Source organism: Bacillus rossius, chromosome 10 (assembly GCF_032445375.1).
Source record: "Bacillus rossius redtenbacheri isolate Brsri chromosome 10, Brsri_v3, whole genome shotgun sequence".
NCBI lineage: Eukaryota > Metazoa > Arthropoda > Insecta > Phasmatodea > Bacillidae > Bacillus > Bacillus rossius.
Window position 1 is genome coordinate 57,699,601 of NC_086337.1, and position 72,089 is coordinate 57,771,689.

The 72,089-nt window shown below is 42.3% G+C and overlaps 1 protein-coding gene across 1 annotated transcript; it reads right to left on the reverse strand.

Annotated features, from left to right (window-relative positions):
- Positions 1–617: 617 nt before the first annotated feature.
- Positions 618–41,328, reverse strand: LOC134536362 (keratin, type I cytoskeletal 9-like). Its single transcript, XM_063376115.1, has 12 exons — positions 41,254–41,328; positions 27,329–27,489; positions 21,719–21,964; positions 19,920–19,994; positions 18,966–19,037; positions 11,303–11,377; positions 6,684–6,767; positions 5,387–5,470; positions 4,751–4,839; positions 2,476–2,530; positions 1,387–1,467; positions 618–782 (listed from the first exon to the last, which is right to left on the reverse strand). The coding sequence occupies exons 2-12, from the start codon at positions 27,470–27,472 to the stop codon at positions 618–620; spliced, it is 1,170 nt and encodes a 389-aa protein (XP_063232185.1). The 5' UTR covers positions 27,473–27,489; positions 41,254–41,328.
- Positions 41,329–72,089: the final 30,761 nt, after the last annotated feature.

Here is a 72,089-nt window from a genome sequence, read left to right on the forward strand (position 1 = left end):
CGGTCAGATGGCAGCGCCTACGCTGTGGTTGCGCGCGCGGCCGTCAGATGGCAGCGCCTACGTGGTGGTTGAGCGCGCGGCGGTCAGATGGCAGCGCCTACGTGGTGGTTGCGCGCGCAGTGGTCAGATGGCAGCGCTTACGTGATGGTTTAGCGCGCGGCTGGCAGATGGCAGCGCCTACATGGTGGATGCGCGCGCAGCGGTCAGATGGCAGCGCCTACGCTGTGGTTGCGCGCGCGGCCGTCAGATGGCAGCGCCTACGTGGTGGTTGAGCGCGCGGCCGGCAGATGGCAGCGCCTACGTGGTGGTTGCACGCGCAGCGGTCAGATGGCAGCGCCTACGTGGTGGTTGAGCGCGCGGCCGGCAGATGGCAGCGCCTACATTGTGGTTGCACGCGCAGCGGTCAGATGGCAGCGCCTACGTGGTGGTTTAGCGCGCGATCGGCAGATGGCAGCGCCTACGTGGTGGTTGAGCGCGCGGCCGGCAGATGGCAGCGCCTACGTGGTGGTTGCGCGCGCAGCGGTCAGATGGCAGCGCCTACGTTATGGTTGCACGCGCAGCCGGCAGATGGCAGTGCCTACGTTATGGTTGCACGCGCAGCCGTCAGATGGCAGCGCCTACGCGGACGCGGGCGGCAGGTACTGCGCCGAGGCCCCCACCCCCACCCCCGCGCTGGCCCCGCCCTCCGCCGCCCCGCCCGAAGACCCGGAGGACGAGCCCGAAGAGGAGGTGATGAGGTTGCCGACGAGCGACAGCGCAGTCCTGAACACCGTGAACTTCACCTGCGACAAGGACAAAGCTTCTTTGTAAGTCGAGGCGATGAATCGTAACGGTGGTAACTAAAAGATCAACGCCTTGAAGGAGAAGTTGGGAAATGTGATGTGGAATAATGAATAACAAAGGGCACTCATCTTGAACTTACGTCATTTGTGATTTACTCTGGTTTCCACAATAAAAACCTCAGCAGTGGACACACAGATTTGAGCATAAACACACAGAGAATAAGCCAACATCAGAAACATTTAGCTAGAAAACAATATCACGGACGAACACAATATGCTCACAAAGATGAGACAGTCGTATCAAGAACAGTAAATAAAATTTAGCGTGTCAATGTTTTTCGGTGTTGATTATTTTTTGTATTGAGAGTTCATTTTTGTAAGTGTCTCATCGTCTGATTATTTTATTCGCCAGTCCTGTCATTTTGACACGATATTTAAGTGTTGTCTAAGCATGTAACATTTTACAGAATTTTATATTGGCTTCATCCTTGCGTGTTTAAGTATTCAACTTTGTTTTCAATTCCTGAGGATTTTTTTACGACAACCATCGCACACCAATGTCGGTGTGCACCCAAGTCATTATGTTAAATTAGCAAGTACCGACCTGAAGAGCCTGTGATATGGAGTTGGTGATGGCGGTGATCGGGTTGAACTGCGACCTGCTCTTGGCGAGGAGGTCGTCGTACTGCAACAACAAGCATGCGTGTGAACAATCGTGTGAACATGCGTGTGAACAGTCGTGTGAACATGCGTGTGAACAGTCGTGTGAACATGTGTGTGAACAGTCGTGTGAATATATGTGTGAACAGTTGTGTGAACATGCATGTGAAAAGTCGTGTGAACATGTGTGTGAACAGTCGTGTGAACATGCGTGTGAACAGTCGTGGACATGCGTTCGTGAGTGGCATCATTAAAAATCTCAATAGAAATTTAACACTAAGATGGAACGAAAGCAGTACCAAACAAGTATTAAAATATTGCTTTACTTTATAAACTTAAAAAATTGCTTGGTAAAAATTTTATATTCCTGGAATTCTAAGATTTGAATAAATGTTTACGTGACGGAATGATTATTTAAAAAATTCTGCTTGATTTATGATCATTTAAAAATAATATTTATGTTACAACAACAGCTTCTCTGTACAGCAATAGTATATACATCATATTTTTGTGCAAAAATAATAATTAATTTTAAGCGTGCATCAAGCTTTTTTTAAAACATAAAGTGTTGTCATGAATCAATTGAATACATGTGTAAGAAATCTTTAAGCTATTTAATATGCACAGTTGTGTGTAAATTATTAGACTCAAGAAGTTAATTTTTTTTTCGTAAAGCTAAACCTTTAACAGTGTAAATTTTTAGAATTTCACCATTAGTATTTTTTATGGATTGCATTGAGTTAATATGTAAATAATACAAGGTTGAGTGATTATGGCATCTATGTACAGTTTGTAAACCTGTACTATAATTAAATTTTATGTATTTCTCGTAGGCGTTGTTTATATTAATTCAAGTTTGTTTGAAATCGTCGTCAGTATTAAAATGATCCTGGCTAGATTCAGCAAGTTTTTGTAAACACACGATGAAAAAGCTGTTTCAAGCACGAAATATGATCGCCGTTACTGGCCATCGTCTCGCGAAGTGGCGAAGTGGCGTAGTGGCGAAGTGGCGAAGTGGCGTAGTGGTTCTCACCGTAGCGCCGGTGAAGTCTGCTGGACCCAGGTCCGCCGTAGCGCCGCCTCCCGCCTGCAACACAGCACACTCGTCACTGTCCACACCCGCACGCCTGCGAGTTCACCCGCCCTTTCGTCGACTTCTCTGTTTATGTATTTATAAGTACTATAAGCAGTTTGAGAAAATATTATTTATACAATACTGAATATTTTATTAGCAATTTCATTTGCTCTTGCTGAGTGGTATGTATTTTATTGTTAAGTGTTAAACTTTTAATAAACCCACTTTTTTACCATCGATTTATAGTAGGTAATCTTACTTGATACAGAAAATTCATTTATCGAGTCAATGACATTCAACAAAGGCGAAACTAAAAGAAGAACCCTTGAGCCGATAACCCTTAATATTGAGCAATGAGTTTTCAATAGTATCTCGTTAAAAATATCATAAAGTCGGGACACAAATTGATGTTATTTAAATCCAATATTTTAATTACGAAAGTGCTTAAATAGCACCAATTTGCACATTAAAATCAAATTTTTCCCGGGGGAGGGCCCCCGGACCCCCTCCCTAGTACGGGGGCAGGGTGTAAGTAAACACCCCCCGAAAAGGAATCATGGCTACGCCCCTGCCTCAAAGCGTGTTCACAAAACACGGGAAAAGACAAAAAAGAGCGTGGCAATCGCAAGGAAACTATGGTAGTTTAAAAAAATCGCAAACACACACGACCTTAACCCTTAAAATAGTAAAACTCTAGAAAAAAAATTTGTCGTCAGGCTACATACTATTTTTTTTAATGAAAACGTATCTTCACGCATGCGTTTATTAGATAAGTGAAAATGTGATGCGAATTATGAAAAGAAAAATCGTAGCGCTTCTGCACACGTTACGATTGCAAACTTTATAACTTTCGCTTAAAATATGAACGGCAGAAACGCAAGCTTAAACGGAAGGAATTGAAAGTTGGACAATGATAATTTTGCGATTTTTCACATCTCGCGTAATTTATGAAAAAGGATTTTTTTTAAACTTTGCCTTGCTGTTCTTCAGTAGTTTGTAGCCCCCGGACATAGAATCAATAACTGCGCTTTTAACGTATAGATATTCAAAGAATTAAAACCAAGAGAAATATTATGAACTAATTTAAGTGTAGCGGTTCCTCAGAGACCAGAAGATACAAACAGGTAAGGGTTAATCGTCCCGTGACATCGATCCAAAGAAATGCACCGATGGGAGAAACGGAAGGACCCTGATGAAATCCACCAACCCACCACCAAGTTCGCTGCTACTCCCATTTGCGAACAATTCGGGTTGTTTTTAATGGAATGCGAGAAATGAATCATTGGAAATTTAGTTGGCATATTATTGGTACCATGTGGTAAATGTTTTTACGAACTTTCGACTTATGCTTAGGACGTAGATCCAGTTCTTCTCGACCCACGCGGGTGTTGCACTGAGTTGACTTAGGGGATAGAAGCTACCAGAAGCACAAACAGGTGAGCGAGAGAGCGACTGTCACGACAGATTATTCCGACCTTACGGCCGGCGTTCTCGCGTTCCCCTCCCACATATGCGCCCTAATAGAGTAGGGTGGGAGTAACGTTCCAGTTCGCTTTTAATAACATTCCAGAGCTTTTGAAGTAAACAGAACTGTTAGGGATCGCTCCCTGATGTTGATCGGGAGGGTCATGACCAGCGGCTGGGGCCACCAACCCAGCATAGTCGCCGCCTCAGCCCCTTTACCTTTACTGTCATGACAGTGGCCGTGGAGAGAGAGAGAGAGAGAGAGAGAGCGACTGTCACGACAGTATTAGGTTCACACCTCATGAATACATCAAAACTCCCCCAGGCAACTGATCCCAAATGGGCGTAGTCCTGGTTAGAAGGAAAGATGGGTCTTTTACATGCCTGACACTGTTGCCAGTGCCCGACATGGGTTCCGAGAACCCGGGAAATAGACACGCCATTTCCAATCGCGGCATGTTTCTGGCGAGCGCACGGCTAGGTCGAGAGGTTGAGGAGACCCATCCCAACTTCAGGCCCCACCGACCAGCCCCCAGACCACCTGCAGAGCTGGCCCCCTCTGTAGAATCCTCACATCCCTGGGACCCCTCGGTCACCCAGTTACTCGTGATCCAGCCGAGGCCTATCCAACCTCCACTAGCTCAGCAGGCCAGTAGCTCAGCACTTCCACTCGTCAGCAGGACGGGGACCCCTCGGAGTGTTCTCCAAGCGAAGGAGGACGGAGGACTGTCACTACAGCGGCCCGAGAGACCCGGGTATACTCACCCCGCCGCCGCTGCTGCTGCCGAACAGCCCGCTGACGAGACTCAGCACGTCGGAGCCGCCGCCGCCCGCGCCGGAGTCGCTGTCTCCTCCTCCCTGTGGACAACCACCCAGGTCAGCTCTCTGCCCGCTGCCCTCGGCTCATCCCGAGAGCTGCCCTCGCACTTCTCATTCAGCACACCAGGTTATTTAGTAAACGTCACTATCAAACTATACATAGAAGGTCACGCGAGTACTCATCATTATTATGAACACTTGAAAAAAACCTTTCTCCAATTATATAGTATCTAGTTTACATCTCTTGAAAAAAAAATTATAAACGATATATTAAACGTAAGAGACCTATAAGTAAAATATTAACACCCGTGCTACCGGGCACACGTGCTACAGGGCATCAGCGCTACCAGGCTCCCGCGCTAACGGGCATCCATGCTACCAGGCACCCGCGCTAACGGGCACCCGTGCTACCGGGAACCCGTGATCCCGGGAACCCGTGCTACCGCGCATACGCGCTGCCGGGCATCCGCGCTACCAGGTCCCCGCGCTAACGGGCACCCATGCTACCAGGCACCTGTACTACCGGACACCCGCGCAAACAGGCCCCCGTGCTACCGGTGCTACCCGGCACAGCCCGAGCACTCACCCCGCCGCTGCTGCTACCCAGCACCCCGGACAGCAGGGACAGCACGTTGGAGCCGCCGCCACCCCCTTCGGCGTCGTCGCCTCCCTGCGGACACACGTCACTGGTGTCACTGGTGTCACTGATGTCCCTGACGTCACGGCGGCCCGGGCCGCGAGACCCCAGCGCCTGGGTCGTGTAGTCTCGACAAGAATCAACTCGCAATGGTAACACATCCAGTCGTGTAAGGTATTGTGCCATAGTCCATTCGTTCGTTCTCTGAATGATTATTGCAGTGCGGAAGATTTATTAAAAGGTTTTTTTTTGACATACGCCATTGCTGTTAAAACTGTATGTCATAGGTAAAACTCAAAACGTACAAGAAAAGATGAATACGCAAACACACATTTGTGTACAGGGTATATGTCACATCGCTGGGTTCGTCTGTTCCGCCACTGTAGATTTTGGTCATTATTTACTTTCCTTTTTGTGACTATCTAGTCGTTGTCAGTTAAATACGTTCGTCTGTGCTGTGACAATTTTTTTTTTTAAATTTTTATTTGCTAATGCCTACCATGGACTTCTTTGTACGGTCTATGCATTTAACTTTTGGCACCAGCTGATATTGGCTTATTGACTGTGTGTTTGCATTTTTATCTCTTTTATCCGTTATTGGGATATATCTTAAACCTACAGTGCAACCAGAATTAGCGTATTTCAAAAAAAAAAAATATTTTAAATCAGTTAACTCATGAAAACCTAAGTTCCCATTGCTATATTTTTCTTTGGTTTAAAATATGGCAGGTAGTAAAAATAATATATATATACACACATTAAGCAACTGCACTGAGAGAAAGGTTTGTTTGCCTCAACAAAATATTTGTTCATATATGGCGAAATAAATATATTTTGTTAATTCAAACAGATAATTTGTAGTAGGAAATATTATATTGACCCCAACAAAATGATTCTGACAACTCAAATGTATATTTGGTTGGGTGTAACAAATTAATTTTGTTACTTACCGAGTTTGGTTAAACTAACAGAATATTTAGTTCCACCAAGTAAATATTTGTTTCGCCATATAACAACAAATATTTTTTTTTGATTCAAACAAAACTTTTTTCTCTGTGATGTGATGACATTGTGATTCTAGTTTCAGACCCTCGGCACTTGCAAGCTAAAGTAAACGGGTTAATTAGGCTATTGAATGATGGGTGTCCTGTCGCAGCGCCTTCATGGGTGGTGCCACTGATGTGGACATCCGCGGCGCAGGATGCCAGCACAGACACACCACAGCCAGCGCAGACAGAGCACTCACCCCTCCGCTGCTGCTGCCCAGCACCCCGGAGAGCAGGGACAGCACGTCAGAGCCACCCCCTTCGCCTCCTCCTCCTCCGCCACCCTTAGAGCCAGAGCACAGCGCCGGTGAGATGCTGGTCAGCACCACACTCACTCACCCCTGACTGGGCACTTCCGGCTGACCGAGTGGTTCGGAACCCGCCATGGGCCTGGGGACCCCCGCTCCCGTTGTCTCCACCACGCGACGTCAAAAACTCTAGCGAATCAAATCCGACTGAAATTCCATCTACCGAAGCAGATCTTCTTAGCTTCTGGTCCCCAGATACGTTCAAGTATACTGCTCAAAAAAATAAGATGATCGGACAAAAATTGTTGTAGAGTAAGACACGCATGATTAGGGGAAGAAGACAAGAAGACAAATGAAGAAGTTCTGCTTGCTACTGGTTGCCACCTACATTTAAGAATACTGCTCAAAATGATAAGGTGATCGGACAAAAATTGTTGTAGAGTAAGACACGCATGATTAGGGGAAGAAGACAAGAAGACAAATGAAGAAGTTCTGCTTGCTACTGGTTGCCACCTACATTTAAGTATACTGCTCAAAATGATAAGGTTATCGGACAAAAATTGTTGTAGAGTAAGACACGCATGATTAGGGGAAGAAGACAAGAAGACAAATGAAGAAGTTCTGCTTGCTACTGGTTGCCACCTACATTTAAGAATACTGCTCAAAATGATAAGGTGATCGGACAAAAATTGTTGTAGAGTAAGACACGCATGATTAGGGGAAGAAGACAAGAAGACAAATGAAGAAGTTCTGCTTGCTACTGGTTGCCACCTACATTTAAGAATACTGCTCAAAATGATAAGGTGATCGGACAAAAATTGTTGTAGAGTAAGACACGCATGATTAGGGGAAGAAGACAAGAAGACGAATGAAGAAGTTCTGCTTGCTACTGGTTGCCACCTACGTTTAAGAATACTGTTCAGTATGCAAATTTTCATCAATGTTTTCTTATGATGTTATCACGTAAAATTATCGTCCGTAAACCGACTTTACAGACAAGCCCTCCTCCCCCCCCCCCCTCTCTTTTATTTTTTTACCAGTGTGCTACTGTTGGGTAGGAGTATTTTTTTGTGACTAGTCGGATAACTCCGCCTAAAAGACGGTTTTCTTTTGGAAAAATACTTCAAATTTTGGGTCGGGAGCTACTCCGCCCTCACTTTCACCCGTCTATGTTTAGTTACAGTCCCGCCGGGGATTGGCGTACACAGAGGCGGAAGTGCCCGGTCAAGCTACAACTGTGAGCGCTCTGCGTATGTACACTCTATGCATCGCTGGCTCCGTGCTGTCGTCTCGCTCGGAGGGCTCTTGAACACGCGCAGCAGGGGGTGGACATGAAGATGACAGGGTTACTTTACGACAGCGGGCTTCGTGAAACTGGGCGCTGTGAAGCGACACTCAGGTCACTGGGCTTGTAATGTCAGATCGTAGGTACGTTGAACCGATATAATAACGAAGACATTTAATTAAAAACGTATCTTAAACCGTTAAAACACGCATTTCTTTGTTATATTAAAAGTATATTTACATCATACACATTCACAAATATACTCAGTTATTGAAATGTCAACCATTGTAACGGCGGAAAATATTGAATTATTCTCCAAGTATACGTACTCTTCGCTTATTTGTGGCATACTGAATAAATTAAAAAAATAAACAATATTTAAAAATTTATTACTTGCGATTGAAAGTCTAAGTAGTATAACCGGGATTAGATATCGCTCTTTAAATGCTTGATTGGAGCGTAAATATGAGACTTTTCCGGTTGGCTTTTATTTTCGGGAGTGAGAGAGTAACGCCCAAACTCGTCAGTCTGGGTCCAGAGTCCGGGAAGAACCTGTGGAGACCAGACAGCTCGTGCATTCACGACGAGTTGAAGCGACTAGCGGTCGCCCGAGTGAAAGCCTGTGACCACCTGTGACCACCTGTGACCATCTTGGCCGAAGTCACATCACGAGCAGCGGCGAGTCTTAAACCTGAGAAAGTTCCTGCAGGACTCTTCACGGCATTTAGTTGAATCGTCCGCAACACCCACCACACAACTTTCTGCAGGCTGCACCAAGATACTGCAGTTACTCAGTGAACTGGTTGCTCGCGATATTTGTAAACTGATCTGTTACAAATTTTACCATTGGCGTCAAATTTCCCCGGGCAGATTAAACTTCCACATAATTAAACGACTGTAGTGATCAACGAATTATTATAATGATAAATTTATGCAGAAATTTTCTAAGTAGGAATGAGTCCCCTCTGGTAATTTAACTACGCACAGCAGAAGTTCTCGACTTGTCCGTAAAAGTCCACAATAAAGCTTTACAATAATTTTCTGTACCACACAACCAGATGCTAAAACACATCAGTTGCAGAATATTTTGAATTAATATACTCTTTCTATAAAATAAAATCTTAACATTATCATAGCCGACGTAAACCAATTCGAGATGCAGTCACCCTTGTGTTTTATTTTCTAATCGAATAAAAAGAAATTCAAGCTATGATCTCTAGCAAAATTCGCTGAAGGTTTCGAGAAACTATAAATAATTAGTTAAAATCTAATTGACGGGAGGTACGAATTTGGGAGGATATATTACAGGCCAGACACCTATGTAAATGTTATAATTAATGCTCTGCAGAAGACAGTCTCTGAGAGAAGCTCAGCTGTGAAGATCCAGGGAAAAGACACACGGATCAAGAGCCCAGAGTGAGACGTCAGCACAACCTGCGCTGTGTTCAGGGTCGCAAAACAACGTTTCCGCAAGAAATTATCTTTATTTGAAAATTAATTCACAGCATTCTGATTTTAATCGATCCTTCATTAGATTAAAGGATACAATATAAAATATATACTTCCTTTTAAAGTAAAATTCTCAAATAAATATAGCTATTGTTTTGGAAAAACTCCGACATAAACGACACATAATAGTTAGCGTGGAAACTTGTGACGAACCAGAACACAGTTTACCACGATTGCGAAAATTCTAAAGCATATTAACAGGTATTTCTTCACAACAAAGCTCTAAGAACTAAATTTTCTATGCTACTACTAGCTCAAAGACTACTTATTTTCCATTTCTAAAGTATATTCACATGGGTTAATTTCACAAAATACTCGAAATTCAATTCTACATATTCTATGTCTACTATAATAATTCTACTTATCCTAAATATATGATTGAAAATAAATACATTTTTAGTTCTATTTGTATTTGTGGGTGTAAAGAGTTTGAGGTGATGATGGCCATAGTTACACATAAAATATGTAAAAATGTTACGTTAATTATATACAACATAGTCTACTTGCAATTCACAAGCTTAAGTCTACATGTAGAACCTCAAAAAAGCTTTGCTGAGAACAATTTTAAGGGTTCCTTAAATTAAGTAATAAAATTATATTAAAATTAAACTAACATTGCAGCCTAAACAGTTGAGAGGATGAAATATTAAAAATACATTTAATAATCTAAAAATTTGTTGAGAATATTTAAAAACACTTAGCAAAGCTCTTTAGAGGTGAACAATATAAGGTTTCCAACTAATACAACGTCTACTAGCCACTACAAGTTATTGCAAAGCCATTATATTATTTATTTATGAATGAAATAAGCAATTGATATATAATACAATTGAAATATAATACAAGTTAAATTACAAAATTTCTACTGAACCTTTTAAAAATGATTGACTTTGGAACTGACACAATTATAAATAATTTCTTCAATAATTTTTACAGAAAGAATGACAATCAACAATTTTATTTAAAAACAGTTATACCAACTGAAAGATTGTTTCCAAATAATCTAACAAAGTAGTTAGTATACTTTTATGACAGTAAATATTATTGATATAAATACTTTTTATCACAGTTTTATAAAAAAATGCAACAGCCTTAAGATGTTTTATTCACTAATAGTAAAATAATTATGTTCTTACTTTGAGTATCTATAGTTTCGATAAAATTTAATATAGGCTCATTATGTTTTACATTTAGAGAATTTAAGAAAAAACTAATAACGTTTTCTCAATAGGTAACTATCTTGTGAGATTTGAGAATGAACTTTACAATGTTAATGAGTACATACTTAAAAGAAAAAAGAAAAGTTTTTCGCTGTAGAACACTTTGTTAAAACTCACTTAGCCCAGATTTTCGCTGATTCGATAATTTTTCCTGAAGCATGTACACAAAAAATAGTTCCTATTTTTACAAGGCTCAGTTTCATTTTTTTTTATGTCATTGAATATTATTTAAAGTAAAAAATATTAAATAGTTTTGAAGTGGCTAACATAACAGCTGATACAAATCAACATAAGACCGCCGAGCGCTATAATTAACAAATAAGTATATTGACTCAAAGACAAGATAAACCAGCTATATTTAGGTAGAAGTTCCTGATAAAAAAGTATTTTTTCTTATTTCAATATTAAAACAGAATAAATAATGAAATGTTATTTTGCTCTCACGTGAAAATATTACGTGGGATGAGTTAAAAAATATGAAATAAAATTTTTTGTCGGCGACAGAGCAAGTTCCTCCTCGGAGCTAGTGACCGGCCAGCTTCTACTCCTCTACTCACCCCGCTGCTGCTGCCCAGCAGACCGGAAACCAGGCTCAGCACGTCGGAGCCGCCTCCTTCCGCCGCAGCGCCGCCCTTCAAGGTCACACAAGGTCACCACCTGCCCTCCTCCTCCTCCTCCAGCAACAACCACCTTCCTCGCGGGCCCAGCCTCTCAGTTACCTCACTACAGCGGAGAAGCGGTTTTTTTTTACGTGATAACGTCTTACAAATCTATGAACGCCGGCTGCACGCACGAAAATTCATGACTCATTGTCACGTTCCGCCTGAGCCGAGCGTGCAATAACCTGCCAACCACCGTGCGAGAAAATCTTGTATAATATCAAACAGGTTAAGGCGGGCTTTTTAACTAATTGTTCGTGTTTATATTGAAACAAATTATTTAAATTTAATTTGCAAAAAAAAACTGTAAATAATATTTGAAAATTAAAAAGTATGCAATTATTCATCAATGTTTCCTTATGACGTCATCGCTTAAAATTATAGTCCGTAAACCGACTTTACAGACAAACAACCCCCCCCCCCCCCAGCTTTTCTTTCCTGCTCATATCTCCTTGATTATCCAAAAGAAACCAAACAAACCTAACAAACCGTTCGAAACAATTCCCCAATAATTTAAATGGAGCTTACCCAACCATCGGCCTGAATTATTCAACACCTTGCCTAACCAAAAGTTCATCATAGTCGCTGGTGGCAAAAAAAAGTACTTCGAACATCGCAATGTCATTGTTGGTAAATAATCACTGTTATAATAATAAGTGAAGCACAAAACATTATTTTTTTTTTTACAATTTGATTTTCCGCAAAAGTCACTACTCTAGACTATTACTGCAATTGGCTATATTTTAAGGCCAGTTATGAATCTCTTAGTGCCTAAGAATCCAGATCAATTTTTAAGCCTTCTCGTCCAGTACTGCACCTTCCTTACGGTTAACTGTTCTAAGTTTCTAAGACAGAGTGGTGAGTTTGTAGTGAAATTAAAAACACCTGGGGTAAGACGCGCAAATGAAAAATAAGACCAGCCTTGTTAAATAGTGCCTGGTTAGCCTCTCGCTAAATTGTGTGGATTCAAGTTGAAAATCATATTTTCAATGGTTGCGGCGAAGTTTCACCTTTGTACTCTGCCATGCGTGCGTAAGCTATGTTAATTGTTTGCGATTATTTCAGGACGTGTTGCATGACATTTGCGGAGATCATTAGCCTCAGCCAAATATGAAAATGGTTTCAAAATATTTTTCCTGGTACCAAAAAGGTCTAACAACGCAAAATGTTCAAGTATTAAGACTCATAGAGATAATAAACGATATTCGTATTTATAAACGCAAAGCCTATTTTACAAAAGTACTCAGTTAATCATGTTTGAATTATCACGTACAACTAGGCATACGTCATAGCATACCAAGGTAACATAGAGTTTATACAAAATTTTGGTTTAAATATATAAATAATTCTACATATTTACATTTTTACAATTTTTTCCTATAATAATGGATTGCGAAACTTATATACACACATATTATACAGTATAATGATAAAAGTACCAAAATTGGCAACACCGCCATGGCTTCAGGAAACATGTCTTAGTAAAATAAAACGTGGTCAATCCCAAGAAGTAGTAGGCCTAGTTCAAAAATTTTAACTACCACGAACATTTTTTAGTAATGAATTCCTAGTTGGATGTAGCTAAATCAAGCAATTCCAGACCAAGAGTTTTCAAATACCAAAACTTGAGTAAAAACGGTATTTCTTTTAACATTTAACTGACCAGTTATATATTTTAAAGCAAATTGTAAAAAAATATACGGTATGGAACACACCAACATATTATTTTGTTTAAAAAATTAAAATATCCGTCTTGTCTGGCATGGGATCTTAAAAACTGCATAACTTCACATATGTGTAAAGGAGTACTTCAATGTGATTCCATATGAACAGCAAAATATACCAAGAATAAATCATTTTTTTCTTAAACCGTTATAAAATTATTTAACATATAAACCAAGAAAACCACCCAGTACTCAGCAGGTAACTTTTCCGTGGGTAAGACATGGTGGTGTTGTCAATTTCCTTTCAGCTACCAGACCAAAAATATTCTAACAAACAATTCACGTGCATATTTACAATACATTTGTAGCCAAGGTTTCCTACAGCTTCATGCAGGCACAAAATTTAAAGAGGCTTGCATGCAAAACAATTGGCTATGCTAACGTGCATTCACCTTACAATTAGTAACAGATAAACAAGCATGCTTTCCTAACGGGATGTTTCAGCATGTAGTTTTCATTAGTAAAGTATATAAACTGGGTCACAGTACGTCAGACTCAATGACTTAATGCAATTAAATGTTTACTTTGGACGGTACTACTAAATTGCGTTCTCCGCAACTTACCTTCAGGTGATTCAAGGATTAGCTCCATCGGCCATGTAGCCAGAAAAGAAATTTTAACTGTAAGACGGTGTTTTTTTTTTTTTTTAGAATATTAGTTTTTGTGGTGCAACCTGCAGTTTCAGAGTCGGAGGAGTTCTTCGTGCGTCGAGATAAGTGAGGTTACAAGTGCGCTGGAGTACGCCCTGGGCGCTGCTAAGTGCAACAAATACTTAATAATTGGGTCTTCAGGCATCAGTGCTGTGCTGGCTGTGTCCAGCCAGGCTGCGGTCGGCAGGTCTGATGGACGTTGGTGTCACTTCGCCCGGAAGTTAGTGCGGTCTAAGTGTGGCTTAACTCCAAATGCGCGTTACTTAAGTTGTTGGCTTTACAATGTACCTCTCTGCCGTATTATAACACGTAGATTTCAAGCGGAAAACGATTTGGCCATTCTGTCATTATTTACCATAACAGGACTAAAATGGATCTCAACTTCAGAACAGAGATATGTATCATGATCCGGTAATTTCTTCGTGTAACTTAACTCCACGTGAACCCGAATCCGTCGTAGTTTTTACGCCGCAGATTGAAATGAGTTACGCCTTGGTGCAATAAATCGTCACCCAAGGACTGATGTCCGTGTATTTTTTGGAAATCAAGTGAATCCCGAACAGTTGAAAGAAACTTAGTCAGTAAAAAAAAAAAGGAAAACATTGCAAGCCCACATATCGGACTGAGGATGAAGCCTGCGTCTGAATATTTTGACAGAGAGTAGTGTCTACCAGCTACAGGTGATAGCCGAATGTTGCCAGTTAAGCTGATTATTAAGGAATGCAAGAACCCGCCTATGTACATCGCGACAAGCTAGCAATCGGACTCATTGTACCTTCCCGCTGCTATTGCCATTGGCCAATAAAAAGGGGCGGCGTAACTCTCAGCCTATAAGAGATCTTGAACAAAAGAAAGATCGAATTACGAACAACCCGATGACAACCTCTCTCTGAGTCAGCAGCATGTAAGCAGGGAGAATTAGCTCGACCATTAATTGGAATGTTAATTCCAACCCGGGAATTTCGAACTGTTGAAAATTGCAATAAATTTACGGAGTTTTCAACTGAGATTATGACTACAATAAAAAAATGGCCTTGGTTGTTCCAGATGGATCGATCCTTTTGACTTCCGAGTTAACTGTTACGTTGTCAACCGGGTGAAACAAAGCACGGTGAAGGTAGAAGTGATTGTTTTGCCGTGGAATTGACATTTCAATTCAATTCAATTGACAGTTCAAGGTCAAGACATTAAAGTGATGGTGTCTAATATCATCAAAAATACTTCAAATGAAGTTTCGTATAACCTTCTACGGATTAAAAAAAAAAGTTTCAAAAGTCCAATTGAGTAGCTTTTTTGGAAACAGCTCTCTGACCAGCTGCTGTCAAATAATTAATTTTAACTTTACTTTCGATTTTAAGATATATTCTATATTGTATACTACATTAATTATTTTTAATAAGTACAAATTGTTACAGTGTATGTCACTTTCCGTCATAGTTATGCGACCACGAGGCTCAGATTATGTAGTGCAAACATTTCTCGTGTTTTGAAGGGGTTAAATTCCAGTATGAGTTCTTTTTTTCACGATAAGATAACTTCACACCCGTATAAGTCCTGGATCCCCCCTCTCTCCAGGATTTAAGCAGCCCCTCGCTGAGGTGGCCTGCCAGCTAGTGATAATCGTAAACGTACAAACTATTTCTTTTTCTCTGTTTTCCGCGTGTTTGAGGTTTTCCTGCTTGTCGCGCGCGCGGGTGGGTGCGCGCGACACACGAGCACCGTGTGTCCAGGTGAGGGAGACCTGGGCAGTCCTGCTGAAGGACCTGCCGACCGCAGACCTGGGGGACCCGGTGGGACCTGGGGCCCTGGTGTTTACCCCGCTGCTGCCTCCGGACAGCCCTGCGACCAGCCCCAGCACGTCAGAGCCGCCGTCGCCGCTGCCCCCGTCGTCCGCCCCCTGCGCCGAGGGACTTGTGAGGCGCCGTGTCGGCCCCCAGTGGCGCGCGAGAGACTTGGCTCGAGGGAGGGGCCATGGCGCCGCGTGGCCGAGAGGGTCTCTAGTGCGACGCTATAACGGTTCCGCGATTAACCCTGATGCACCACCGATCAAAACTTCCTTTAGTCCGTTAACAAAGGTCTCAGGCTTTCGCGGCCGTCCTCCGGAGTTGCCCGGCTTCTGGGTTGCAGTCGCGTCGATGGCGACGATATCGGTCGACGTTTCGGTCGACGTTGCAGTCGGCATCATCAGGGAGACAGTTACATATTTCTCCCTTACGATGGCGACTGTAACGTCAACAGAAACGTCTGTGATACCTTCGCCTCTTCGACGCGGCTACAATCCAGAAGACAATAAAGAAAACTCCAGTTTATCGTTTCTTTCGGCGTTCAACGCAGGGTTTCCCCTGTTTTTTTTTCCATACCAGGTACCTAAACTTCAAATTTTCTGTTCCTGCTCTGTTCGCTAATCCGGAAGAAAAAAACTGTCGATCCGACACGGCCGGTTCCGAACGAGCCGTATCAAATATACCTTTCTCTAGTCAGTTCGGAATTTTATTTGCATACTGGCTGGAGTTATTGACATGTCCTGAAGGACAAGAAACCAATAGAAAAATGACCCAAATAATTTGACCCGGCCATTTTCAATCCGGACAGTAGTTTTCATGTTATAGTAGACAATGAAACTAAATTTACAATGGTTGGGTTGTAAACAAAATGTTTGCAGTTTCGCCTGGTACCAGAAAATAACGCAAATCCCACAAGTATTTCTTAATTGCTATATGCGTTTAAGGTCTGAAAAAGAAATTTGGTTTGAAGACACCCCAAAATATATTCTTGTCAATACAGACCACATAAAATAGATTTTGTTGAATAAACAAAAAATTATGTAGTTTCTATAGAACATTTTTTAAGTACAAAACGAAATTTTAATATAACTAATCGTGGAACAGAAAAATTAAATGGTTTTCAACGCGATTATTAATGGTAAAGTCTACACAGAAAAAAAAATTGTGCCAGTCTCAAAACTGTTTCTATAAACATTGTTACCATAGATGCTTTTATAACATTAAAATAAATAATGTGGGAATTTAAATAGATTAAATGTTGTGGTATGAAGGACTTCAAAATTACAAAAAGGGAAAATGATATGACCTCTAAAGCACCACTCCCGCCTCTCGTACGCCACTGCTTAACCACTGAGGAAAGGCAATAATTACAGAGGCAAGCATTTTCCTGTAGGTACTTTTGAAGATCATTCAGCAAATTCTGTCAACTTTCCTTGCAAGACTCTGCATCTTTACGAAACATCTATCAGCGTAAGAAGCGATCGTGCACATCCAAGTGCATAAATGTTAAAACCCAGTATTTAATGAAAGATTCTCTGGGGCTGGAGTACGAAAATAATTGCTAACCCAAAATCACTAAGCCGTTGGCTATTCTTATTCACAAAACTCCAACACTATTGTGTTACTATCTATTAATAATAGAATTTGACTGACTGTTTTACTGAATTTGTTTAGGAAGATTTTACCACAGCAGAAGTCGCATATCCTATTCTTGCTGCAAAGTGAATCCAAGACCACCTACAACACTTCTCTTCAAAGTTATTGAGTCACTAAACGAATTATTTAAAAACCCATTGCAACGTGTACTGGCACACCATTATTGCTATGGACACTCAAACATATTAAGTGATGTGTAATAATTTTCTTGAAAGATATATTAAGTAAAATTTCAAAAATTCAAGCTGTCTGTAGTTGTTACCTGTCCTCAGTAAAATACACTCATAAGGTTTGTACATATTACTTAACAAAGATATGTATACAATCAATATTCAGTAGCATATAAATATATACACATTCTTGCGTATGTGTATTTAGTTTCGTGTGGCAAAAAAATAAAACCACCTGTTTAAAAGAACTGAGTTCTTAAAAGCAACAATCTATATACTGCCCCTTTAGGTCTCTAGATTTAAGTTTATCACACGCAAAGAACACACTATCTGAAGAAGTATATTTTTAATATTGTGCTTCGGTGTAGCTATTTTCTATATAATCAAGGTGTTTTGTTCTTATGAAGCACTGGCCAAACATTAAAAATATACATAAATCGTTTAGGTATAGCATATAAAAATTTATGTATAAACATAAAATTACAATGTCATTTTAAAGCGTTGTTCTTGTTTGGATTTATTTTGTTTAAAAGTATTTTTTTAAAATTAAAACAAATATTTAAAAACCGTTTGTGATAAAAGTATGTAAATTTGAATGGACAACGAGAAAATTCTAAATTTTGGAAATAAATTATACATTTTTGTCCATTGAGTGTAAGTTACATATTAAAAAATATTATTGCTTAACATAAGATAAAGTACACAGAGCAGGAAGTAGATTTAAAATAAATATTTTGCCCTTTTTACATGAATTTCATGTAGACCTAATGAGATATACGATGAAAAATGTATTTCCTTTAATGTCAACCGCACCATGATTTTAGTCGAACTACCTATGGTTTCACCTACAGGGGAAAAAAAAAGCTTCCACATTAAATTCTACATTAAATCAATGCGCATGCATGGAAAACACTTTGTATCCCAAGATTGAACCACAGGAATCATTTGTTGCTCTTTAAATGTTGTTCTGGTACCTCAAAAGTAAAGAAATTCTAGTTGCGTACTGTCTTCAGTCAGTGAAGATAGTATAAATTGGTAAACTTGGTAAAATTCCAAACAGATGTAAGTTTTTACTTTGGTCGCAATTGGAACAGAGTTCATCTCACGCGCCTTGGAGGCCTATGGGTAGGGGCATGCAGATTTCGCGAAAATATTTCCAGACTAGATGAAAGTTAAAACACTGTAGCATCGTCAGTGTTTCGTGATTGGGTGAGTTTCTCCCAGGTACACATCGATTGTAGCATCACCAATCACAGTGATTCAGTGCGGAAGCAAACGAGTTCTGGTATGGCTCGGTCAGACAAGGCAGCGACTTCTCTCACTAGACGGCCGCCAATCACAAGGACGAAACCACAGGTGGGGGTGTGCCTTGTCGCAGTCTAATACGTTTTGGGATCTTTTCGCGAAAAATGCCTGCCCCTGCCAATGGGCCAATGGCGCGCTACTAAAGACTTGTCACGAGAGAAGCAGCAGCGACTGACATATGGGTTCGAGTGTGCAGTGAGCAGGGGATAGTGGTTCAAACCGGGGAGTACAACACTGATAAGCCCCGTCAAGAGGCGCTGCAGGTAGCGTACCCCACTGACGGATCCCGATAGGCCGCTGACGAGACTCAAGACGTCGGAGCCTCCTGCCTCGTCATCGCCACCCTGAGTACACCACAGCGGCAAGCTTTTGTACACCGGCCAAGCACAGCACCACACAGTCACTAGTCCACACTGCGCGCTCTGGCAAGCCCTGGGGTGTAATTTCACATGACACACGCGTCACATGTCAACTGTGAATGATCGGAATCACTTTAAGACGTTACGTAAGAAAAAAAATGGAACAGATAATCCGTACTAAAAATCTATCACTGCTCACAGTTACTCTGATTATAATCATTTTTATCCTGACTCAACGTCTATGTCAGGTTTTCAAAAGTGGTTAATTACTAAAAATATTTATTTTGGGGTAAAAGTTTTTTTTATATAATTTTCAAGCTACTTGATCAGAGTCGATTTTTTTTTACTTTTGCCACCAAGTTTTTATCGAATCTGTGGAAATATTTGATTCATTAAATAAATTACGAAAACTCAAAGCACAGAACGTAATACACTCAAGCGCAAAAGAACTTTTTAAAGACATACAAACTATGTTTTAGAAAGAAAACTAATAGATGTTCAGTAATGAGCATTGGAAGTAACAGGAAAAAAAATTACACTAGTAAGAATAAAGTGATAGTGCAAACTATGTTTAGCGTGTTGCTTACCAAATATTGAGCTTTTTAAGAAGGGGTAGCCTAATTTTCGACATGATGTTATTACCCGGTATACTATTGTTCATTTTGTTTGTGGAATATTACTTAATGAATTAATATAGATGTAGATTTTAGTAACTGCACATTAATAAAGTAAAAACAGCAAAGATGAGGAACGAGTTGATATGTCGGGAATGAATGTACTCCACTGGGGAACGGTGCTAGGCCAGAAGTGTGTGACTGTGAGGCGAAGATGAGGTTCGGGGGTGAGACTGAGACAGAGCATAGTTACCCCGCTGGAGCCCGCCGAGAGACCACTGACCAATCCCAGGAGGTCTGAGCCGCCTCCTTCGCCATCGCCTGCTCCCTGCGGGGCGACATGCGGCCAAAGGCTCAAGCTCACAAGCTCACAAGCTCACAAGCTCACAAGCTCACACGTTCACAAGCCACAACTTCACAATCTCACAAGCTCACAAGCTCAAAATTTTACAAGCTGACAAGCTCACAAGCTCACAAGCTCCCAATCTCCCCATCTCATAAGCTCACAAGCTCACATGTCACAATTTTAAGACATAATTGCTTGATTAATTCTATTCAATAAAAATTTGTAAGTTATTTCATGCGAATTTTTTATATTACAGTATTAAATTTTATAGTAATTGTTTGTTTATCATTGAAAGAATTTTTTAATTCATGCATTTATTGTATGTACAAAATGTTTTATTTTAAAATTTTAGCATGCATATGTTATTGCCATCATCAAAGCGAAACCTCGTTTTACATACATAAAGCAATGCTAGGTTAAATAAAGGCTACTTAAAGCGAAAATATATAATTAAACAGCAAACAGCAGAGCTAAACTACATTATTACAAAATACATAACTAATATTTCGTTTCATACATTAGTTGAGTCGGAAGTAATTATTATTATTTATCACATGGTCTGTTACATTATAACACCACTACCCATTTCAAACATTAATCTTTATCTTATACTAAAATCATTTCCAAAAAAAAACATATTTTCTACTCACCAATCTCAGGAAATTAGAATTAGAAATGGCTAAAACATACGCCATTGCAGAACTGCAGAGGGAGTGCATTACCCCTACTAACAGCCAATACATCTCACTACAGTGTTTTATATGAATCGTTATGTAATATCACGTAATTCGTTCATTACTTAGAAACTATGAAATGAATATAATAACCTTGATTATTTATTTTATTAGTGAAATTCGTGACTGCTGATTTTATAATTCTTCATGGCGAGACTCTCACTGAAACACATTTTTACTTCCGAATTACTTAAGTCCAAGACACATCACGTGTTATATTATTTTTAAAGAGATCCGTGCAACTGGTACCTATTACAGGTAACAGTTCCATAACTTGGTTTTATATTTTGATCAAAAACTATGTTTCATTATATTTTCGCTTACGTCACCGGATTAACGTTCGTCCAAATACTCAGTACGTTTCTATCAACACTGAACATTTACTCGAATTGCTTTTATGGATTAATAAAAGTCAAAAAGGTCAACGAATGAACCGGTTAGAAGCTCAGTCTAGTGCTTGGGTATAAACATGCCCATTTTAGAAATCACGGGTATGTGCGAATGTGGTCGTAGGATAGCAATTTTGATATGCTATGTTGGCACACTGCTCTTAGGACACCAGCTGTAACGTGACCACAGAGTGCAGCGTTGACGCTGCACTGAGATAATAAGCAACGTGACCAAGCACGGTGAGAGAATAATGACTTTCAGTGCCGCGGCAGTCATGTGCAGGAAGAAATGTGTCGTGAACCAAGCGAAGAATAGCACATTAAAAAAAAAAAAAAAACTTTTGAGTTACAAAATGAAAAACTTGGGTCCAAAAACCAGTTCCAGTCGAAAAATATTTCGGGTTGCATTGTTAATCGGAATCAGTTAAATAAAAAATGTGTGATTTTTGGCTCTTTACAAAGTGCCATCGCGAAACCATCCCAACGATAGCTTTAACTCGTGTTCTTGCGTGTCTGATGCTGAATGAACCCTGTTCACCAGACTCGCGGTACCGAGAGGGGGTGATGAGGGTGGTCGACTCACCCCGCCGCTGCTGCCGCCGCTGCTGCTACCCAGCAGCCCCGTGAGTAGCTGCACGGCGCGCTTGTCCCTCTTCACCAGCTCCTCGATCTGCTCCTTGTCCTGCCGCACCTTCCCCGGGTCGCCGCGGTCCTTGTACAGGACCCTGACGGCCGAGTCCAGGATCTCGTCCTCCAGGCGCTGCTCCATCCGCACGGCCTCCGCCACGGCGCCCGCGTTCGCCGCCTGCAGCATCTCCGCCTCCAGCTTCTGCAACCCCGGGCACCACTACCCTCGTGACCCGCCTCGACTAGCCACGGTCTCAGCTGTCATAGAGACACGGGAGATCCTGTACTAGGGACAGCCAAGAACCATGACGGTGACTATAGATCAATCTACAGCTTCTGCAACACAAGGCACGTCCACCATAATGATGGCCTATTCGTCCATAAAAAAAAATTCAAGTTGCCATCTTTTTTCGATTCGAGTACGAAGATTTTATAAACGTTTTTCTGAGATGTTTACTAAGCTCCTGTACATAGGCTATACGCATTGCTTATTTGAAGTCCATGATGCCTATGGCCAAGGCGTCCGTTCCATTCCTAGGCGGCAACTTAATATGCAGAGGGGTTAAAGAATCTGGTGTAGCGTTACGATAAGTGATTGGAACTGAATGGCGTTTATTTGAAAATGTGAAGTAGATATGTAGTAAACTTAAAATGGTTAAATATTTTTTCTAACGAGTTAATTTTTTTAATTGTTCAAATGGACTTCCTTTACTGATAGCTCTCGTGTATGTGTGTGTGTATGCAGCATATATTTGTACCATCGCCTAATTGTTTTTTAATTGTGAAATACAGCTAAGTATTATTTGTATATTTGAAGAAGCGGACACACTGCGAACTTCATATGATATATTCGATAGTAAACGATTTGACTAAAAATTGTATAATAAACGACCATTTGTACAAGAAATATCTTTTGATCAAGTTTAATGGCTAGTTCGCAAAAGAAATAGGCTGGGTTTCGTCCATTTTCTTCTGAGTTGAAATAAACAACGTGCAAACTGCGTTATTTCATCAGCCAAGAAACGTTTTTCGCTTTCACATTTCTCGGCTCAGGTAATAATAAGTGGTTACTCGACTCCATTTGAGCAACCAGGAACACGTTGTCATTTTCCACTCTTTAATCAATTTGTAGTTCAGTTCATGTTCAGCAGAACAAAAATATTTATACGTTCCGGGATTGATATTATTTCTTTCCCTTGTGAAGCCCCTTTTCCTCGATTAGTTTTCACCTAAGTTTGTACAATTAGTGAGCATAAAATAAGGTCTTCTATGTATTTTAGGTGTGTCTAACTGATACAGAGTTTTATTATATATACTGTAATAAATTAAATATTTTATTAAGAATTTAACCTATACAATATTTGGATAACAGAATTCTAGCGTTTATAAATTTTTTAATTTTTGAATAAAAGTCGTAGAATGGCTAGAGCAAGATTCCTTAGTTATTAAAGTCCAAGTTAATGAATATTTATTAGCAGAAATAAACGTATGCTTTCTTATTAATTTTTATTTTTAGACAATAAATTTTTAATTTTAAATTTTAAATTTACATGGATTTGAAATTACAGAAATATTTCAATATTTTTAAAGCACCATATTAAGAAAATACTGGTAATATAAAATTGATCAAAAAACCATAACTAGTGGTTATAAAATATGTATTTTTTGATTTTTTACATCTGTGAAACCCATAATTTTTTGTTTTTCCTCAATTCTATCGTCACTATGATAATATATTGTTTTGAATTAAATACCCACCAAGACTCTAATTTGCTGCATCCACCCTTTCAAAATCACATTTGCGAACTTTTATTTTATTCGTTGGAGAATTGCTTCCTCATATGTGAGACATACTTTCATCTGGCCGGTTGGGTTTCGCCCGACAGCGCGGACCACTGTTTACGAACCCTGCTGCGAGCTTTCACTTCCACCGTGACGCAATGTGCGGCAAACTTGTTTCTCGAACGGCGCCAGGAACGGCCCTGGTTATTTGATACGCGGAAAAGAGCGCTCCGAACATTCCAGCGGTTGCAACAAACTTTGCCCGGGTACAGACGTGTGTTGGTGAAGACTCGTCAAACGAGATCTGCGGCTGCTGCAAGTAGGACATCGAACAGCGGCCAAGCTGGTGTTGTAGAATTTTTTCCACCTGAAAACTTTAACAACTAACTAACATTCTTTTCCGGGATATCAGTCATAAATGGTTGTGAAGATATTTTCATTGCAAATTTAGTTTTGCACTGCAAATAAATGGACAGAATTTGGTTAAAACATGCACCTAATTTATTTCATTTAGGTACTTTCAGTAGATATATATTTTAAATATCTTTTTTGTCCTCTCAAAACTACTGTAGTAATATTTCCCGATAAATTTGTGTTTAGAATAATGTAGGCATTTTTATTAAACAAAAGTTTTCCCGATATTATTTTTTAAAAAAAACTTTCATCTTATCCCCGTGCAATTTGGGAATTTTGGAATCAAACGCACACTTTCAAAGTTACTGCCATTTCTTAAGAACAGCCTTATATTTCTTAATTTTAGAGTATAAGCATTCTTGTAGGTTTACGTGAGGTGTTCTAAATATGTATAAAATGGGGACACACTGATTTCAATGGTGTAGTAGCTTTAGTGTACAACGAAGAAAAAGAATTGTGGCATAAAATATTTTTAAGAAAATTCAACTTGTAATATCGCTAAACCGTTCGTAAATGTTTCGGAATAGTTCGGAGCAGTGATGTTGGAGGGAGAACGCGAGCTGTGTGGTTTCACTGTCCTGACAGTGTGGTCTCGTCGTGGTTCGTCATCGTTGGCGGAGCGCCCGGGGGAGTCACTTTCTTGTCGTCGCGAGCCGACACGCGCCTGAGTCGCGACCGGCATGCCTCAGCGGTGCGACCACTTGACATACTGCAGTGGCTACCGGCCTGGGGCTTAACAGCTATCAACCACTGCCACGGCGTCGGCTCACGACGTGCATTCGGGTCGTTACCACAACGCCGAAATGCCACAACGCCGAACGTACAATAACGCCGAATACCATAACGCCAAATGTCAAATTGACCGCAAAGCCGACAGCTAGAAAACTGCCGTGTGCCACAACGCCGAAAAATGTTGCTGCGGGGAGAGGGGGCCCACAGGAGCAAAATGCAAAAACAACTGAATGAATGTGTGTGTTTCTTAAATGTATCTTAACGCCGAAATACCACAACCTAACCTAACCTAGGCTAGCCTAACATAGCCTAACCTAACCTTTTTGGCAGTCCTGCAATGACATTTTTCGACGTTAATGTATTTCGGCCTTGTGGTACACAGCAGTTTTCTAGCTGTCGGCGTTGTAGTCAATTTGGCATTCGGCGTTATGGTTTTCGGCGTTATTGTACGTTCGGCGTTCTGGTATTTCGGCGTTGTGGTGCGTCCCCCATTCATTCTCTGGCTGACGGCTTGATCTCGGTCTTCAAATCTCGACCAGCTTTGAAATAATTAGGGCCTTTATCTTGTTACGGTTTCGTGGCCATAAACACAATGCAATTCTTGCTATGATCGTGTAGCGAGATCTTCTATATTCAAACCAGTTTTTAGAGATTGAAAATTTTTAAAAAAAAACTGTATTGCATCCAAATTAGTTTTAAAATATTTATAATTTTAATTTATTATTTTACAACATTCTATAAGTGAAAAGTTTCATCATTGTAATAGAAATTTATTAATTATTTTAAAAAATCTCAAGTTCTAATTTATTGTGTAAACCATTGCATGAGTTGAGAGTGTGAAATCACGTTCCTATAACAGAAATACTTTTTTCTATAGTTTTCCACAAAAATAATTATCTTTATTTAACATTTGTGAATCTCAACAAAAATAAATACTCACAATTCCAGCAACTTGAGTGTTTCAGGGTTTGAAGAAAACCAAATATTAAGAGCTTTAACATTAATATTTTATTGTTTTTTTTTTTCAAAATTGTGAATCACATTACTACAAGATCTCTGTTTTTACAAGGATTGGTATACAAATTTTGGCCTTTGAGATTTCCTTAAACCATTAAATAACCACTTACGTACCGTGAGCTAAAATATGCAATTACTGAACAAATACATTAATCGCATATTACACTCATTATTCTGTAGCCTCTTAAGCAGGATTTTATGTTGATATAAATTTTAAAGCAATAAAAATTACGAGCTGTTGTGTAGCACCGCAGACTCCCGAAACGCGCATTGATAAGTTGGGACGATAGAATTGTATCCCCTTGGAAAGGGTACCTTTCATACTTTTGGGGGTGATAGTGTAGCTGGGTAGAAACTGAAAAGGTACCCTTTCCGATATATTTAAAATGTTTCGGTTTTAATGCAAATATGCACTGGAAAGGTATCACCTCGGAAAGGTGTACCTTTAAGGATTTTCTGTACAACGACACAGCAGAAAATAAATTGGAAAGATACCCTTTCCGATTTATTAATATGCATATTATTTTCTGCTTTAAAATCGTGAAAGTTATCCTCTCTAACCTAACCTAACCTTTCCGAAGGGAAACCTTCCCATTCCATATTTGCATTAAAACAAAAACACTTTTAAGATATCGAAAAGGGTACATTTACAGTTTATTTTCTGCTGTGTCATTCTACAGAAAATCCTCAAAGATAACCTTTCCGAGTGGATATTTTACAGTGCATATTTTAATTAAAACCGAAACGTTTTTAAGATATTGGAAAAGGTACCTTTCCAGTTTCTACCCAGCTGCACTACCGCCACCAAAAGTATTAAAAATACCCCTTCCAAGGGGATACACTGAGAAAAAGGTTTGGTTCTAGGAACCAAATAAATTTGTTTGCATACCGGTTGTTTCATTCAAACAATATTTGTTTGATTCTACCAAATATTTATTTGATCAAACTAAACGTTAGAAGCGCCAAACAAACGGTAAGTGTTGGCATAAATGAATTATTTGTTTGAAATTAATTCGTTGTACCGACCAATTATTTGGTTGGGTTAACACTAATAAACGAATATTTAGTTCAGCTAAACAAATCATAACTCTCTTCCCCAACAGAAACCACGCGTTTGCTTAATCTTCATCAATTCAAACGAAATTATTATTTTTTAGCTATACTAAACCATTTCATTTTCCGGTTTTTATTTTGTGGGTTACTCCATCTTTGACGCTGGACAGTGGATTTGGACGTATACAATTCAGCCCCCGCGAGTGTTCACCACTGAGGATGCGGCGCCAGCTCTGAGGGATTGCCACACTGAGAAAAAGGTTTGTGTGAATCAAACAAATATTTGTTTATATATGGCGAAACAAATATTTACTTGGTGGAACAAAATATTTTGTTAGCTTAACCAAACTCGGTAAGAAACAAAAATTTTTTGTTACACCTTACCAAATATAGATTTGAGTTGACAACATCATTTTGTTGGGTAGACAGAATCTTTCCTACGGCAAAATATTTGTTTGAATTAACAAAATAAATTTTTTTCGCCACATACAAACACATATTTTGTTGAGGCAAACAAACCTTTCTCTCAGTGCAGGGAGGACACTTGGAGGGGCAGGAGGGAACTGACCTTGACGTAGGCCTCCTTGGCCTCCAGCTCCGACTTGCCCCTGCTGCGCCAACGCGGCGCGTCTGCGCCCTCCCCCCTCGCCACTGGCCCCGCCAGACAGCCCGTCGCCATGACGACCAGCAGAGTCGCCGCGAACCTCTTCATGCTTGAGTCTGCAGGTCCTAGAAACCACCGAGCCACGGGTCCAAATCACCAGGGACCCGTAAAACATTTGCGGGTTCATTTCGTGTTATGCTAAAATTCAAATAATTATATCTTAGTGCGGCTTCTGTCATTGGTAGAGACCGGAAAAATTCGCGGATTCGTTTCACGACCGCCTAAAACTCATATAGTTATACCTCAGTGCTGCCTCTGCTATTGGCTCACAACTCACCTGGACGACTCCAGTGAGAAACTCTCAACCGAAGCTGTGTCGAATCACAGGCCGCTACATTGGGACACCTACACAAGACAGCAGCCAATCAGAGGGTGACATTTGACCGAGTGTACGTAGAACTATAAAATTCATCCTAGAGGTCATTGAACCTGCGAATTTTTCCGGTCCCTAGTCATTGGTTCACTCTTAATCTGGAGGACTGAATGGCCAATTAGAGACCCTCACTCAATAGAAGTGTCGAATCACAGGCCACCCAGTCGAGACGACTCACAAGTCAGCGGCCAATGAACAGTTGGCATTTGCCCGAGTGTGTAGAGGATATTGTAGTCTATCCTGGAGGTCATTGAACCCGCGAATTTGTCGGGTCTCTACCAATCACCAGGGACCGGGAAAATTTCGCGGATTCGATGACCTCTAGGAAAGCCTCCATTATCCCCTGCACTTCTCAAGTAAACACGCGAGTTCATTGGTTGTAAATTATTGTGAGTCGTCTCCACTGGGTAGCTTGTGATTCGACGCTTCTTTGGTCGATAGTCTCTCATTGGCCCAGAGAGCTCCAGTTAAACCGCGATCCAAATAGCAGAACCAGCAGAATTGTACACATGTTTGAATTTCAGCCTATCACGAAATGAATCCGCGAATTTTTCCGGTCTCTACGAATCACCATCACCAAGCTAGTCCCTGAGCCATCACCAACCTCCAAACACGACATCCTCAGAAGAGTTTCTAGCAATTTGATGCCAGCACATAAAAAACCAGCACATTCGTTGTGAACATACGTGAAACCAGTCGAATGGTTGGGCGACACTGTTTTCAGTATCACGCACGTGTTTACTACCAATCATTCTGTTGCTTTCGTTGTTTCGTTTAGAAAAAAAATTGACAATGGGACAGTTAAGATGTTGGGCTCATGTTATTGTAGAAAAAAAAACTCCCAGAAACGAAAGACCATCCTAAAAAGACTTATGTAAGAGAAAAAAATCAACGAAAAAGGTCTCCCTCATGGAGGTGAAAAAACAATTTTGAGCATAGAAAAATATTATGACAAAAGGAAGATATTAAATACTTTAAACGAAAATATAATTTATGTTGATTAGTATGCAAGAAAATAGGCACGTGTTAATACTTATTAATTTTTTTACATATTAATAAATGGTTTTGTTTCCAGTTTTTAATGACTAAGGAGAGTTTGTGTAGAGAGAACTACCTCCTACCTACCCTTCCGAAATAGAGTATCCAATAAGGAACTTTGGTAAACATGTGAGTGAAAGATCTAGGCGCGACAGTCTTCACAGAACTTAGGGCGACGTTGGCTCGCACATTACTGGCTTCGTCCGTCGCTTGTATTTGCAGAGCACTTAGTCTGCGTTGTCTTCGCTTCTCGAAAGCTTCTGTTTGGGACTTTAAGTGGTGACCCCTTACCTAATTTTACTCTGAAATATTGAAGTTAAAGTCAACCTGCACGTTCCTATACTGCTTTCTGCTTTCGTACTGTGTACCAATTTGATTCCATAACTAACAACTTCTGTGAAAAACATAAGTTTTACTATTTTGTACTGTCCAAAAATACGTTTTGAAATGACACCCTAAATTGGAAATCATTTAGGCAAGAGGAGTCAGAAGTCTAAGTAGTTGGTAAATGGGACCTTATCACGCACGTATTTATATTTTTGGGGATCAGCTACTATTTTTTTTTCTGTGGCGTAGTGCTCACCACAACTCCGTTTCGGGTGTAGCATACAACTTTTAGGTGTCGGTCCAAACCTCTTGTTGGGAACTATTGTAACGGGCTTCACTTAGTAAGCTTTCACCTCCAAGCCCTCCGATTTAACATGACAAATACTGCAGCAGCAATGTGGTAAGGTATTACCAGAGGCACAAAGTTCAATGACAAGAATGAATCTATGTTCGCTGTCTGCTGTCCGCGAGAGAACACATTCAAGTTTTGGATGGCCAGGATATTTGTTGGACCGTTCAGTTTGTATTTGTTTTGTTACTGGCACAGACTGCTGCGGAGGCATTTCGAAACAATTTCAACACAATGAAGAGCATAATTGAGGCATACAAGGGCTCGAAGCTCAACATGTCATCAGATGACATCACCCCGGTCTCTGGGGTATGTTTTGAAAACATAATCCAATGAGCGACACGTGTTTTCGACGGAAAACACGGGTTGTTGGTTACTAGTGACGCACGTCTGTCTAGCGAGAGTTGTCGCACGGGTGTCTCGGAGCAGGTGATGAAACAACCAGATGTACTTCGACCTTGAGGCCGGCGTTACTCACGTTCCCCTCCCAATAAGCGCCCTTGAAGGGTAGGGTGGGGGTATCTTCCAGCTCTCTTTTAAACAATCCAGCGCTTTTAATATACAGAACTGTTAGGGATTGCTCCCTGTTGGTTGATCGGGAGGGTATTAGACCAGCGGCTGGGGCCACCAACCCAGCATAGTCACCGCCTCAGCCCTGTAACCTCCACTCAGCTGACCAGACAGTTGGTTGTGTCCTGAGCCCTAAGACTTTATCAGCACTGCTGACGCCCAAATCACACTGGGACCCAGTGAACTCGTGGTCCGGTGGAGGCCTATCCAACCTCTGACAGCTGTCCGGGCTAGTACCGGAGCTGTGTCGTCGCTCACCACGTCGACTCCGCATCGGGGCTATGGAACCCTTGGAGCCTGCTCCAAGCTATCGGAGCACCACTACCAGAGCACGGACTACGGATGAAGAGACGGGCAAACGTGCTCTCCTGGACGCACAGCAGGAAGAAACACGAGCTGAGCTCGCTCGCCACACTGATCCACGTAACAGGGTCCGCGCTATCATTTCCCCGCCGGACGGCAGTTTCTCCAGGAAGCGGTGTCCACACCACCCGCGCGATTCGCCGCCGAACACACTTGCAAAACTATCACATTTGAAAGCACATAAAAATAATTTTTATTCGTGTGTAGCCTTTTGGCGTGATAACGTCTTATATTTCGATCAACGCCTGCTGCACGCACGAAAAATTGTCACGTTCCGCCTGAGCCGAGAGTGCAAGAACCAGCCAACCACCGTGCGAGAAAATCTTCTATAATATCAAACAGGTTAGGGCGGGCTTTTTAAACAATTGTTCGTGATTATATTTAAACCAATTATTTAAATTAAATCACTTGTGCTTGTTTTTAACTCAAGTTTCATTCATTCTAAGAGGGTTCACCGAATAAAATATGTTTAGTTGTTTTTTATAACTCACGAACTCATTCAGGGCATCTGTCTCTCCCTTTATAAAACTATATTTTAAATTTGAATATATCATACAGTGTTTATAAATTTCATTACTTGTTAAAGAACACTATGAAAGAGTTTAGTGGGTAAGGAAATGGTTTGTTTTAAAAACAAAAAAAAAGTCCAAGAAGTAGTTCAAAACTCTGGCTAGGGAAGCCTGCGATCATGATTTCAACGAAGTAATGCTTGTGTTGTGATTGTATGCCCAGTTGACGCCGGCCCTGGAGACGTCTCGGCGGACAGGCACCATCGAGCGGAGAGCATTATCGCGCCGCAGACATGGTCCGGCTGCTGTCACGCCTCGCCCAGAGCTCTAGCCTTTGTTCCCGGCGACCGAGACCGCGGCGCTACTGAGTGTGTCTTAGGTGCGCCTCAGTCCGGAGCCTACACGTCTATAGTCCTGCTGGGTCTCAGCCCTGCATGCATCAGGTGCTCTGTGCGGGGATTGGCCAGCCGTGCCAGTGGTTGACGCCACGACTGACTCCTCTATCTCAGATCTGGACTAGGACAAGTTAAGCTGGGCCCAAGGACACTGCGAGGTCCATTTAAAACTTGGCGTTTCTCGACCACGCAGTATTTGTAACGACTGGACTCGAACCCGCGCCTCCAGGAAGACTCCGGGCGCCGCAGGAAAGTAAAAGTCGCCGGCGCGAGGCCAGGCGCGGACAGGACGAGAGGGAGAGTGGGAGAGTGGTCGCCGCACTTTCTGATGGCACGGGGCACCGCGCTTTCTCCCAGAGCGAATCTCCTACGCGGGTCTCGGAGTAGTCTCATCCTTACCGCTTCCTTCACCGCAATCCATCGTTCAAAACCTCGAGTCCAAAACCTTAGGTCCAAAACCTCGAGTCCAAAACCTTGAGTCCAAAACCTTGAGCCCAAAACCTTGAGTCAAAACCTCGAGTCCAAAACCTCGAGTCCAAAACCTTGAGTCCAAAACCTTGAGCCCAAAACCTTGAGTCAAAACCTCGAGTCCAAAACCTCGAGTCCAAAACCTTGCGTCCAAAACCTTGAGCCCAAAACCTTGAGTCAAAACCTCGAGTCCAAAACCTCGAGTCCAAAACCTTGAGTCCAAAACCTTGAGCCCAAAACCTTGAGTCAAAACCTCGAGTCCAAAACCTCGAGTCCAAAACCTTGAGTCCAAAACCTTGAGCCCAAAACCTTGAGTCAAAACCTCGAGTCCAAATACCTTGCGTCCAAAACCTCGTGGAAACGGTGCCTAACTACGCTCGCTGGTAATTAACACGAATAAACTGCACAGCCTACCAGAATAAGGTTGTTACTCAATTTAAAAAAAAAAAACGTGTGTTTAACTTGAACTTCTGCTTGGCAGAAGTGCTAGTTGGTTAGATCGTGACGTTCGTTGGTACACACGTCTCTTTATAATAATAATGGGTTATATAATCTGAAATTTACTTTCCTTTGAAGAAAAATAATTGTTATGGTTTACTAACTCGTTCTGGACGGGTGCTCAAATCAGAACTTCCGTCGTAAAACATTCACTTCCGTAAATGATTGACCTTTGGAACAGTCTCACGACTAAAGTTTTTGGCTGTACCTACTCCAAAATCGGCACGGACCATCAATGGACGGAAAGCGACTCACAGTTCCCTTGATTCCCCCCTCCCCCCCCCCCCCCCCCGCAATGGTAGTACACCCAAGCGCCTGGCCTATACGTGGTCGTTAGGAACGGTGGTGGGTTGGGAGGATAAGGTGATAATGGAGGAAATACTGGAGTGAAATGGTGGAGAAGCCGACATTTTCCTCTGGACTCATGGCGTCACCAGCTGGCTTTGGGTCCAGCCAGACCAACACACGCCTTGGTGGGAGGTGAGTGCTCTGACCACTAGGCCACCGGGGTCACCTTTCACCTCACCTGCACTCGTGTATCACTCTTCACTCCCTATCTTATCGGTACAAAATATACACGTTCAGTATCGATTTTATGTTATTGTACCTAGGTAGGTACGCTCGTTACAAGTTATAATTACGTGGCGTAGTAAAAGAATTACCTTTAATTTTGAAGTAAATAATTAATAGAAATAAAATAATATGAGGACTGTAATTATATTTAATATACGGCTTAAAGTATAAATTCAATCAAATTAGAAATAATCAAATAAATAAACAGAATTAAATATTAATATAATCACATGTATAATTTTTTATAATTTAGCAAAATAACCGAGATGAATTTTAATTAATAATTAAAATCACTAAATAAGCTGAATTTTAATTTTAATTATTAAATAATATAATAAGGTAAATAATATAATATAATTAAATAATAAGGTTGTAATTTATAATGAAAATAAGTTAAACATGCTGGAACAAAACCTCGCTTATATAAATTCGCTGGAAAAAGTTTATAAACACAATTTTAATCACTAAATGTTTATAATTAAATGTGCCAGTATAATTATGTACAATATATGATTTGAAAACACATATATAGATTTTTTATTTGTGTTTAGCCTTTTTAAATCTTGTCAATATTTGCTGTATGGTACGCGCCCATCGCAAAAAAATTCACTCTCATAATTTTTTTCATAACGCGCCTACAGAAGTATACATTTTAAAAAAGTGAAGTTTTTATTTATCTTATTGAGTTTCACAGCGAGAACACTGCGTGACCTGAACAGTATTGCGAGTGACCTTGGAAGCACCGCGGTGCCACAGTTGGACGAGCCTGCCCGCAAGTGGGCCGTGTTATGCCATTGGAGGACGGCTTGCCCAATAGGGAGGCGCGCGCGCAGCCTTGACACATCCGGTTGCATACCTGCGACCACTGCGGCATGAGGCTCCTGTCTACAGAGGCCCGCCTAGCTGGAGGTCCTAGCTGCTAGCCAATCAGGTCTGTGGTTGTATTTTCACATGGCATTTAAGTGAATATGCAAATAACACTGAACGTATTGCTGTCATCGAATTCATAATATTACAGATTTAAGCTAATCTATCTTAATCGACCGCAAAATTTAATGCCAAACCGGTTTATACAATGAGATAGACCGGGGAAAAAAAAAGCGAGCATGAACTTCGGGGAACTTCGGGTGTGGTTCTCTCGTCTGTCAAATGAAGGCTTCCCAACATACCTCCTCAACTCCCCACTCCTCCCGTTCCATCGCACTATGCTTGACTGCAACTTCATCTGTACGTTCCTCACGGAATACTGTAGGTTGACAACATATGTAACTCTTTCTGTCTAAAGTACAACAGGGAATGTATTTCAGATGGAACAATTAGCGTCTGAGTTATGATTAGGGACCGGAAAAATTAGCGGGTTCAATGACCTGTAGGATGAACTCCATAGTTCTACGTACACTCGGTCAAATACCACCCACTCATTGGTAGAGACCTGCAAAATTCGCGGTTTCGATGGCCTTCAGGATAGACTGCACACCCCCCTGTACACTCGGTCAAATAACGCAAGTTCATTGGCTGCCGACTTGTAAGTCGTACCAGCTGGTTTGTCTGTGATTCGATCCTTCTTTGGTTAAGGGTTTATAACTGGTTGAGATTCGTCCAGATGAACAGTAAGCCAATAGCAAAATTATCTTAGAGTTATATGTGTTTGAATTCTAGCCTATCACCGAAAGAATCCGCGAATTTTGCAGGTCTCTACTCGTTGGCTGCTGTCTTGTGAGACGTCCCAACGTAGCAGCCTGTGATTCGATAAAGCTTTGGTTGGGTGTTTCTCATTGGCCCAGAGTAATCCAGGTGAGTTGTGAGCCAATAGCAGAGGCAGCACTGAGGTATAAACTATTTGTGTTTTAGCCTATCGCAAAAATGAATTCGCGAATTTTTCGGGTCTCTAGATGTTTAATCGAAGGATGCTTTACAACTAACATAAGTGTAAAATAAAGGTGCTCCTCCCAATTAGTTCAATGAAATGAATTTTTTTCAACGACAAAATTTGAAGTGAGAACTGAACAAACATTTTATTTTAAATAATGGAGAATGTCTTTAAGATCGAACACTGATGGTCTGTTTTTTTTAATTATATAATTTTCTACAACCACCGTGAAATTTTGACTTCGAAGAAAAATTATTTCATTCAAATAATTGGGAGAAGCACCTTTATTTTCCATATATGTTAGTTGTAGAACATCCTTCGATTAAATATAATACAGACGCTCGTGGTTCCATATAAAATACTTACCCTGTTTCTTACAAATTTTCTTCAACTTGTTTTAATATAATGAACCTACATCTTATATTTGTCGGTCGAATTCAGTTTCAATCTGTATATTTTTTCCATGAAAGACTTTGAGACTGAAGCATTGTCTGTGTTCCGCGAATGGCTGAGTGCATCTATATTATCTACAAACCAATCACAGCCAAATCTGCGCCGTTCTCTCGATGTCTCATGACATCGCTGTTGAATAGATGCTGAACCACATTGAAAATAACCAATGACTAGAGACCGGAAAAATTCGCGAATTCATTTCGCGATAGGCTAAAATACAAATAGTTATACCTCAGTGCTGCCTATGTTATTGGCTCACAACTCACCTGGATGACTCTGGGCCAATAAGAAACACCCAACCGAAGCTTTATCGAATCACAGGCCGCTACGTTGGAACGTCTCACGAGACAGCAGCCAATGAGAGGGTGGCATTTGACCGAGTGTCCGTAGAACTATGGAGTTCATCCTGGGGGTCATTGAACCCGGGAATTTTTCCGGTCCCTACCGATGACGTCACATGGTGCTACGGAGGTTCCTGGAGCGCCGCAGGTATCGATACATGTCGACTGCTGTCCGGGTTCGACCGCAGGGGCTGGCGGGTCGACCTGTCGGCAGAGCGCGTGACGCAACTAGGAGCCACGCAGGCGCGAGTTGCAACACGTCGCCGTGTGTGCGGAGGGGTGGGGGCAGCCCTGTGCTGATTGGCCAGCGAGGCCGAGCACCCGGGCCGCTGTAGCGTCCTCGGCGACCGTCAGGGAGGGTCGCTAAGCCTCGTGGTGAATACAGAACAAGGAGGGAAATAAAGAAGTGCGACCTTTGAATATATGTACTGTGTAGAAGTCGCAATTGGATAGGATTTACTCTACGTTTTTCAGAAGCGTATGATGAGCAGCTTGGGAACTTCACCGCTGCAGTGCGCTGCCGTAACGCCCTGTATCGTCTTAGTTGTTATTTACACGTTAGAGCGCAGCACTGTCTCCCGCTGTCATTCCCCGCACCCCCCCCATCTATCATTCACTGCAGCTCAAGATCGTTCAACGGGAGGGGGAAGGGGTGTTTGAAGAGTTCGACACTTGTCCGCTAGGGACCACCACAAGTCGATGCCCTAGAGATGGTGGCGATTGCGGCGGTGAATTAACTAACTACCTCAAAACCGTATTAAAAATTTTAACCTGGGCTGGCGACTTCTATACAGTATGTATATTCAAAGGTGCGACTCTTACAGTGGAAACTGAAACCATGTTTCACGCGACATGTGTCGCTATCTGTTGGGCGGGCCCATAACCACCAGCAAATAAAAAATCGGAATAGAGGTTCTAATACAAAGTTTTTTTTAGTTAATACGTTGTTTTGGTTATATTAAGCTATCTCCTCAGCGGCGCAAAACTAATTTAATCGATGCGCAAATACTTAATGCTGTTTTGTAATAAACCTTCATGTAATAAATAAAGGAATAGGAGGTGCAAAAACTCATTGTATTACACACCACAAAATTAGTGGCTACCTAAATAGAGTGAACTTTCACTGGTATGTTTGCCTGATAATAGCCTATACATTACTTCTCCTAATAAATTAATGTATGTAGTTATGTCAGCAATACATTATGAAAACTACTATCTAGCGGACGAGCCCATAACTACTTCAAAGAACTTGGTCTCAGTCTCGGTAATTAGAGTTTCTCCCCCATTGTGGTGAAGGCCCGCATGCGGTGCGAACAACCACGACTGAATCCACGTCTGTTTGATAACTACTCAAGTTATCCGAGCGGCGTCCGTTTACGAAAAAAAAAATATTTAAAGAAAACGTCGAGCTCAAATTAATAATTCTGCTTCCGGAATTCTTTTTTTAAACAGTATTTTAGGAAGAGTAAAAACAGCTTGAACGCCCGGTGCAGATTCTTGGAAACACTAAACAGACATGCAATACACCTTCATTTTAATTTAAAAACCATATAATGAACGGTTACCGCGATACAAACCGCGATACCGCGATAGAAACTGCAGGGAGCGTCGCTTTCATCATCTCGCCTCACTAACACTATTGCTACACCCCTGACTAGACGGACCCCGTAAACACACAGGAGGCTATGCGCTCGACTGTGCTCGAGGCAAGGAACAACTGGCTCATGAATCCTCTCTCTTTTAGCAACGCCCTACCCACCCATGACTACTTGATCATGAAGCGAGGTTCGTGGGTATAAGTAGAGACCTGCAAAATTCGCAATTTCGATGGCCTTCAGGATAGACTGCACACACCCCTGTACACTCGGTCAAATAACGCAAGTTCATTGGCTGCCGACTTGTAAGTCGTATCAGCTGGTTTGTCTGTGATTCGATCCTTCTTTGGTTGAGGGTTTATAACTGGTTTAGATTCGTCCAGATGAACAGTAAGCCAATAGAAAAATTATCTAAGAGTTATATGTGTTTGAATTCTAGCCCATCACCGAATGAATCCGCGAATTTTGCAGGTCTCTAGCTATAAGTCTATCAGCACTAGTATGTATGCAAGCTGTGACGAGCCCAATGCGTTTTGCACCACCCCTTTACTTTTATTTTCACTCAACAACTGTATTTCAATAATTATTTGTTTGTCGGCACATTGCGGAATAATAATTTCCCATCAGCATGCCTACGGTCGCACTGGCAATTTAGTTGGTCTCAGGTAACCGCACGTCTCCTGCTGTCCGCAGAGAGCATCACAGGCGTGTACGGCGTGTTGCCAGCTTCACAGGCGCGCCACGCGGTGGCGAAGTGTCGTAGTGCACTCGGTTCGCGTCACAGGGAACTGTGTTCGATCTCTGGCCCGGTCGCTGTGTTTTATAATTTCCCTAAATTCCCGGAGCCAATGCTTGGATTTCTTTTTCACGTGACAACGTCTAATAAATCGATGAACGCCGGCTGCAAGCATTAAATGTGTATCGTTACGCACATGGTCCCGTTACGCTGTGTTCCGTTACGCTCATTGTACGCTTGCGCTGCATCTATCTCTCTTCCACTCGATTGGCCTATGAATCTACTATTATATTAAATAGGTTAAGGTGGACTTTTCAAAAGTAGCTTTTAAATTTAGTACTAAAAACTAAACTATCATTTCATCAATGTTTTGTTATGACGTTGTCACGTTAAACTATTGTCCGTAAACCGACTTTACAGACAACATTTTTTGACGTGACAACGTCTAATAAATCGATGAACGCCGGCTGCACGCACGAAAAAGTGTCCCGTTACGCTGTGTCCCGTTACGCTGCATTAAGTCTTTTATTATTAAATAAAGTAGCATCTGTCGGCGAGTGCAGTAATAATAGGTTATGTTAGATATTTGATTACAATTTATTTGTATGAAAACTTGTTCATAATTATATTTAAACAAATAGTTAATGTGGTTTTCATTGCTTATTACAACAACAATTTCGGCTATAAAGGTTAATTATTCTTGCATTTAAATAATCTCATTACTAGTAGGTATAATTTGAAGTATTTATTATTTTAATATTAAAATAATAATGATTCAATTTTATTCATAAAAGTATACAATCATTCCATAAATGTTTTGTTATGACCTTGTCACATTAAACTTTCGTCCGTAAACCGACTTTACAGACAATCAATTTTTTTTTAGCATTAGCTACGGCTGATTCTTTTCCCCAATTATACCTGTTCTGTGTACTAACGTGTTATCGTCTCTAATGACCTCGCTGTCCATTTTTTTTATTTGTAACATCTTGGTAAACGGTATTTAGTAGGAGTAATTTTAGTAATGTAACGGAAGTCACATGGAACGGAAATGTGTAATTATGGTGCTCCCATTTGTGACAAGGTTCACAATGACAAAGCGAAACTTCATAGTATTTCCTGTTTAGTGAATTTAAACCTGATGGGTAGTATTTTAATAAAACCCCTTATAAAAAATCAGTTACAAAGCCGGACCACATTTTAGCGTTGTGAATCAGTTTCCATTTGTTTCGTATTTCGAGAGCAGGAAAGCGCTACATTATTTTACCACGTAGGCAGTTAGTTGGGCCTACTAACAAGTCACAGAGCTCTAAACACACGTGAAGTCTCTTCTCGCACCATGCTATGCGAGAAAAATGAGCAGATAAACGACAAAATACCAGTTCTGAAAAAAAAAATTCCTTGGTATTAGTCATCAAACTTCGATACCAACCACAGATTATATTAAAATATATAAGTATATAATAATAGTTACATTAGTCGAACCAAGCTTATTGTTTAACATATTTCAAACACAGCACCATAAAACCACTTTCATTTTCGCGAAGAAAATTAATTTAAATAAATTTTTGTTTACATTAAATAAAACTTACCATACAAATTAACTATAAATTTAAAGCTTCATAATACTGTTGTCAGAAAATATTTAATTTTGTATGATTCTTTAATTACACACCACTATTTTATTTAAGAGTTCATAAATTGGGCTTGAAACGCATCTGTATAACAATAGTATTTTAATTCGTGATTAAAAAGGTTTTTGCACCATTTTAATTGACAATGCAATAAATATTTTACTGTTGATATCAAATCCGAATGTATATTTTTTTATTGCTAAATAATCTGTGCAATGGCTTGATTTTATGAAGAACCAGCAGAACTGGGCAAACGTTGTCCTGCCAGTGTTTATTTATTTACCTCTCCCCCCTTCACAGTCTCTCTCTCTCTCTATCTCTCTCTCTCTCTATATATATATATATATATATAATATCGATTGTTTTGTGTGTAATCTAGAATCTATAAAGCGTTCTAAATTCTATTCCGTTTTGAACTCACTCACCAAATACTAATCACATTCACAATCACTGTTTGTTTTTTTAGGATTAAGGACAGTGAAAATCAAAATATACCTATTTCTAAATGACGATCGGTTTGTACTGTATAGAAGTTGATGCGCTTCAGCGCCACCTAGTGGCGAGTTATAGGAAAATGGATTGCATAAAAACCTTCTCAATGAAAAAAAAGTAACTCTGTTGTGCTAACTTTCATGGTGATCGGGCAAAATATGCCGGAGTTTATAAATATTATATATATATATGTATATAAATATAAACACCCACTTATATCCCTGCCTGTTTCTCTATATACATAAAATTGGATGCATGTATGTGTGGCGTTGATAAACTTCGACACTGTTTGACCGCTCGTCATGAAAGTTGGCACATCGAAGTGTTCTTTTTTTTTTCATGGAGAAGGTTTTTATGCTTTTAATTATGCTGTAACTTCGTCGCTAGATGGCGCTGCAGCGCATAAATTTTCAAACCGTTCAACCGATCGCCATTAAAAAATGGTAACTTGTGATTTTTTACTGTCGTAAATCCTCGATAACAACAAAAATAGTGATCGTGATTGTGACAAGCATTTGGGTGATTGAGTTTAAAATGAAATACAATATTACGAACGCTTTACAGATTCTGGATTACATACAATTCATCCATTGCGTAGGGGCAGGCAATTTTCCGCGAAAAGATCCGAACACATATTAGACTGCAACAAGGTACACCCCTATCTGTGGATTCTTCCTTGTGATTGGCGACCGTCTAGCGTGAGAAGTCGTTGCTTTATTATTTGACCGAGCCACGCTTCCGCACTGAATCACTGTGATTGGTGTTGTTACAATCGATATGTACCTATCACGAAACACAGGCGATGCTATAGCGTTTTAACTTTCATCTAGTCTCAAAACCTTTTCGCGAAATCTGCATGCCCGTATCGAGAGACCTGCAAAATTCGCGGATTCATTCGGTGATAGGCTAGAATTCGAACACATATACCTCTTAGATAATTTTGCTATTGGCTTACTGTTTCATCTGGACGAATCTCAAACCAGTTGTAAACCCTCAACCAAAGAAGGATCGAATCACAGACAGAACCAGCTGAGACGACTTACAAGTCGGCAGGCCAATGAACTTGCGTTGTTTGCCCGGGTGTACAGGGGTATGTGCAGTCTATCCTGAAGGCCATGGAAAACGCGAGTTTCGCAGGTCTCTACCCCATACCCATTGGAGATGCACGGAGGTGGATGGATGAACGCTGTCAGGAGGACGGTGGTGCAAAGAGCGGTAAGGACTCGGGACAGGAGGTCGGCGTACCTGTGGTCCGGCGAGGAGCGGAGACCCGGGGGCGGGTGTCGGCGGGAAGACTGCTGTCTGCGCGGAGGCTCGCCTCCAAGTGGTCGCCGCGCGGCGCCGGTGAGAGTGCTCTTCGTCCAGGCCGGGGGGGGGGGGTGGGGGGGCGCACTTTCCCGCCGGGCCTGTCGCAACCTGCACACCCCTGCCCGCTAGAGGGAGTCGCTCCCGCTACAGCCCCGGCGCGGACCTCGGCGACCACCACTGTCGCAGCGGCACGGAGACTTTACAGGTGGCAACCAGTGACACTGCATTGCAAGGGGCCCGCCTCGTCAGGGGTGTATGTGTGTCGGCGAGGCGGGATGATAAGCGCGACGCTCGCTGGTGCTTCTAGCGCGGTGTCTCCTCTGGACTGGCGCGCAGTCTTCTCGTCGTCACATGAGCGGTGACCGTAACATTATTTTGCGGAGAAATGAAGATAAAGGTGTAATGCAAGCACTTTAAGTGCTTTTGAAGAATCTGTAATGGTTGTTTTACGCCTAAAAATTACTCTGAAAACATGCGTTTTAGCCATTTTTACTCCTCTAAAAAAAATAATTTAAAAACTTCATCCAAAATCAAAAGTACTTTTCGGCCCTCAGCGAACTCTTAAATGCTTTTCGTAAGCAGACCCTACTCTGATATCTTAATCGTGTTGTTTTTTCCTGAAGCTCTGAGCACCGTGTGTGTGCCCGGGTAGGCGGAGCACTTAAAGCAAAAAAAAAAAAAAATATTTTTTTTGAGATCACAGCACGGGCATAATTTAGATATATAATAAAATAAAGAACAAAGAAACAAATGGAAATTAGATATTCTTGTACTTGAAAAGAGTTTTTAATCTATTTCTAACACAAACAAGGCTACCGTCGCATCCTAGCACTCCGCTTCTATTGGTCGCGCGGAGCAACGGAAAGGGATAGCTCACATAGCCAGGCTAATCCGTGCGGGTCCGTATCCGTCTGCGTGCTATTGTAGAAACGTTTTTTGACGTGACAACATCTAATAAATCGATGAACGCCGGCTGCACGAAAAAAAATTGTCCCGTTGCACACATTGTTCCGTTACGCTGTGTCCCGTTACGCACATTGTTCCGTTACGCTGTGTCCCGTTACGCTGTGTCCTGTTACGCTCATTGTACGCTTGCGCCGCATCTATCTCTCTTCCACTCGATTGGCCTATGCGTCCGAGGAGAAGAAAGACAGCGGCAGCACACAACTTACATCTACGCGTGAACTGTCTCGTCGACTGTTTATAAAGTGAAGTGAAAAGTTAATGTGGTTTTCATTGCTTATTACAACAACAATTTCGGCAATAAATGTTAACTATTCTTGCATTTTAAAAATATGATTACTAGTACACACAGAAAAAGGTTTGTTTGAATCAAACAAATATTTGTTTATATATGGCGAAACAAAAATTTACTTGCTGTAACAAAATATTTTGTTAGCTTAACCAAATTTGGTAAGTAACAAAATTGATTTGTTATACCTAACCAAATATACAATTGAGTTGACAAAATCATTTTGTTGAGTCAACAGAATCTTTCTTACTACAAAATATTTGTTTGAGTTAACAAAATATATTTATTTCGCCTTATACAAACAAATATTTTGTTGAGACAAACAAACCTTTCTCTCAGTGATAATTTCAAGTATTTATTCTTTTATTATTAAAATAAAAATGATTCAATTTTATCCATCAAAGTATGCAGTCATTTCATCAATGTTTTGTTATGACGGTGTCACGTTAAACTATCGTCCGTAAACCGACTTTACAGACAACCAATTTTTTTTAGTGAGATTCGTATTCGTTTCCTTGATCCGTCTTTGTTTCGGTGTCATTGTTTAGCGGGCCTTATCTGGATAGCACCCGTCCCTTCCGTTTACGTTAGTCCTTGTGACCAATGGAAGCCGAGGATCCTATTAACTGCGGTGGTAGTCATTTTGTTTACTTTAAAATACGTTACAAATAGTTTAATAAAAAAATATATAATAACACTGTAATATCATTACCAAAGACGTGTTTTATTACAGTTGTCATATTTAAATTCAATTAATAAATAACTAAACTTGAACTTAAATGGTTTAAATGCGTGAACTTTGTAATAATTAAATACATTTGTGAATTCATTTTTATCTAAATGTGTTTGCCACCAAATTTCGTTACTCTCTCATAGGTTGCCTTCTGTCAGATTTCCTTGAAAAGTGGAATGATCAGACGGATAGTGCACGCAAATATCTTGTACTTCCGTGTTCCAGGACCGTTTGTTGCGTTTTAACGTACTTTCGGGAAGGGCCAACTCAGCAGATCGTTGAAGCGCCATCGTCGATGCGAACGGATATAATATCAACCCCTGTATGGCATTTTTTGAGTTTTTAATTATAAGATTAATTAATGATTATTACCTACCCACGTGAACACCACGTCAAATGGCATACATGCTGATATGTATACAAAACCCATTAAAAACATTAAGGTGCATATGATAAGCGACCTGTTAAATGCGCGTTGTTATTTGATAGTGGCCAAATCTACACATGCATGCACACGTAAGAATTAATTTTCATTAGACAGAAGGAGTTCTGAAGTACAAAAAGGCAGATGAATACGCACTTAAAAACAGTCCAGCTGTTTCACGTGTGACTCGGTCAGAAAGTGGAATTCGCTGTAACCGATAAAAAAAAAACTCCTTGTCTTGATTATGCATATGTATCTCGGTTCTTATCCGCCACCTAAAAAAATTCGCAAAATATTTTAATTCTAAATTTGACTACTATACTGTAGTCTAAAAAAGCTTTCTATTAATTGACAAATGTTAAAGCTGTGCGAAATAACATGCCGGATTCCATTGTCATACATATAGAGAAATGATTAACTGATCTTTAACTTGAACCAAGTAGAGTTCGAGCAACTAAGACCTTGGTGTTTATCAACAGCCCGAGTTATTTCAAGGTCGTGTCGCGTAAACGATGGTACAGTGACACCGAAAAAAAAAAAAACAAAGAGCACTGATTTCTGAATGGCGGCATGACAGTCCAGTTTATCGCGAAACAATAGAGTCTGGCGGAGACGTTAACTCCACGCCAAGTCCTTATCACTCCACGCCAAGTCCTTATCGACGCCAACCACTAACAAGTCGCACTGCCCAGAGCTCGACGTCCTTCAACAGCTCAAGGTTTTCCCAGAGTGTGGCGAGCTATCAGTGCTACCAACGGCGCAAGAAGAAGGAACGTGCAGACGCTAGAAGAACAGCGTGGTGATAAAAAAAGGGGGGGGGGGGGTTGTCTGTAAATTTTACGTGATAAAGTCATAAGAAAACATTGATGAAAAATTGCATTCTTTTTAATTTTCAAATATTATTTATAGTTTTTGCAAATTTAATGTAATTAATTTGTTTAAATATAATCATGAACAATTCGTTATAGAAATAAACTGAAATCAAATCAATGTCAATAAATTGTTAATTTGAAATCACTAAATTGGACAAATAAATAAAAATAAAAAAATTGCTGCTTTTAAAAAGCCCGCCTTAACCTGTTTGATATTACAGAAGATTTTCTCGCACGATGGTTGGCCGGTTCAACTTGTAATTGCCTCTCTATCACTTGTTCCGTGCTCTCGCTTGCACGCTCGGCTCAGGCGGAACGTGACAATGAGTAATGCTTTTTTCGTACGTGCAGCCGGCGTTCATCGATTTATAAGACGTTATCACGTCAAAAAGAACGCGAATCATTTATTGCGTTTGGTATTTTTCCTGTGATCTTTGTTCAGGGTTCGAATTCTGTCAAAGACAAATGGTTTCTCTGGAAGCAAACACGGTTAATGAATATGATTTACTAATTATTATCATCTTGTGTCCACTAAATTCACGGCGATATGGAATATTGTTTTAAGTTTTTGCATTACTATGCGACGTAACACCTTGCTTTTTCCGTAGTAAAATTCACTTGTGTTGAAGGACCCCGCTTTAAACTCCTTTCAGCACTGGATTCCATTTGTATAAGTTGATGCCAGGATTTGAGCCAGTAGTGAAGTACCTCCCTGAAGGTGCTCAAGTGCGAAGGCAATGTTTGGACAAGCAAGAGCCTGTCGTGCGTGCGCAGTGAGGTTAGTTAGAGTAACGTCAACTGAATGGGAAATGAAAACTAGCACTCGGTGCTTCTGTCACCTTTGTTGCATTGTTCTTCGCTGGGCTGCAAACACGCTCGTGTGGTTCAGCTTCGAGGAAATACCGAACGCCACAGCGCTCCCGCGACTCAGTGTTTTCCAAGTCAGTTCGTCGAAATTTTCCTTCAGGCAGCAACAATGACAATGAATTGGCAACTTTTGATTCGTCACTGTTCTGCCTACTTGTTCATTCTTATTTCATCGTGCTTAATGTCTTAAATAATTCAACGACCCATACTCCTTAGGGTACAAATTGTGAATCACGTATAAGCAGGGACTGGAAAAATTCGCGGTTTCAATGACCACCGGGATAGACTCCACGATTCTCTATGTACTCGGGCAACTATCACCTGGCCATTGGCTACCGACTCGGGACACCTGTTCACTGCGATTCTTATGATTCGATACTTCTTTTGTTGAGTGTTTGCCATTGGCTCAGAGTCCTTCAGGTAAATTGCGGTCCAATCACTGACGCAGCATTAAGCTAAACGAGTTTGGATTCCAGCCTGTCTCGAAAGGAATCCGCGAATTTTTACAGTCTCTATGTATAAGGCAAGCATTGTGTAGTGTTTTATTTTAAAATTATACTTAATTTATGAATCATTCTTACGTTACCACATAATTGCTTCTATAATAACTGGAAAAAAATTAAATTATCTTGTATAATATAGTCCGTTATGCAAAGAGGATTTGTTAACATTACGAAAAAAAAACTTTCAGCATCTTTAAATTGTATCGAGTATTCTGGCAATAAAAAGTCTTGAGAATTGATATAATTATTAATTCTCTACTGCGCCAGACTGAAAGTTATCTACTGCCTCCGTACGAGCTTAAAAAAAACCCGTTGACAATCGATTTTTTTGTCGATACATTCTTACATCACGCACTTTAGATCACGTTACTTAATTTTTACATTCATACACGGCAGTGTAGGCGGCAATTGCTACGTGGGTACAGAAAAACAATGCAGAGTTTTCAGTCTCTCAGATGTGTGGTCGTTTATCGCAGCAGTGACGTCATCCCGGAACCAGTGGCGGCTCCAGCGGGCAGACCCGGAACTACCCACCACTTTTCCAGATTGAAAATTGGAAAAGAAGGCTTTTTATTTAAAAAAAATACACAATTAATATTAAACGTTAGGTTTATTTTGAGAATTATAATAAAAGTATCTCTTATTTTCAATACAAACTGCAATCGTCTGCCCTTCTGAGAAGGTCAGTTTCCAATGAAATGAAACTATACATTCGCCCGTAGATTTGTAAAATTTTAAATTAACGTGCTAGTTGGGCTGTAATATTCACCTTGTATTAACACAAGCTTAATCCTAAAAATAAAAATTTGTGTCTTTTATTGGTATTAAAATTATATTTAAAATAATTCTTATGATTAGTATATTATACCCTCAGAAAGCCACAGAACTTCCCATTCTGCATCTGACCAGCCTCTGATACGGTGGCCAGACACCCCGGTATAGCCCGGATCCACAAAACTGTTCACACGCCCCTGCGGGTACATTCCGGGACTGCTCAAAAATGAATCCCGGAGTTGCCCCTGCCTGGAACGGGCTGGTGTCAGTTGGAGAGTCTAGTTTTGCGACACCCGGTAGGAGCTCTCTCCCCCTCCAAGATGCGTCGACCCGCAGTCGGGTGTTGTGCAACAAGGCAACAAGGCAACCAGAGCGTATCGGCGGCAAGGAACAAGTCACCATGTGCGACACTTTTGGAAAAGTTTATTTCTATGTCGCGACTGTGTTGCATCTTGAGTCACAGTTCCCCATGTCACACTCAGATACGCCCATTCATTACTGCTGCCTTTTAAAAAAGAAAATCATTTCATGGTGCTAGAAAAGTTTAGCTTGATCTAGTGCAGCGGTGAGCTTAAAGCGGGCAGTGGGTGAAAATCTTTCAACAAACAAAAATATTATCACCTATACCCACGTGTAGCAACCGTCAATGTTTGAATGTGTTCAGAAAACCCAGTGTATTCTCACAGAAAATCTCAAAAATACCATTATTTGTTTTCCTGTAACCTTATTGTTCAATGATAACTAATTTTTATGTGTAACATCTTACGTCTCGGTATAAGACATTTGGTTGGAATAATTTCGTGAATGGAACGGAAGTCGATACAATATCATTGATTTTTGTTTTCGAGAGAGCAATAAAATTACAGCAATTTGTCTACACTATATTACAGAGAGATTATTTTGGGAGAACATTAGTGAGACACATTAAGTATTTCCTCTCCATGCCTCAAACACAGAAGCGGAAAGAATTGTGTTCCCCCGCAGTCTATATTTAATGCCAATTAGTTTTTAACAAATTAACAACTATTTATTAACTATTTATTTATTTAACTATTTATTAAAAATAATTTAAAAAAAAAACAAAATATATAAATTATCATTTTTTCTGTTTTCAAGAAAATTCATTTCTTCAATTTCTATCTGAAAACACTGCTTCTGAAAATAAACTATTTCGTGTGGTTTTAGTATGTTAAACAATGTTCTTTTAAAATTAAATTACAAAGAACAATCAGTCATAAAAAATAATGTGGTGGCACTGCACACCACTCTGATTACATTGGTTGGTGCATCATACGTTTGTAAAAAAATATATATATATTTATTCCTCATCCATGCGAAAGTCAGCTCTACAATTATCACGACTCTACTATGCGTGAATGTGCATAAGTAGTTTCTAAATGATTTTTGACGTGACAACGTCTAATAAATCGATGAACGCCAGCTGCACGCACAAAAAAGTGTCCCGTTACGCACATTGTCCTGTTACGCTGTGTCCCGTTACGCTCACTGTACGCTTGCGCCGCATCTATCTCTCTTTCACTCGATTGGAACAAAAATCGATTTGACTTTTTCGAGGCATATTAAACTTGAAACACTTCCATTCGTTTCCTACTTTTCCTATCATCGTCCTATCCTTAACAGAATAACACAGATTGGAAGATGTATAAAAGTTCTAGTTAAAATAATCTCTTAGTTAAAGTAATAAACCTATTTGAATTGATGAGTGCAAATAAAAGTAAATTTATCAATTAAATTGTAGATTTCATTTCACTCCTTCTTAATATCCATACATAATAGTGATAATTTAATAAAAATGATTCAATTTTATTCATAAAAGTATGCAATCATTTCATCAATGTTTTGTTATGACGTCACGTTAAACTATCGTCCGTAAACCGACTTTACAGACAACCATTTTTTTTTCTCCTGACAGTTGCGAACCCAGCACTAGAATGCAACTGGGTTAAGAGAGGGATAGGCTTACGTGATGCGTGTCGCAACTCTGTGTCTTATCCTCTCACTCCGTGGCGTCGCAGAGTCATTAGCGGGCAGCTTTCTCCAGGCGCAGACTGGCTGGGTCATTAGGAGACGCCGGAATGTATTCGCGGATCCATTTCGTAGTAGGCTGGAATCAAAACGGTTTTAGCTTGGATCTGCTACGATAGGTTCGCAGTATATGCGAAAGACTCGTAGCCAATGAGTAGGGACCGGAAAAATTCGCGGGTTCAATGACCTTTAGGATGAACTTTATAGTTCTACGTACACTCGGTCAAATGTCACCCTCTCATTGGCTGCTGTCTTGTGGAGGTGTCCCAACGTAGCGGCCTGTGATTCGATACAGCTTCGGTTGAGAGTTTCTCACTGGCCCAGAGTCGTCCAGGTGAGTTGTGAGCCAATAGCAAAGGCAGCACTGAGGTATAACTATTTGAATTTTAGGTTGTCGTGAATTGAATCCGCGAATTTTTCCGGTCTCTATATTTAACTTATTTAATTCTCTGTCTGGTAAAAGTCTCGATGGCCGTGCGGTTCAAGGCGTGTGTTTTCCATCCTAGAGATCAGAGCTGCGAGGGTTCGAATCACAGCGCTTCCAATGTATTTTGCATAAAAAATTAAATTTAATATGCCGATAAGGACCATAATAGCTAAGGTAGGTAATGGAACATCGGCCTTATGTGATGAGACAGAGCGACGCTGGCGCTCTCTAGGAACAAACAGCAGAAACCAAGTCGACGGTATCCAAGATGGCGGCCTCCAAAGGAACAGAAAAAAAATCAAGAGCGACGCTGGCGCTCTCTAGGAACAAACAGCAGAAAAAAAGTCGACCGTATCCAAGATGGCGGCCTCCAGTGGAACAGAAAAAAAATTATAATGATGGTTTTCAAGTTTGCTAACATGAAAACTGATAAGAAGTGAACAATTAATAACCTTGTTACGTTGGGTTTATTAACACTTCCCTATTTTCATCCCATACTGAACTCGTGCATTGCGAAGTTAATTGGCGAGTTCCTGCTAGTTAGTTCCACGTTGTATATTGGCACCTGGGTCGTGATATTTCGCGAAACGAGGTCTCGACTGGGCAATACGTGCTTTCACTTCGTTCCGTCGTGGTGGTACGAGGGCCTACATTCACGTGCACTTGTCTTTTCATCAATAGAAATAACAAACCTTTTTACGGTAACCAATTTTGGTTTCAGAGTTGCATAATTTAATTGTTGTCTTTTTTATTAGTTTTAATTAATTTTGTTCTAAGGTTATTATTTAGATTCTGAGGTACCATAGTTAGTTGCGAACCTGATGATAAACAGAGTTTTTAAAAAAAATGTAACAGTTAAAGAAACTTTAAACTGCAAGTAAACAATGATAGCTGATGCTCGGGGGGATCGTGAGCAGTTTGTTGCGAGGCCCGACAGAGAGTTGGCAACACTGGAATTGTTTGTGCAAGTGCGACACCGTGTGTTGCTGAAGACCTGAGTTGCGCATTTTGTACTCCCCTCTCTCTCTCTCTTTCAGAGTAAGGGAACATAATCTCACTGTGATTTACAGAGTACGAGCTGCCGGCATCTTAGGCAATGCCCGCACGTAAGTTTAATGATACAGTTCTCCAGGGTTTTTTTTGTGTAGCTTAATGAAAAAGTCTAGGTAAGTTAGCGGAGAAGATTTTTTATTTTGTGATAGGCAAACACGCGGCTCGTTCGAAACTGTTACAAGACAAGTGAACACTCACGCACCATCCATCCAGTTCCTGTTATTGTGACCACTCACGGGCTGTGAAGTAATGGCACTTTCACGTTGCGCAGTATCCGACCCACATCGCATATGTCTCGCGGCAAATCTCGCAGTTGCCTAATTATACGAGGTGTGATATCCCAGCTGGGCTCCAACTTGCCTCGAGCTCTATTCTAATGTCTACAAGACAAAGTCCTGCTACCTTGACGTAACTTGTGATGGCATTAAAACAACGTTTACACACACTGAAAAAAAATACGTTGTGACTACCAAAAATTATAGACCTTATAAAATATTTTGCCATGACACAAAATTATCCATGTAGTCTCAACAAACCCATTTTTAGAGAGGTGAACCCATAAAAATATATATATTTCTTGACACTGTAATAAATATGGTAGGGTGTACATTGCACAATATTTTTTCGTGGCCAAAGAAACGTTTATTTAATCCGTGCGGAGTGATTAACACAGAGAGATTTATTCTGGTGACGGCCTGAATCACCCGGCGTTGCCGGAGCTGAACTTCGGAAAACCTAGTTGTTGGTTGACGGGTATGTAATATAAGGCACATAACTGCATAGTTTCAAGTCTGTAGGAAGTATAACTAACTAAAAACAGGAATTTTTTTTCTTTAAACCCCGCAAATTTCAAATCTCTAGTTCCACCGGTTTAGGCCATGCATGGTATGTCAGTCTTGTTAGAGTTTTATTAATTAGTTTGAAAAACCTGAAATTTAGATTTTCAATGCCCTCGCAAACCACCCTTTGAGGCTCATTTGAGGAAAACCCAGTGTTTAGTTAATGTGTAAGTAGTACGGTATTAAGAAAATCCCTGCTGAGTTTCACGTCCCACCTCAGTTGCAGATTCTCGTAATATCTTTCTCAGCTGATGTCTACGTAGCAAAGTAATAACACGTGTCAAATTTTAAGTCTGTAGTTCTCATAGTTTCAGAGAATTTTTTAATGAGTGAATCATTGAATGGTATTTAGCTTCATATAAACTTTACCACTCCTTAAGGGGCCCGCCTCGTCAGGGGTGTATGTGTATCAGCGAGGCGGGATGATAAGCGCGATGCTCGCTGGTGCTTGTAGCGCGGTGTCTCCTCTGGACTGGCGCGCAGTCTTCTCGTCGTCACAGGACTACTGTGAGATCTGAGCGGTGACCGTAACACTATATGGCGGAGAAATGAAGATAAAGGTGTAATACAAGTCCCTTATGTGCTTTCAAGAATCTGCACCGGTTGTTTTACGCCTAAAACTTACTCTGAAAACATGCGTTTTAGCCATTTCAACTCCTCAAAAAATACATTTTAAAAACTTAATCCTAAATCAAAAGTTCTTTTCGGCCCTCAGCTATCTCTTAAATGCTTTTCGTAAACAGACCTCACTCGGATATGTTGAGTAGTTTTGAAATCACGTTGGTTTTTCCTGAAGCTCTGGGCACCGTGTGTGTGCCCGGGTAGGCGGATTCCTTAAGGGATGTAATTAAAAAAATTGGTTGTCTATAAAGTCGGTTTACGGACGATAGTTTAAGGTGACAAAGTCATAACAAAACATTGATGAAATGATTCCATACTTTTATGAATAAAATTGAATCATTTTTATTGAATTATCACTATTTTGTATGGATACAAAGAAGGAGTGAAATGAAATCTACAATTTAATAGATAAATTTACTTTTATTTGCACTCATTAATTCAAATATGTTTATTACTTTAAGGAAGAGATTATTTTAACTACAACTGTTATACATGTTTGCTATTTAACTTCTTCCAATCTGTGTTATTCTGTTAAGGATAGGACGATGATAGGAAAAGTAGGAAACGAATGGGAGTGTTTCAAGTTTAATGCGTCTCGAAAAAGTCAAATCGATGGTTGTTCCAATCGAGTGGAAGAGAGATAGGTGCGGCGCAAGCGTACAATGAGCGTAACGGGACACACATTTTCGTGCGTGCAGCCAGCGTTAATCGATTTATTAGACGTGGTCACGTCAAAAAAACATGCCAACCCTAGTGACCCAGGGCTGTCAAGGATGTCTGTGCCAGGGGGATCTGGGTGTCGCCGAGGGGTGGCTCGGCTCGAAGGCCTCGGCGAGCTTGTACGCCCCCTTGGGGGGGTGGAGGCCGGGGAAAGCGAGTGTCTGGGCGGCGACCGAGCTTCGCCCCGTGGGGCAAGAGGAACAAGCTTGCCCACACCAGCACCTAACCTGTGCTCGGCCGCTCGTGACGCACGCTAGCTCCACGGAGGGCGTGGCGCCATTGCGCGAGCACACGCGGGACGATCCCGGCCTACAGGCGAGGACCACACGCAAACAACACAATCTTTCACGCCCGGTGCTTACGATAACCCACGCTGACAGCTTCCAAAGTGACTGTCTATTTTTTTACATGAACGTTAACTCTTACAATCTATATAAAAATGAAAATTTTTGTTCGTTCAACATCTTAAATCTCTGAAAGTTCTTCACCGACCGCTTTGAAATTTTGTCACAACGTTGCATTCGAATACGCGCGTTTTTTTATACACATATGTCACACCTGTGACAGGTAAAAAGAGAAATAAAATACAGGTAGGTATAATATAGATTTTTAATATTTAAATTGTTATATATAGACATATATAAAGTTATAGAGAGACATTTAGATAAAGGTATATAGAGGAGTGATATAGATATATATATAGATAGAGAGAAATAAGATAGAGAGAGATAAAAATGTATATGTAGATAGAGGTATAGATTGATAGAGAGGTATAGAAATATACACAGAAATTTAGAGAATTATAGAGAGAGAAGCTATGTAGGCCTATATGTATAACTACTTCAAACAAACTACAAATAATTGATTGAAGTATTGCAAAGCATACCGGGCATTAGCTAGTTTGATAATAAATACCATCTTAATCATTCTTGAAATACATGCAATTGTGACACTACAGATACTTGATATAACAGTATAATTTGAATTTAAAACAACTACCAGTTACTTCATATTTCATTTACAGATACCTTGAAATAAATGTTGATTATTTGGCAGTTTAATAAATTATTTTATTTGTGTAGAAATTCTTTGTAAACAATGTGTGAGGTTTGTTTCTTATACCTTCATTAAAATCTATAGAAGCGCAAGTAATTTTCAAAGCGCTTTGTGGCCATAAGAGTCAGGAAGGGTCTTCTTAAAAGTTTTTTGCTTGTGTTTATTTGGTGCCCAGATCTATTTAAAGCACAATTTGACAGGAGACTTGAATTTTTGTTCAAGAAAGTAACCACATTCCTGAGGCGATGACCGTCCGGCTCGCACTGTACATCAAAGAGTTGCGTCCTTAATATAAGTGTTAGTTATCTGGCAGTTTAATGAATTAATTTGTGTGCGTGTGTGTGTGTGTGTGGCAATTTTTTGGAAATAATTTCTGAGGTTAGTTTCTTATACCTTCATTAAAATCTACAGAAGCCCAGGTAATTTTCAAAGCTTTAAGAGACCACTACAGTCAGGAAAGATCTTGCTGAAATAGTTTTGGTGGTGTTATTTGGTGCCTAGATCTATTTAAAGCGCAATTTGACAGGAAACTTGAATGCTTGTTCAAGAGAGTAACCACATTCCTAAGGAGACGACCGTACGGCTCGCACTGTACATCAAGGAGTTGCGTCCTAAATATAAATGTTAATTATCTGTCAGTTTAATGAATTATTTTGTGTGTGTATGTGTGTGGCTATTTTTTGGAAACAATTAGTGAGGTTAGTTTCTTATAACTTCATTAAAATCTACAGAAGCCCAAGTAATTTTCAAAGCTTTAAGTGGCCACTACAGTCAGGAAGGGTCTTTCTAAAATAACTTTGGTGGTGTTATTTGGTGCCTAGAACTATTGCAAGAAAAATTTGACAGGAGACTTGAATGCTTGCTCAAGAAAGTAACCTCATTCCTGAGGAGTTGCGTCCTGCCTTCCGACTGGACGCGGGCGCCGGTCAGCGCCGGGACGCCCTCCCGGCTGACCGACGCTCGCGTGCGACCACACATCCATGCCGACCCTCCCGCCGGAACAACCCCCCCCCCCCGGGCCAACGAGCGGCGCAGCTATCCAGCTGGGACGACAAGTACACTGGAGGCCACGCAGGTGCAGTCTGCGGAGCGGCCGTCTCTTCTGAACTTGAAGTCAACAAATGTTTGGCAATAAAGGCTAGCATGCTATAATTTTGTTTAATATCATGGAGCAAAGCCCGGCCTGGCCCCACCACCTCCTCCTACTCCTAGGTATGAACCTGTTATATATACTAGGAGCACTACTTTGATGTTCCATCTACCAGGCATACCCTAGCATGGCGTATGCTCCGAGTAGAAAATTAGGCCTTAGATGTTCCAATCTGGCTTGTGAATGGTATAACATACCATTCCATGGGCCTTGACCAAGAATAATTTATCCATTCCGATCACCGCCGTGCCTGCGGCTAGAACATAGCAGAATATCATGGCAACAATTCGCTAGTAATAATCATAAAAGGCCCCTGTGAACTTAAAAACAGTAAATACTAACATATTAGCTACTTGACATTTTAATTTCAGCTTTGTAAATTTGAAACTAATAACAAAATAAAAGTGTATTAAAAACAAATATATATATTACGGATCTTATAATCCACCGTTCTGTCAATTTCCTGAATTCATGTGTGTAGGTAGCTATATGTATTTTTAGCAATCCTTTATTTTAAGATCGCTGTTCACTACAAAATGTGTTACATAACCCGAGAGTGAAAGTATGATAATGTTTTGCTCAAACGGCACCCAATTTTTTTTTATTGTCTTTTTCCTTGACGTATCGGCAGCCTTCCGGGCCGCATGGGGAAACTCTTACCTGCGTCTGACTTGGCAATGATTTGACACACGGCCTTAGACACGGGTCGCGGGGCAAGTTAATAAAAAAACAAACGATGGCAAAAGGGGTGGGGGGGGGGGGTATTTATGCTGGAGCTTTCCCCTCATGAAGTCCTTGCACAAGGAAGCGTGTGACGCGAGTGTGTTGCGAGAGGAGGGGTTGAGGGCTGATGGCGCTACCTCCGCCCCGTCGGGACTCACGCCTGGAGCACCCTCGTGACCCGGGCCCATGGTCTCTCCTCGGCGGTGATGTCGAGTCACCTCGCCGAGCGCAGCAGTCCGCACACTGCGTGACGCAAGTCATTGCACTGCTCTGCCCTGGAAGCCGAGCCAGGAGGCAACTTCTTAGTTCGTTCCAGCTTCTAATATTCACGAAGTCCATTTTATCTGTCAGCAAGTCTGGTATACGGGGCTCGCACATAACATAACTTAGAAACACACATCTTAGAAAAGTCATAATTAAGAATCCTCGAAAAAAAGAATCCACATAACGCAGAAACATAACTCATAATAAGATACAGATTAATCATTATTTATAAAACCTTTATTGTAATGATCATTTCGTACATGTTATTACAGGAAGAAAATCTACGAGATAATTTGAAGAGACAACAAGTAAGAACTCTAATTTTCGATAAAAAGAGAACAGTTTCTGTACATAAGGCAATTCAACTAAAATGATCAATTAGAATTTAATATTTGGTAAAAATATATGTCTGGAATTTTTGTCGTAGCAGATTAAAAAGGGCATACAATTCTTTCAATAGTTCACAGCACTTTTAATCAAACCTTTCTTTGATCTTATTATTTATGATAAAGTAGTTGCCAGTAATTGTACATAAATTATTAAATCACAAGCTATTTAATTTTGTGTGTATCAGTGAGTGCGCTGGTCACACGTAGAAATGTATTTATTATTATATCATATTTACGTATTTTAAATATTAAGTTGTACTTCGTTGGGCGGTTTGAGGGTGAAATGTTAGTATTTACCGGTCTGCGCGCGCACCGCGCTCGGAAGTTTACAATGGCGTTTAAGTGATCCGTTCCCGTGCCATTGTCAGCACGGGAAGCCTTCATTTCACAGACGAGAGAGCCACACCCGAAGTTCCCCGAAGTTCATGCTCACTTTTTTTTTCTCGTTCTATCTCATTGTATAAACCGGTGTGGCATTAAATTTTGCGGTCGATTAGGATAGGTTAGGTACATTACAAATACTTTAAAACATTGTGGATGGTTGGTTATATTAGGTAAGTATAGCTACATTAAAAATACTGTAAAATAATTTTATGGTTGCTTAGAAAATAACTTTTTAATATGTAGCTATCCAGGGCTAGGAAACCGTTTACATGATTTCACAGTATCTTTAATGTAGCTATCCTAACCAAATCAACCGTCCACAATGTTTTAAAGTATTTATAATGTAGCTAACCTAACCTTTGAAAATGAACAAAAAAACCTCGAAGATGCACGACCGGTCGTTTGGCTCTCTCGTCTGTGAAAAGAAGGCTTCCCTTGTCAGCACGGGCGTGCTGCCGGCAAGCGCGAGTCGCCTCGGTGGCAGAGACACCTGTCGGTCGAACTGGGAACTGCTTGAGACAGCTGCCCTGCTGCGCACCGAGCCGCGACCAGAGATAGTTCTCCTGCGCAGGCGCCACCGAGCAGTCCTCTGAGGGACGGGCGACTGCTATTCTCCGTCCACTCTTACCTGAGTTTTGGAATAAACAAAGCCTCTTGTGAACAAACATTTTCATTGGCTGCCGGCCGCCGCGCACATTATTCGTGCGCAAGCAATAGTCCCTTGTTTACGTATAATTTGTAAGTATTTTTACACTGCCTTTTCTACAACAATTGTTGTTATATAGCAATTTAGCGTTTCACCATTAATATCCGACACAGTTTAATGTGTCAGCAAGTATTTACTTACAATTATGTTAGCAGACGCCGTGTGTACAATGTACAGTTGATGCTATTTTATCGATTATTCAAAAAATAAACATTGTTTGCTTTTGTGTCCTGAATGGTAACGGCACCATTTTCCTGTTATGTTACTTATCCGTTATTTTATTAGCACCGACTGTACTGAAGTGTGTGCGTCGCAACTGGTGCCTGGCGCGCAATATGAATTCAGCCTATCACTTGCTGACGCGGCGCAGTGATACGACGGTGTTTGTTTATTTCAAAACTCAGCTAAGAGTGAACGGACACCAGCTGTGAGTCTAGTTGCCATTGGGCCGGCTCCGTGCCATGCCTTCCCATCGCCACTGTTCAATACAACACCACAGCTCCGGAATAACCAAGCCAACATACCTTCGCAAGCATTAGATCAATAACTTCAAAACACAATTTAACTATTACCAAAGATCTCATTTGATCGTAACGAATAAAAACAACCTAATAGCAGAGTGTTATGATAGTTTGATTTATTATCTGCAGCGCAGCAGCAAACGACAAAAAAAAATTTGATATTTTCATGGTAACCCAATTAAATATATATCTTTTTCTCTAGCACAAAACTTAAAAAAAAAAAACGTTATAGGTAGCCTACAATGTTGCTTCGAGAAAAATTACCATCAATTAAATTATACAATCAATTAAAAATATAATATATTAAATTATAATATTTTTAGAGCAGTTACCCGTGAAACAATAACACTCAGTAAACTCTTATGGTTGGTTGCGAACTCCGTGTGGTCTCGTGGCCAAAACTGCTGGCTGTTGAGCAGAGGGTCTCAGGTTCGATCCCTGCCGGATCAAGGGAGTAAACCCCCGCTTGTGAAACAAGGTGCGGCCCAGTCCTCGGACTCCACAGTGGCAAACCACATGATTTGATTTCATGACACAGGGGTTCCCCCCCCCCCTTTTCTTTTGTTACCCGGCGCTCTTAGCCTAATGGCCCTGCCGCCCTGGGGCCCCCACGGGCGTGGATGTGGATCACGCCGCATACGCAACCAGGAAGGACGTTAGAGCTTTTAGCTATACACAGGGGCTGAGGCTACCCATCCCAGCATGTGTACCACCATCGGCCTCCTACCCCACTCAGCTGACCAGAAAGTTGGATGCTCCCTTAGCCCTCTGCAGTTGTCATCACTTCTGGCGCCTACCCCAGTCTCCCGCATCACACTGGGACTCCTCAATCACCCAGCGAACCCGCGGTCCGGTGGAGGCCTACCCAACCTCTCCCAGCTGTCCAGGCTGGTAACCGGAGCTGTCCTCGTCGCTCACTGCGTCAGCATGTCTCAGGGCTAGGCAACCCTCGTGCTTGCCCCTAAAGCACTCGGGGCACCACTACCAAGTACGAGTCCTACCCAGCAAGAATCCTGGGCCTTCTAGGAAACCTCAGCGGGTCACCATTCAAACAAGATTGATTCTTCAGCGGCAAACCACAGCAGTGTCACCTTGCATCGGGTGCGTGTGTGCCGGCTGGAGCAGCGGTAACACACACCGGTCTCTCTCTCCAGAAGGTCCCCGGTTCAATTCCTTTTCCCGAAATGAGTCTCGTGGTTTTTCCGAAATGATCCCGAGAAAAACACTTATAGAGAAGAGGGGAGAGAGTGTATTTCTGTGGTCAAAATATTCCTGCTCAGAAGTGGTCAGTCACTGTCACTAGAACTCTCTGCAGACAAGGTGCTAGGCTGGATCTCGTGTGTTCACTATTCTTGTAACTCATATTCACTAAGGCTTTCTTCCTTAAATTTGTATTCCGATGGATCTCTTTGGCCAGAGTCGTGTTTTCTTGAAATGTGCTGTCGTCGATGTATTGTCCATGATGCATAGGTACATAGTTTGGTTTATCTGTTTATGACATAGCGGCTTTAGGCTTGCTCTACGTGCGTTCTTGAAATTTCCCCACGAATGCAATTGCTATAGTCGGTGAAATCCCATTAAATCAGAAGTAATGAAATAAATACATAATTTTAAGTAAAGGTAATCAACCATAACAGTTTAGTGAGTTTAATTGTTTTACCGGTTACTACTCTAAAAATATTATAATATATTGTTTATTATATTTTAATTGATTGTATAATTTAATTGATGGTAATTTTTTTCGAAGCAGTATTAAGCCTAGATTTTTTTTTCAGTTTTGTCCATGAAAAAAAAAAATTATAAGGTTTATATACATATATTTATATGGGTTACCATGTAAATATCTTATTTTTTGTTGTTGTTTGGGAGACGCTTAGCGCCGGGCGAAAAGCGACGCGGACGGGTCGTCACCACAACGCCGAATGTCAAAATTGACCACAACGCCGACAGCTAGAAAACTGCTGTGTACCACAACGTCGAAATAACAACTGAATGAATTCGTGTGTGTTTCTTAAATGTACCTTAACGCCGAAATACCACAATCAAACCTAACCTAACCTAGCGTAATATAACCGAACTTAACCTATCCTAGCCTAGCCTAACCTAACCTAGCCTAACCTAACCTAGTCTTACCTAACCTAGTCTATCCTAACCTAGTCTAACTTAACGTAACCTTTCTGGCAGTCCTGCAATGACATTTTTCGGCGTTAGTGTATTTCGGCGTTGTGGTAATGCGGCGTTGTGGTACACAGCAGTTTTCTAGCTGTCGGCGTGGTGGTCAATTTGGCATTTCGGCGTTGTGGTGCGTCACCGACGCGGACCAGTCAGCAACCGGGGGGGGGGGGGGTCCCCGGTGACATTAGCCTCCGCGGCCCGAGAGAAGGTCCTGGAAACGAAAGCGGGGTTCTTGGCCGCGTGGTCCGGGATCCTGTTCGCGGGTTTCACCCGGAGCTGCGCCCCCCGTGGCTTCCGGGGTCCGGACTCTGCGGCGAGGGCTTCCTGGTCCGCTCCCGGAGGATACTCCGGGTCGAGGTGCAGTGGGTTCACGGAGCACTTGGATCACCCGGCCAGGGGGACAAGTCTGCACGAGTCACCGGGTAGTTTTAAGTCCGGCGTTCTTTGTGTTGGAAGTATGACTTAATTCTTTGAAAAAATTTTAAAGGTTTGTATTTGTTTGAAGTTTTTGTGTTAACGTCACTTAAACCTTGTCTTCGGTGTTTGAACCGGACAAGTACATTACGCTATATCCCGAGGAAACAACACCAATAAGTGTTTCCAACATGTTCATAAGTGTTTTCTTATGACGTTACTGCGTAAAAATTATCGTCGTCCATAGACCGACCTAACAGACAACCCGCCATTTTTTTCCCCGTGTCGAAGATTGCAGAACTGCAACGGCGTATGTCCGAGAAATCGTACTTAATGGTTCTCCTCGTCGTGTTGTTTCTTGAAGCGGCGGAGCAGTGTGAGTGACGTGATTATAACAGGGTTTCTCGTGTGTTTTCACGGGCGAGATCTCGCGCCAGGGGCTTGTCTCTCCACGCGCCGGGAACAATGGCGGCCTTGACAATGGCGTGAGCTTGGCCTGGTTCTTGCGCCCCGGCGCGGAGAGCTGCAGCTCGACCTCGGAGCACTCCGCCGCACTCTGCCGCACTCTCCCGACCACTCACTGCCGGGATCCAGCAACTCAGCGTCTCTAGGCCCGACACAGTTCAGTAGTCGTAGTTCAGTAATTATAAAAATAAACATTTAAAAAAAAAGGGGGTTGTCTGTAAAGTCGGTTTACGGATGATAATTTTACGTGATAACGTCATGAGAAAACACTAATGAAAAATTGCATACTTTTATGAATTTAATTGAAATATTATCACTGAATCATCATTATTTTGTATAATACAAAGATGGTGTTAATTGAAAATTACAATTTTTTTCATTGAATACTAAATAAAAGCAGTTGACTTTTTATACGATCATTTATATGAGATAATAATTTTTTAGTCAAAATTGTAACATAACCTATTATTACTGCACTCGCCGACCGATGCTACTTTTTTTTTTAATAATCAAAGAACAAATATATGAGATTATATCGCTAATCAAATTCTTAAAATGCAAGAATTAATTACATTTTTTGCCGCAATTGTTGTAATAAACAATGGAAACCACATTAACTTTTCACTTCACTTTATAAACAGTTGACAAAACAGTTCACGTGTAGGTTGTATGCTGCCGCTGTCTCTCTTCTACTCGGACGCATCGGCCGATGGAGTGGAAGAGAGATAGATGCGTCACAAGCCGATCGTGCCTCTCTATCGCTTGTTCCGCGCTCTCGCTTGCACGCTCGGCTCAGGCGGAACGTGACAATGAGACAGTACGTACATCACACATCATAAATCATTTATTGCAGAACACCTTTCTTGTCATGACGTCTCTACATAGTCGTACCGCCAGAATCATTGCAACGCCGAGTAGATAGGCAACATCACTTGCGTACTTGCCTTGTAAGTGGCAGGCTCTGTCGTTGAAGTACCATTAAACGACCTGGGTGTAATACCATTCGTAAGGTACGCTACTGGACGCTTTTTATTTCACTGTGTAATTCATAACTCTTCATAAATATTTCCAAATTAACTATCTGTAAATTATCGAAAGTATAAATTTATTTTTGTTGTGGCTTATAAAAAATTGGTTGTCAGTAAAGTCGGTTTACGGACGATAGTTTAACGCTACAACGTCAGAACAAAACACTGATGAAATGATTGCATACTTTTATGAATAAAATTGAATCATTTTTATTTTAATAATAAAAGAACAAATACTTGAAATTATACTAGTAATCAGACTTTTAAAATGCAAGAATAATTAACCTTTATTGCCGAAATTGCTGTTGTAATAAGCAATGAAAACCACATTAACTTTTCACTTCACTTTATAAACAGTCGACCAAAACAGTCCACGTGAAGATAACTTATAATTAATTTTAAAAACTGGCGTTTAGCTATAAAGTTTAAATATAATTATGAACCAGTTTTCATATAAATAAATTGTAATCGAATATCTATCATCAATTATATGAATCAACATCATTTTTTATTAAATTGTAACATAACCTTTTATTACTGCACTCGCCGACAGCGTAACGGAACACAGCGTAACGGAACAATGAGCGTAACGGTACATAGCGTAACGAAACAATGAGCGTAACGGGACACTGCGTAACGGAACAATGTGCGTAACGGGACAATTTTTCGTGCGTGCAGCAGGCGTTCATCGATTTATTAGACGTTGTCACGTCAAAAATATTTTATTCATATTCCCTTACAAAAAAAATGTGTATTCCTTGACACGTTCCGTAAAGAAAAAGGACAAAAACCTCAAAAATAATAATTAATAAATGTTTTTGTCGCTTGAATTTAAGGCTGATAATACGTTGTAGGTAATACGTAGTACGTGGTGTTAATTTTCACATTGCTAATTGTGTTTACAGCTTTGAAATTTATCAATAATCAAAGCGATAAAATATTCCACCTTCCATACTCTGGACTAAAAAAAAATTTGAAAGTTTATAAATAAATTTTTTACACATTTCTAAATTCGCGAGGGTTTTGAAACATGACAACAGATGTTGGGCACTATCGTGAAAAAATTAGATCTCACACTGAGAGAAAGGATTGTTTGCCTCAACAAAATATTTGTTCGTATATGGAGAAATAAATATAATTTGTTTATTAAAACAAATATTTTGTAGCAGGAAAGATTCTGTTGACCCAACAAAATGTTTTTTTCAACTCAGCGGTATATTTAGTTGGATGTAACAAATTATTTTTTGTTACTTACCAAGTTTGGTAAAGCCTAACAAAACATTTTGTTACAGCAAGTAAATAAATTGTTTCGTCATATATAACAAAAATTGGTTGTCTGTAAAGTCAGTTTACGGACGATAGTTAAACGTGACAACGTCATAACAAAACATTGATGAAATGATTGCATACTTTTATGAATACAATTGAATCATGAATTATCACTATTTTGTATGGATACAAAGAAGGAGTGAAATGAAATCTACAATTTAATTAATAAATTTACTTTTATTTGCACTCATTAATTCAAATATGTTTATTACTTTAACGAACAGATTATTTTAACTAGAACGTTTATACATGTTTGCTATTTAACTTCTTGCAATCTGTGTTATTCTGTTAAGGATAGGACGATGATAGGAAAAGTTGGAAACGAATGGGAGTGTTTCAAGTTTTTTTGTGCCTCGAAAAAGTCAAATCGATGGTTGTTCCAATCGAGTGGAAGAGAGATGAATGCAGCGTAAGCGTACAATGAGCGTAACTGGACACAGCGTAACGGGACAATGTGCGTTACGGTACACTTTTTCGTGCGTGTAGCCGGTGTTCATCGATTTATTAGACGTTGTCACGTCAAAAAATATATTTGTTTGATTCAAACAATTTTTTTTTCTCTGTGCAATAAAAGGTCTCGCGGCTTGAACGACGCTGAGAACTGCTCCATCCTCACATCTCCGTGCATCAGGTTGTGGATATCCGCAAGTGCAAGGCTCGGTCAACTTTCCCCCTCGGTGCCGTGTAAGGGGGGGGGGGGACCTGGCCAATGGGAGCCCTTCTCCTCCCCTCCGGGCTCCGGGACTCCGTGTGCAGCCAGACGACCGTTAGCACAGAACAGCGAAGATAAAGAGTCGCAACCCAATGCTATAATTAGAGACCTGTAAAATTTGCGGATTCATTTCGCGATAGGATAGAGTCCAAATACTTTTGACATTATTTTGCTTCAGTGATTGGGCCACAGTTTATCTGAAGGACTCTGGGCCAATGAAAAATCTTTAACAGAATAATTAGCGAATCACGATCATTCCAGTCAACAGGTGTTACGAGTCGGTAACCAATCAGCCGATGTAATTTGCACGAGTGCATAGAGGATCATGGAGCCTTTCCTTTAGGGATTTTAAATCGCGAATTTTACAGGTCTCTAGCTGTAATTAAGGCTCTTGCGTATTTCCTTAGGATCTTCGTGAACTGTGCGGTATTTATCTAAACCGAACAACCTAAAAGTCGTTAACTTTTCGAATGTTGGCTTCCTTGATTTTTATTTTTTTTTATTTCGTTGCTTGGAATATCCACCACAAATGTTCCAGGTTTTATATTTTCCAATACGGAACAATCAAAAAACTATGAGGAGTTCTATTATCTTTTGTTTCAAAAATTAAGAAATGGCATTGCCACAAAATATGAGTATTGAAAAACATAACCTAGGTTTAAATGCAAAAAAAAATCACACAAGCACAAATATGCACATTTGCACGTGGTGGCCATGCTTATTTCATTGCCATCAACATAATTCAACACTGTCAAACATTTTTCCCAAGTGTAATAGATAGCAATTATTATCAATACAGCACTACGTTAATTAAGCATTCCATTAATTCTGAAATAAAAAGTCTGTAAAATTTCTTTTTTTATTAGAGACATTTCGTTTAAGAACTTCATATGTTTTCTTTATATAAAAAAGTTAATTTCTAAAGGAAACACGTTAGCTGCACCCGCTGCTGTAAGCTGCAGTGGGAAGTATAGTGGCAGTGAAGGGGACCAGCATCTCCGAGGGAAGAGAGGAGGGGCACTTCTGCGACAGTCGCTTTCCCCAGTATCCTGTTCCTCGTGAGTCAGCTGTGCCTGGCTTCTAGAGGCCAGTGACTCGTGAGTAAGCGGTGCCTGGCTTCTAGAGGCCAGTGACTCGTGAGTAAGCTGTGCCTGGCTGCTAGAGGCTAGTGACTCTTAAGACAGCGGAGCCTGGCTCCTAGAGGCTAGTAACTCTTAAGACAGCTGTGCCTGGCTTCTGGAGGCTAGTGACTCGTGAGTAAGCGGTGCCTGGCTTCTAGAGGCCAGTGACTCGTGAGTAAGCTGTGCCTGGCTGCTAGAGGCTAGTGACTCTTAAGACAGCGGAGCCTGGCTCCTAGAGGCTAGTGACTCTTAAGACAGCTGTGCCTGGCTTCGGGAGGCTAGTGACTCGTGAGTAAGCGGTACCTGGCTTCTAGAGGCCAGTGACTCGTGAGTCAGCGGTGCCTGTCTTCTAGAGGCCAGTGACTCGTGAGTCAGTGGTTCCTGGCTTCTAGAGGCCAGTGACTCGTGAGTCAGCGGTGCCTGGCTTCTAAAGGCTAGTGACTCGTGAGTCAGCGGTGCCTGGCTTCTAGAGGCTAGTGACTCGTGAGTCAGTGGCGCCTGGCTTCTCGAGGCAGGTGACTCGTGGGTCTGCAGTGCCTGGCTTCTAAAGGCTAGTGACTCGTGAGTCAGCGGTGCCTGGCTTCTCGAGGCAGGTGACTCGTGAGTCAGCGGTGCCTGGCTTCTAAAGGCTAGTGACTCGTGAGTCAGCGGTGCCTGGCTTCTAGAGTCCAGTGACTCGTGAGTCAGCGGTGCCTGTCTTCTAGAGGCCAGTGACTCGTGAGTCAGCGGTGCCTGGCTTCTAGAGGCTAGTGACTCGTGAGTCAGCGGTGCCTGGCTTCTAAAGGCTAGTGACTCGTGAGTCAGCGGTGCCTGGCTTCTAGAGGCTAGTGACTCGTGAGTCAGTGGCGCCTGGCTTCTCGAGGCAGGTGACTCGTGAGTCAGCGGTGCCTGGCTTCTCGAGGCAGGTGACTCGTGAGTCAGCGGTGCCTGGCTTCTAGAGGCTAGTGACTCGTAAGTCAGTGGCGCCTGGCTTCTCGAGGCAGGTGACTCGTAAGTCAGCGGTGCCTGGCTTCTAGAGTCCAGTGACTCGTGGGTCTGCAGTGCCTGGCTTCTAAAGGCTAGTGACTCGTGAGTCAGCGGTGCCTGGCTTCTAGAGGCTAGTGACTCGTGAGTCAGCGGTGCCTGGCTTCTAGAGGCTAGTGACTCGTGAGTCAGCGGTGCCTGGCTTCTAGAGGCTAGTGACTCGTGAGTCAGCGGTGCCTGGCTTCTAGAGTCCAGTGACTCGTGGGTCTGCAGTGCCTGGCTTCTAAAGGCTAGTGACTCGTGAGTCAGCGGTGCCTGGCTTCTAGAGGCTAGTGACTCGTGAGTCAGCGGTGCCTGGCTTCTAGAGGCTAGTGACTCGTGAGTCAGCGGTGCCTGGCTTCTAGAGTCCAGTGACTCGTGGGTCTGCAGTGCCTGGCTTCTAAAGGCTAGTGACTCGTGAGTCAGCGGTGCCTGGCTTCTAGAGGCTAGTGACTCGTGAGTCAGCGGTGCCTGGCTTCTAGAGGCTAGTGACTCGTGAGTCAGCGGTGCCTGGCTTCTAGAGGCTAGTGACTCGTGAGTCAGCGGTGCCTGGCTTCTAGAGTCCAGTGACTCGTGGGTCTGCAGTGCCTGGCTTCTAAAGGCTAGTGACTCGTGAGTCAGCGGTGCCTGGCTTCTAGAGGCTAGTGACTCGTAAGTCAGCGGTGCCTGACTTCTAGAGTCCAGTGACTCGTGGGTCTGCAGTGCCTGACTTCTAAAGGCTAGTGACTCGTGAGTCAGCGGTGCCTGGCTTCTCGAGGCAGGTGACTCGTGAGTCAGTGGCGCCTGGCTTCTCGAGGCAGGTGACTCGTAAGTCAGCGGTGCCTGGCTTCTAGAGTCTAGTGACTCGTGGGTCTGCAGTGCCTGGCTTCTAAAGGCTAGTGACTCGTGAGTCAGCGGTGCCTGGCTTCTAGAGTCCAGTGACTCGTGGGTCTGCAGTGCCTGGCTTCTAAAGGCTAGTGACTCGTGAGTCAGCGGTGCCTGGCTTCTCGAGGCAGGTGACTCGTAAGTCAGCGGTGCCTGGCTTCTAGAGTCCAGTGACTCGTGGGTCTGCAGTGCCTGGCTTCTAAAGGCTAGTGACTCGTGAGTCAGCGGTGCCTGGCTTCTCGAGGCAGGTGACTCGTGAGTCAGCGGTGCCTGGCTTCTAAAGGCTAGTGACTCGTGAGTCAGCGGTGCCTGGCTTCTAGAGGCTAGTGACTCGTGAGTCAGTGGCGCCTGGCTTCTAGAGGCTAGTGACTCGTGAGTCAGCGGTGCCTGGCTTCTAGAGGCTAGTGATTCGTGAGTCAGCGGTGCCTGGCTTCTAGAGGCTAGTGACTCGTGAGTAACGGTGCCTGGCTTCTAGAGTCCAGTGACTCGTGGGTCTGCAGTGCCTGGCTTCTAAAGGCTAGTGACTCGTGAGTCAGTGGTGCCTGGCTTCTCGAGGCAGGTGACTCGTGAGTCAGCGGTGCCTGGCTTCTAAAGGCTAGTGACTCGTGAGTCAGCGGTGCCTGGCTTCTCGAGGCAGGTGACTCGTGAGTCAGCGGTGCCTGGCTTCTAAAGGCTAGTGACTCGTGAGTCAGCGGTGCCTGGCTTCTAGAGTCCAGTGACTCGTGGGTCTGCAGTGCCTGGCTTCTAAAGGCTAGTGACTCGTGAGTCAGTGGTGCCTGGCTTCTCGAGGCAGGTGACTCGTGAGTCAGCGGTGCCTGGCTTCTAAAGGCTAGTGACTCGTGAGTCAGCGGTGCCTGGCTTCTAGAGTCCAGTGACTCGTGGGTCTGCAGTGCCTGGCTTCTAAAGGCTAGTGACTCGTGAGTCAGTGGTGCCTGGCTTCTCGAGGCAGGTGACTCGTGAGTCAGCGGTGCCTGGCTTCTAAAGGCTAGTGACTCGTGAGTCAGCGGTGCCTGGCTTCTCGAGGCAGGTGACTCGTGAGTCAGCGGTGCCTGGCTTCTAAAGGCTAGTGACTCGTAAGTCAGCGGTGCCTGGCTTCTAGAGTCCAGTGACTCGTGGGTCTGCAGTGCCTGGCTTCTAAAGGCTAGTGACTCGTGAGTCAGCGGTGCCTGGCTTCTAGAGGCTAGTGACTCGTGAGTCAGCGGTGCCTGGCTTCTAGAGGCTAGTGACTCGTGAGTCAGCGGTGCCTGGCTTCTAGAGGCTAGTGACTCGTGAGTCAGCGGTGCCTGGCTTCTAGAGTCCAGTGACTCGTGGGTCTGCAGTGCCTGGCTTCTAAAGGCTAGTGACTCGTGAGTCAGCGGTGCCTGGCTTCTAGAGGCTAGTGACTCGTGAGTCAGCGGTGCCTGGCTTCTAGAGGCTAGTGACTCGTGAGTCAGCGGTGCCTGGCTTCTAGAGGCTAGTGACTCGTGAGTCAGCGGTGCCTGGCTTCTAGAGTCCAGTGACTCGTGGGTCTGCAGTGCCTGGCTTCTAAAGGCTAGTGACTCGTGAGTCAGCGGTGCCTGGCTTCTAAAGGCTAGTGACTCGTAAGTCAGCGGTGCCTGGCTTCTAGAGTCCAGTGACTCGTGGGTCTGCAGTGCCTGGCTTCTAAAGGCTAGTGACTCGTGAGTCAGCGGTGCCTGGCTTCTCGAGGCAGGTGACTCGTGAGTCAGTGGCGCCTGGCTTCTCGAGGCAGGTGACTCGTAAGTCAGCGGTGCCTGGCTTCTAGAGTCCAGTGACTCGTGGGTCTGCAGTGCCTGGCTTCTAAAGGCTAGTGACTCGTGAGTCAGCGGTGCCTGGCTTCTAGAGTCCAGTGACTCGTGGGTCTGCAGTGCCTGGCTTCTAAAGGCTAGTGACTCGTGAGTCAGCGGTGCCTGGCTTCTAGAGGCTAGTGACTCGTGAGTCAGCGGTGCCTGGCTTCTAGAGTCCAGTGACTCGTGGGTCTGCAGTGCCTGGCTTCTAAAGGCTAGTGACTCGTGAGTCAGCGGTGCCTGGCTTCTCGAGGCAGGTGACTCGTGAGTCAGCGGTGCCTGGCTTCTAAAGGCTAGTGACTCGTGAGTCAGCGGTGCCTGGCTTCTAGAGGCTAGTGACTCGTGAGTCAGTGGCGCCTGGCTTCTAGAGGCTAGTGACTCGTGAGTCAGCGGTGCCTGGCTTCTAGAGGCTAGTGATTCGTGAGTCAGTGGCGCCTGGCTTCTAGAGGCTAGTGACTCGTGAGTCAGCGGTGCCTGGCTTCTAGAGGCTAGTGACTCGTGAGTCAGCGGTGCCTGGCTTCTCGAGGCAGGTGACTCGTGAGTCAGCGGTGCCTGGCTTCTAAAGGCTAGTGACTCGTGAGTCAGCGGTGCCTGGCTTCTAGAGGCTAGTGACTCGTGAGTCAGCGGTGCCTGGCTTCTAAAGGCTAGTGACTCGTGAGTCAGCGGTGCCTGGCTTCTCGAGGCAGGTGACTCGTGAGTCAGCGGTGCCTGGCTTCTAAAGGCTAGTGACTCGTGAGTCAGCGGTGCCTGGCTTCTAGAGGCTAGTGACTCGTGAGTCAGTGGCGCCTGGCTTCTAGAGGCTAGTGACTCGTGAGTCAGCGGTGCCTGGCTTCTCGAGGCAGGTGACTCGTAAGTCAGCGGTGCCTGGCTTCTAGAGTCCAGTGACTCGTGGGTCTGCAGTGCCTGGCTTCTAAAGGCTAGTGACTCGTGAGTCAGCGGTGCCTGGCTTCTCGAGGCAGGTGACTCGTGAGTCAGCGGTGCCTGGCTTCTAAAGGCTAGTGACTCGTGAGTCAGCGGTGCCTGGCTTCTAGAGGCTAGTGACTCGTGAGTCAGTGGCGCCTGGCTTCTAGAGGCTAGTGACTCGTGAGTCAGCGGTGCCTGGCTTCTAGAGGCTAGTGATTCGTGAGTCAGCGGTGCCTGGCTTCTAGAGGCTAGTGACTCGTGAGTCAGCGGTGCCTGGCTTCTAGAGTCCAGTGACTCGTGGGTCTGCAGTGCCTGGCTTCTAAAGGCTAGTGACTCGTGAGTCAGTGGTGCCTGGCTTCTCGAGGCAGGTGACTCGTGAGTCAGCGGTGCCTGGCTTCTAAAGGCTAGTGACTCGTGAGTCAGCGGTGCCTGGCTTCTCGAGGCAGGTGACTCGTGAGTCAGCGGTGCCTGGCTTCTAAAGGCTAGTGACTCGTGAGTCAGCGGTGCCTGGCTTCTGGAGGCTAGTGACTCGTGAGTCAGCGGTGCCTGGCTTCTAGAGGCTAGTGACTCGTGAGTCAGTGGCGCCTGGCTTCTAGAGGCTAGTGACTCGTGAGTCAGCGGTGCCTGGCTTCTAGAGGCTAGTGACTCGTGAGTCAGTGGCGCCTGGCTTCTAGAGGCTAGTGACTCGTGAGTCAGCGGTGCCTGGCTTCTAGAGGCTAGTGACTCGTGAGTCAGCGGTGCCTGGCTTCTCGAGGCAGGTGACTCGTGAGTCAGCGGTGCCTGGCTTCTAAAGGCTAGTGACTCGTGAGTCAGCGGTGCCTGGCTTCTCGAGGCAGGTGACTCGTGAGTCAGCGGTGCGTGGCTTCTAAAGGCTAGTGACTCGTGAGTCAGTGGCGCCTGGTTTCTAGAGGCTAGTGACTCGCGAGTCAGCGGTGCCTGGCTTCTGGAGGCTAGTGACTCGTGAGTCAGCGGTGCCTGGCTTCTAGAGGCTAGTGACTCGTGAGTCAGCGGTGCCTGTATGGACTGTGGTGCGAGGTAAGAGACGAGTAGTATGGAGAGCTACCTTCAATACGAGCTCCAGTGGAGAGCGTAAACTTCGGACTAAATAAAACTGTGATTAATTTGTGGACAGGCAGTAAGGTGTTGTAATTTAATTGCACCACAGTTAAATGTGGACAGAAGACGCGGTGAGGTAGATCCGTCCAAGCTGCTCGCTGATTGCCCCGAAGATTCGGGCGAGATTCTGAAGGATACGACCGGGTTGCCTCGTCTTTAAGGCGGTCATCCACATGTCGTGAACGACCTTAACGTAGCCCCGTTGCGTAGCCTTAAGTTTGCATGTGCGGACGGGACTAGTTGCAGCGTCGCGTGTCGTAACTTGACACAAAGACACGTAACCGTCTCGTTCGAACATTTGTCGGTCTTTCGCCGTCACATCAGAATAAGTTACCGCTCGACGAAAGAACCAGTGTAGACGGGTGGCGTGACGTTCTTCTTCATTTTCCGGCCCAAAATTGAACACAGAAAATAAAAATTATATTTCGTCGGATGCATTTTTCGTAAAGTTCTTGTACAGTCCACTCACTGCCTGAAACTTCAAATTAGTAGAGACCGGAAAAATTCGCGGATTCATTTCGTGATAGGCTGAAATTCTAACATGTGTATAATTCTGTGTAGAGGATAATGGAGGCTATCCTAGAGGTCATTGAATTCGCGAATTTTTCCGGTCCCTACAAATTAGTAAAAAAAATCTCAAACGCTCCATACTTGTAGATACTTTTGACATCCACCAATGAGGTTTCGTCTTTAAAACGAGAGGTGTGTAAAATTGAAGGCGGCCGGTCAAAAATTCTTTCTCGCTCAAGACTACTGCTGAACTGCCCTTCTGGTGTTACTGCGGGCTCGCTGTAGCGGATGAATGACGTGGTGTTCTGTCGCAGAGTTATACGTACAGACCTGAAAAATTCGCGGATTCATTTCGTGTTATGCTAAAATTCAAATAATTATACCTTAGTGCTTGCTTCTGCCATTGGTTCTCTGTTAATCTGGGGGACTGGGGGGCCAATTAGAGACCCTCACTCATAGAAGTGCCGAATCACAGGCCATCCTGTCTAGACGACTCACAAGTCAGCAGCCAATGTACAGGTGGCATTTTCCCGAGTGTGTAGAAGGTATTGGAGTCCATCCTGGAGGTCATTGAACCCGCGAATTTTTTCCGGTCTCCAGTTACACGTGGCGATGCCACGGAGCGGATGGCTTGCAGCGTGTGGACACTCGCTGAAGACGCGGACAGCCTGGAGGGATGGCCTGGCGTGCGGTCCAGGTGGCGCAAGGCATGCCGGGAGACGGGACAGCTCGCGTGGTGCAACTGCGCCTCAACCAAGACGGATCACTTCTGCCCGAGGTACGAGGGGACAGGCGGGTGCCTTCCCGTCCGAAACCACCGCCCGGCTGACTACCAATAGTTTAGATACTTTCCTTGCTTACATTCACATCACCTACACTAAAGTCAACTTCAAGAATTTAAAATCAAATATTTCAGAAATCCGAAGATATTTAAAATTACTGAAAATAACTTTCAACATAAATGACCTTAAAAGTTATCATAGTGGGGAGAGTCATGGACACCACAAAAGGCGCATATCCAGAAAA

What these genes read in the sequence shown, in the direction of transcription:
- LOC134536362 (XM_063376115.1), bottom strand. Translation starts at nt 27,472, where the DNA reads ATGAAGAGGTTCGCGGCGACTCTGCTGGTCGTCATGGCGACGGGCTGT. An exon ending in GCGGCGGCAGCAGCGGCGGG is followed by an intron (nt 19,995 to 21,718) that starts GTGAGTCGACCA and finishes GTCGCCCCGCAG; the next exon opens with GGAGCAGGCGATGGCGAAGG. An exon ending in TGGGTAGCAGCAGCGGCGGG is followed by an intron (nt 4,840 to 5,386) that starts GTGAGTGCTCGG and finishes GGTTGTCCACAG; the next exon opens with GGAGGAGGAGACAGCGACTC.